We start from the raw sequence: 59,412 nt of genomic DNA on the forward strand, positions 1-59,412 counted from the left end.
AGGTGTTCTGTGTTTGCCTCAGCAAGCAGTGAGAAGATTTTGATTATATTCATGCACTTGTGCATGGCAGCAGTAGTATGCCATTCACTTATTTGTAAACTTTATTTTAATGGTCCATCTGGACTAGCTACACCATTAAAATACATTTGTAGAATACATGTGAGAAATACAGACAAAATGTGGGTGTAGTGTTACAATTTCAAACCAATATGTATAGGCATACCTGTATAGAGGATCTGTATGTTCTAAATATGTAATATTCATATACATTTACGCTGCTTTATCTACCCAGACAAGACCTCATACCTCAGTGATGGATTATTTTTAGGCTGTACATTACATACAATATTAGGAATTGTTGACACAGGGCTCCTGTGAGATTCAACATCGTTACTGTAAAGGGTTATTGTGTTCCACTGTATGTAATAGAAGTGATCACCATTCTGAAAGGGACCGTATATGTGAACAAGATTAAAGGGCAGAGGGACTTCTAGACTAGTAAGCTTTCAATCCTGGCAGAGACTTTCACCTTTAAATCAGTTCACGGTTCAGCGGCACGGTTTGTTCTTTCCGTTCACGTTCTTTAAAAGCATTATCAGTGGCTTTAGGTGTGGCTGTGTCTTTGTCCCTGTTAGCTCGTTTGTTTGTCTTCAAGTGGGACATTTCTAAAACCTATAACTAGATTTACATTGAGGACAGGTCTTGTTGCACTTAACTAAAAACATTTTTGATTGTGATCTTGGTCCAGTACTGCTGTTCTAATTCAGGATTTCCGAGCTATTGTTAAAGAAGAATCTGAGACGGGTTCTCATTAATTTAGCAGTTGGGCAACACAGTTACTGAAGAAAACTTACATTCCAACGAAATGGAAACACATTCTTATCATGGGCATCACATTTATGACTCCGCCTGTCAGCTGTGGCACACAAACCCAGGTGTGATAATGGCAGATTTTCTTGGTCATCCGCCGTCTATCTGTGTATCAGTGGGTGTGTCCAGATCCAGTTTGACCACTAGGGCGGGGTTAATGTTAACACATGCATTGACATCACTCGTCACAACCACGTCAGTGCCTAGAATCTCTGAGGATGTGAATGTAGAGATCGTACAAAAGGGAAGTGGGCCAGAGAGTCGGACTGAGAGTCTGGCAGTGCAAAGATGCGCTGCTTTAGGCCTTGGAGCAGCAATGCAGCCGATGGAGTGGTGGAGAAACGCCAAGCCAGTCAAAGTCAGCAAGTCCGCAGAGATGTCAGGGAAGGTGTGGAGGCAGGAGCTCAGCAGCATTATCAACTCAGCAGGTAGTTTATTTCTGACTAACACAGACACACACACACACACACACACAATGATGCTGACGATACGGGATACTATGTCTGGTTTAAAAATTTAACTCATCACAAGTGTTTAAAAAAAATCTATCTCACACTAAATGCTACCTTTGTTAAACTTTTTAATTGTTGTTCCGACTGTGTCAGAGAAGTGTTGACTGAACTCTGGTCAGTTCTGAGGCTGTAACTTGCTCTGCTGTTGAGTAGATTGCGATATATTATGAATAGTTTACAGCACTTTTGCTTCATAAAATGAATATTAATATTAGAATGTAACTTCATTAAATACTACAGCCTCATATCTGTTGTCTCTCTACCTTTCACAATAATTGTCTTCATCACAGGAGTCATTTGGTAGCGATCAGTCATCGCTACCAAAAGTAAACATTCACCTTCCTGTGGATTGCTAATCTTGTCAAGATGTGGACCTCCTGGCTTCGTTTTTGGAACACACCTTTGTCAAGCTTTTTATCTGATTCCTTTGATTAGTCAGATCTCAGTGCAACGATGCATACCTGGTTTGGTTGGAGTTTGTAAGCAGCTTAGATTGTAACCGGTTGAACTAGTTTAGCCCACACACTGAAGAATTGGAAACAGCTGAAGTACATGACAGCATGCTGAACTGTCAGCGATAATGATACTGTATCTAGTCATCAGCTAGACATGAAGGCTGGAGTCAAATACTCCAACAATAATATGTTTTGCTCAATAGAAGTCCTCTCAACTCATGAGCACATCACAGCAGATAATAATAATAATAATAATACATTTTATTTAGATAGCGCTTTTCATAAAACTCAAAGACACTTTACATTAAAATCATCATATATAAAAGCAATACACTAAAAACATAAAATACACAATAGTGGTCACACATTAAAAGCAGTTTTGAACAGGTGGGTTTTGATTTGAGATTTGAATGTGCAAAGGTCAGATATGTCCCTAGATAGTCCTCTAGTTTCAACAAACGAAATATCAGCCAGATTCAACTGAATATATCAAAAACTAGTTATGTCAGGTGATTGAAATGCTCTTAGTAGCTACTCAGTGACTTACTGTAACTGAAAACACACAGTTTAGGCACATTTCATGTTGTTGGCTCAGGCATGTATCAAAAAAATTACGAAGAGACTCTGAAATCATGGATCAACAATGTTATAATCTATTAAAGCCTCCCGTTCTTAAAAAAAATAGTGTGACAGGTTAATTTTAACATTTACTGATGAATAGTATTTTATTTTCTAACAAGATGCCAGGAAGTCTTCTAACAAGATGCTAAAAACAGATGTTGTAGTCCTACCATCAGATCCTCAGTCTTGCTAACTAGTCTTCTCTTTACTGCAGGATCATGCGGCCGGACGACGCCAACATTGTGGGCAACGTCCACGGCGGCATTATCCTCAAGATGATCGAGGAAGCCGGATGCATCGTCGGCACGCGACACTGCAACACACAGAGCGGGGTAAGAGACAACAACTATATTCAGACCATACCCATAGTGTTTTACTGCACTGTGGGTAAATATATATTGCAAGACTTCTCTCCGTAAGTTGTTATCAGGTTAATTTCTTTAATTGAATTCAATTGAATTTATTTTGGGGGAGAAAAAAAACGGCGGAAACCTTAGGGAGAGCAACAGACGAGGGATCATTACTTACATGAACCACTTCATTTATAAATATGGAAATGGGGGAAAAAAAATGAAAATTAGGCAAGTAAAGAACCTTGAAGGAAAAAATGGTTTCTTTGTGTTGTTTCTCTCTCCAGCATGTGATGATTCATTGTTGTGTTTAAAGGCGGTTAGAGATACAAAATCTCTTAGAACCACAGTTTTAGAAATCATAAAATATTTATTAAGACGGTCTGTCCAGCATTAAAATAATAGTTGGTTTATTTAATTTGAAAAAGTAGTTCACTGTCTAAATCATGACAAAATTCCACATAGTTCACCTTGTATAGTAACAGTATGTAACAGCTTTTAAATCTCTTGTGTCCAAACTGCACGGCTGCATTAATGTTGCTGTTATTCAGTATTGCCTCACTCAGGTCGTCTTGGTTTGACTTTTCACCTGGTGAACTTTAACTGGCTTCACCTGGTGAACTTTAACTGGCTTCACCTGCGACAACAATGCGATCGTATCCTGCCGATGTCATGATACGTTTCACTGTTCAGATAAGATATTAAGACAAACACAACATTTATGGACACAACAAACATTTACACATGGGACTGTTGTCATAAAGAATAGCAGTGTCTTCTTTAAATCATCGAAAAGTCCAAATTAAAGTCAAAAATGACTTTCAGCTTTCAAGCTAACTCCTTTAATCTATAATACATTGAACACCATTTACAAATGCAAAAGCATCTCGAGTGTTTTTATATGTAATTCCATTTCTATGCTTCATGTTAAGTGGTTATTTCATGTTATATGAAGGGTCAGCAGGATTTTGTCCTGGTGTCTGCGATTCATTGATTTTGAAGTATTTGAGATTCACAATAAAGGACAAATAACTATTTAACAGTTTTGAACAGTTGCTCCTTGAAGTTGCACTTCACATGAAACCACTCAGTGTGAACCAGGAAGATAAAGAATTACAGACGAAAGAAGTCATCATAATCAATTGTGTCACCTGTTTTAATAAGGAAGTATCTTCTGTCATGTCTAGGCTTAAGTTTCCTGTGTCCATGCCCATCTTCCTACACTGATTACATTTTTCTTTTTGTATTTATCTTTTATAGACATCTCGGTACCTTTAACTTGTCTGATTAGCGTCTCTGTGGAGCCTTTTCTTTAATCTTGTGAAAGTATGTACGATATATTTGTATAAGTTTTAGGTTTGCTGTTTGCTGTTTCTCCTCTCTAGGACCGCTGCATGGCAGCTCTGGTTCGGGTGGAGAAAACGGAGTTCCTGTTCCCCATGTTTATTGGCGAGGTTGCCCACGTCACCGCTGAGATCACTTACACCTCTAAGCACTCACTGGAGGTGCAGGTCAAAGTCATAGCTGAAAACATCCTGACAGGTGACTTGCTAGCATTTGATACTTTTTCAACAGGCATTTAACTGTTTGATAGTATGTTTCAATTAGTAATAAACTGAAATTTCATTATAAGCATGCTATTGAAATCCTGCCTTTTGTTTATAGAAGTAATATTAGTAATGCTGTTACAGCTCTGGTAACAATATATAGAATTTAAAGAATGTAGTTTGAACCTGCTGCTTCACCGCGTTCACCTTTAGCCTCATTCTTATCGCGTCAGAGGAGAAGAAAGAATGACAGACATTCAGTTATTTTTACTTAAATTAAGTAAAGCAACTGTGAATGTAATAATCCATTTCCATCACAATTTCTTTGTATTTTTGGTCTTTTTTGTTTATTTATTTGAAACGTCTCAAGTCCAAGTTGTCGAAATGCTGGAGCCTTGCACCGAGTCTGATTAGGTCAAAAGGAAGAAAAAAAAAAAAACAATCTCTCTGTGATATTCTGCTATTTCACCAGTAGAGGGCAGCACACAATAAGTAACACAACCCAGAGAAGCATGAAAGATGAAACACTGCTTCCACGGAGCTGTGACAGCGGAATAGAAACTAAGAGCCATGTTGATTTCTAGTTTTAGAATGTTTGCCGAGCGATGCAGTCTGTAATTCTTGTCTATTATTAAGATATGTGCACATTTAATACATGCTATGTACACATGAGAGCATGTGCACACATACTGTATATGTACGCAGACTTACACACACACACACACACACACTGGCCAGAGTCCCTTGAGTAAAGACGCAGGGTGGATCACATTGAGCTGACCTAGCGGTGTCTCTGAAATGCCAGTGGCAACAGTGATGCACAGACTGTCGGCAGAACCTCATGTAATGTGCTGACCATACTGTAACTGCTTGAGTTCATGTGAAAGTGGCCGAGATGATGATTTCTACATCATTATTACACGTATAGACACACATGCACAGTATATCACGGTAATGCTGGTGCGAATGAGTTTCAGCAGCATTGGGGGAGTTTTTCTTGATATTTTGCAATGGGAAGCTCACTTGTGTGTGTGTGTGTTTTGAATGAATTGGTAGTTAGAAGTTAGTATGCCATTAGAGCAACCCATCCATCCTCAAGACAGTAAGAGACAGAGAAGGAGACGGAGCGAGGGAGTGAGTGAGACACACAGACAGAAGCAGACAGACATATTGAGGAGTAAAAAGATAGCCCAGGGAATGAAAGTAGAAAGAAAGAGTGAGAGTAGGAAAGAGATAGACAGAGGGATGAAGGAAAGGAGGTGTGAGAAACAAAAGAAGTATCCCCTAGACAGCCGTTGCCCTAGCAACAGGCTTGTACTGGTTGGTTGGCTGGTTGCTGGGCTGGAAGCTGGTTGACGGAGGCGGAGGCAGAGATATGAGATGACAGGTGGACATACATACAGGCATCGGCACGGACAGCCTGCTACATGGCCTGCTACATCGGGAAGGACCCCGAAAAGGGAAGATCAGGAAGAGCTTCTTTTGATCCGTGTTACAGGATTTGTGATTCAGTGCAGTGAGCGAGGCTTTATTCCTTTATTCTTTATTTATTCATATATTATTCATACAAGCTTCAGCTTGTGCTGAGAGCAGGCGTGGAGGTGAGTTCCTCTGGGACACTTTTTTGTTGAGCTCTCTGGAGGCTGCATGGGCCAAACACAACATCTGTCCAAATATATATATATATATATATATATATATATATATATATATATAGAGAAAGTCTGCCGTCATCCTGATAATGGCATCATGTGTCAGTCTAACAAAACAAAAAGTACAACAAATATCAAACATCTATCCCAATCTAGGAATATTTATTATAATACCAGTGCACATAAATAATATTTTCCAGTACTGTGTCGAGTGAGCAGACAATGTCCTCAAATGAGAAATACAAGCAGCTTCTACATTATAAGGAGAGTCAGCGGAGAGGCTGCGGCCTGGTGGTCTATTGGGTCAAGGCTATAGGATGTAGGTCATATACGGGTGTGTGCATTTGAGTTGACACAGCTGCTATCCATACGAACGTATGAATGTCCGTATGTTTTTATAAATGAGATCTTATTCCGACCTCAGAGGAGTTGTCTGTTCTTATATCAATAACTGAGAGAAAGGTTACGTTATATGTGCGTGTTACTCTTTGGGCCTTGTGTTTAGATGCATCATTTTGCGAATGTGTGTTTGCACATGTGTGCATGTGTGACACAGTATGTTTATGCATAGTGGGTGACTCTGTACTTGCATGCGTGTGTGTGTGTGTGTGTGTGCGGGATTTAATCAGTGTTTGGCCCTTTAAAAGGTTCCTGCGGGGCCGAGGGGGAAGAGAAGATAACGGGAGCAGACATTATTTGCTTCTGTCATGTCGGCTTAGCGTCAGGCCTCACACACTGTGGCCCAGTCCGACACGGACGCCAAGTGGATGTACCTGCACACATGCTCCGACATGAGGCGCGCACGGACCCGACACATTCTGACACACACATGCGGTTGTGACCTGCGTGCATACAGAGCCTGATATGCACATGCTGACACATTCTGCACAGAAGAAGTCACACACCTAAATGTCTTCACACACACACACACACACACATGCACACACACACTTCCCTTCTTTCAAAAATAAGTTTCATTCTGAGGCAGGACTGGCAGGGTTTCACATGCTCCTGGCTAGATTTTTTCCCAGGCAAAAGATTGCTGGATGGCTTGGACAGGAACACAAAAGAAGATATTTTACTGTTTGGTTGCAGACTTGCATATGTGGTTTATATTTATATTTGTATGCACCTTTGTGCAGCCATGCATGTTATTGTAATTTTGTGTAAACATGAATGCTCATGCTTCTTTTATTCTGCAACACTCTGAGGATTACGCTCTGTGTCCATGCATCTTTTGTATTTTTGCGTTCATGTTTATTTCACGTGTGTGTGTGTGTGTGTGTGTGTGTGTGTGTGTGTGTGTGTGTGCGTGTGTGTGTGTGTGTGTGTGTGTGTGTGTGTGTGTGTGTGTGTGTGTGTGTGTTGGGAAAGGAGGCAAGCACCCAGGTTCCACAGTCAGTCAGGCAACATCTCGTCAGGCAGGCCTCAGTCACGGCCCCCAAGGGGGAGGCTGCCTACTGTGGGCACGAGCCGTGATGATTGTCCCCGCTGGGGGGGATTGCACATGCGCACTAACATACACATAGACCCACGCACATCAGCACACACAGATTTGCATGCACTCATGTATGTACAAAGATGCATGAAAATACACATGCATATCTCGGAAACTGCACACAGTCACACACACACAGACACACACACACACACACACGTCAGGCTTTTGCACGCACACGCACTAGATCTGCAGATGTGAAAATGCCAGACAAAGAAAAAAGACAGAACATTCATTCAAACACACACACGTGTTTGCACACAGCCATCTTTGGAACAAACATGCATGTATAGAAAATTCCTGCAGAGGTAATAATGCTTGTATTGGATGTATACAGTGGAGGCACATTTGCATAAACCCAGCATACACAGATTGTGCCCCCTCAACACACACACACACACACACACACACACACACATGAATAGACAGAGTTGAGAGCAATGCATTGTGGGTTGAGGCTTGAAATAAGCATGACAGTTCCTGCCATGATCCTGCACATGCTGAAAGAATACGTGAACATACACACACAATATTTTGAAATATATTTAGGTTTATATTCAGCTCTGCAGCTCATTGAACAACATTTGTCATACTTGTCTGTATTATTTAATTATCCAGTCATGTTCACCCACAGCAGGAGAAAATCTATCAAATAAATATAACATTTGTCAGCACAATCATGGGGATCAAGCACTAAGAACGATCCTCACTGCACTGTCTCTGAGCCTGGAACGTGGTGTTCAGGAAGGAGAAAAGAAAACAAGGGGGGTTTTCTGCTCAGAGAAAGAATGAAGGATAGTGGGCAAGAGTCAAGGGTGAGAGCGGAGGGTGAACGAGTAAACCAGAGTGATAAATCAAGTGAAACTGTTGGAGGTGAGAGAGATGGATGAGGGCAAAGGGGCTGTAAAGGGAAAGAGGAAAAAGGAGGAGGAAAAGAGCAACAAAATGAGAAATTAAAGATGTTAGATCAGACTGGAATTCGGGACTGTTCAAAGCTCTGAAAATGTGCATTTTGGAAACTTCAAAAATGGTATGAAGTAGTGATTGACACCTTAAACTTAGATTAAAGTGGATTGGATGATGCATAAGTAGTGCTGGAGGGATGTTTCGCCCCCTTAAGCACCCATGTGAACACTCAAATCAGGACCCAAAAATGCTCTAATTTATAATTAAATATGACTGAGCAAAGCATTTAGGAATTCTGCTGCCTGTCAGACAGTTAAAAAAAGCCCCATATGTCTAAGGCTGCTCGAGACCAGCTACTGCTGCTGTTTGTTTTGTAGTTAAGAACCCAATTTGCTGGATTTCTGTCCCATAATGAGTTGAAAGTTCTAGGATAAACACACTGACAATCCCATTAGTATGATTTGTTTTTTTGATGCAGACTGCCAGACTCTGTGGTTTCCATTGTTGCTACGGTTCCGTCAGTATGTTTTATTACTGCTTTGTGTTTGCTGACATTATACTCCTGTAAAATCACAATCAGCCGAGTGATGCTACTTGGATTGTCTCCTCTGTAATATCCTGCCACTCGCAGGCAGTTCTTGCACATTAATGCACTCAGTGCACTGCTGCACCAACACACCATCAATTGAAAAATAAATCGTACCGCCACTGCCAGGTGCCATTTGTCTCAGCTGTCATCATCGCTGCCAGAGTGCCCTTTTACATTCATTGTTCTAAAGCTGCCACCAGATGAACTTGGAAAAACCACGCACAAAGTCGCTGCGCTATGTTTATTGAGCATTGTGCCACAGAGTGTGGAAATTTGAGTGAGCAGATTTGTGGAGCTTGTGTGCGGAGTGGATGCAGCCAAAACCTTCCTATTCACTAATGCTAACTAAGTAAGCCAGCTGTCCCTCCTGCTAGTCGAAACCTCTCCTTTCGTGACTGAAATCAGTTCACCGTAATCACATAGAAAACAACAGATACAAAAAAACGATTTCTCAGTGTTGACCGAATGATTTTACAGCCATTTTACAATACAAACAAGATAAATATGTCGTAGGAAAGCGCATGTTATGACTGAGGTCTCTTGAACTTGCTTTTCCCTTAATAATGTGCATGATACTGCACTCATGATGAGGAATAATCCGTGTTGTTTTAGTAGACTCACTGTGAAGGTAATAAGCGTGCAGCCCAGTTAATAGCATGGTCAAACATTGACATTGTCTTCATCTGATGCAGAGGGATTTAAAATTCAAAGCCGGTTCCCTGATTACATTCTGGCCAAACAGGTCGTCAGTCGGACTGGGAATGGTTCATGCCATTGGCTCACCCTCCACCCTCCGTCTCTCTCTCTCTCACTCCTCCTCTTCCTCCCTCCATCCTAAACACAGTTCACTTAAAAGGTCCAGCTGGAGCTAATAATAGACTGGAGTCACTCAGTCTTGGTAGAGTCAAGGATATGTAAATATGCCTTTCTCCCGTGGGCTATACTTCCTGGTTGCAGGCAAGCGTGGGAGCCAATGAGAGGAGAGAAGCGCGGTCGGCATGGCAACGCGGCCCGGCTGTCTGCACAGTTTTAAATCGGGTGTAAAATGCAAATGTTATTCCCCAAGAGTAGTCTGCCACGAGCCTCGGCTCCCACTCTCTTCTCTTAACTTCACATTTCCTACCGCAAAGTCTCCGTCTGCGCACCGTTGATCAAAGGGCAAACGGTAACATCACAGTAACGTCACAGTTCTTCCACCGAGTACATCAAACGCTGCAGCCACAAGTAACAGCCTTTAACACTACACGACAGCGATTTCATCTGAACCTGCCTGTCTTTAATCTGTGTACCCCCCCTGTGTGTCATAACAACACAGCCTCAAAATAGCCCCTCTCTCCTCTCTCTCTCTGTCTCTCTCTCTCTGTCTCTCTCTCTCTCTCTCAGCAAATTAAGAGAAAAAGCGTAAGCAGAATAGAACAGATATCGCTATGGCAACCTCTCCGCCTGATTGCTGTGAGATGTTATTTCTACGACTTTTGTCTTCTGTTCTTCTGACTTCTTAACTTTCTGTGGGAAGGCAGAGCTAATGCCTCCAACCACCAAAACATTTCATGTACGATATGGAGGCATATGGAAATATTAGACCATATATCTGTTCTTGTGTTGATGCGAACATCTACGTCTCTCAATGATGATGAAGTTGATTTTATTTAGGGATTCACAAGAGGGATAAACTGTTAACGGTACGTCAACTTTCCAAGATATTCAAGACAAAATATAACATGTAATACTTTAAATATCTAAACAGTTAAACTACTCAAATCAGAAAAAATACTTCTAGAATGAGCATTATTTACAACAGTTTTATTCAACATGTGTTTGTCAGTCCAACTGAGGTTTGGGTAAAGAACGGGGTTATTTTTTGCAGGACTGAAATATATTTTTTTCAGTTGACACTTTCTTATGATGTCACCAAGATATTGAAAAGCGTTGTCCATGAAAGCCTTTTCAAAGAAATGCTACGAGCGTCTCTCGGTTTTGGCAGTTGTCACATTATTGTGACACATTATTGTGTCAACTGCCAAAGAAGAATATTTGTACAAAGCATTTAATGAGTGAGTTGCCATTGTATTTCATCCATTTTATAATCACAACATGAAAATGCAGAGTTCAGGATTTAGGGATTATGCTAAACCTTGCATTACTAAGTCCTTACCGAGGGACTGCGTTGAGTCAATGCGAGCTTGTGTTCTGAATGATCGTCTTTGAACAAAGTCCTCATTTGTGCTCCGCTCTTTTGTCTGCAGAAGAAAGCCTAATGTTCAGGCAGCGCCACTGGATTTATTAAAAAAAAAAGTGGATCGGCTTTTATTGGGGTATTAATGAATGTGTCTGTTTTGACAACGGCTATTTCAAACTTGTTTGCGCCATTGTTGTTTTATTTTAAAGAAATGTCAACACTTGTTGCTTATTGGTTGACAGTCATAAAACTCTCTTTGTTTGGTGGAAGAAAGCTGTAAAATTCCTTGCTGACATTTTCCTCTGTACAATAATTCAACCTTTTCTTTGTGACTGCAGGTGCCAAAAAGCTGGCCAACAAGGCAGCGCTGTGGTACGTCCCCTGCTCGCTGCAGAATGTCGACAAGGTCATGGATGTGCCGCCCATCAAGGTACATGGGAACTTGGCATTTTACCTGTTAGCTTCTCTCTGTCTCTGTCTGACCCTCACTTCATAATACAAACTGTGGAAATTCCATTTTGCTCGTCTTGCGTCTTGTATGTCAATGTGATAAACTTTTCTTATTCTGCATGCGGCCATGCAGAGACAGGTAATTCAACGGGTGAGCCCACCTTTGCTCATGCTCATACTGTATGCCGTGTGCTCTGTCTGTAGTATACCAGTGAAGAACAAGAGGAGCAGGGAAGAAACCGCTACGACTCTCAGAAGCTGGAGCGAGTGGAGACCAAAGCGAGGACTGAAGAGGTGGTGCCACCTCTGCCCAACCCAGGTAACATCCTGCACTAAAGGCCTCCAATCAAATCCTGTGAAAGCATTGGTACAACAGAAATCTGCGCTGTGCAAAATGTTCCTGCTCTCGAAAGAAAGTTGCAAATATCAGGTGGAATTTGTGTCTGTTACGATTGATGCTAATGCCCTCAACAAAAGTGTCATGATGCAAACCTGCAAATTCTGTAACAGCTCTACTTCACACAGAGGTACTGCACAGGCCTATTTGAGCCTGAATTAATATCCATTTTTTTGTTGTACTATCAATTTGCAGGAATTTAAGGAGGTGTATTGGTTGTAGTAACAAGAGAACATTCAGGTATACACATAATACAGGACACAGTGTTCTGTGTCAATATTACCAACGCTGCACCTCTGACAACTCCGTGCTGTGATCATGAAGTCAAAAGCAAATACTTTCTTCAGCATAAGACCTTTTATTCAAGGCTTTGATCATTCTTTAGTATGTCTGAATATTTAGTTTGAACTGTCAGATAACTGAGATTTGTTCAGATTGATAATGTGTTACAGTGTTATTGTTGAGTACTGAGGTAAAACAGTGTCAACTGTCTGTAGAGTGAAGAATCCCTCGTGTACTTTCAGTATTTAATGTACTATTGTGCACTGTTGCTAACGTGTGCCCTCCGCTAAACATTACAATACATATCTTCGAAACTCAAGAAAGAACTTTTTAAAATTTTGTATTTCATCATCGTGATGGTAAGATTGATTACTAATTCTGTAAATTTGTCATGTTCATTCAAACGCAGAGGATCCACCAAAGGGTAAGCTAACTTGCTCCACAAGCATCATGTCAGTACAATAACTTTGGCGGGGAAGCATACAGAAGCATGTAGTTTATGTCTGTGTTGGTTTGTTGCCAGCAAGCGTTTTTCAATACAAAAACTGCAATTTTTCACGTTTCTTTTATTGTGTGTGCTTTTGCATTGCAGAACAACACACTGTTAGCTTCAGCCAGTCCAGTCTGATCCATTTGGTGGGCCCCTCTGACTGCACGCTGCACCACTACGTTCACGGCGGTGAGTCCAACCATTTCTCCCCAATTTCACATCCAACTCGCTTTAAGCTCATTGTCCTGGTCGTCCCACCTAACACGGTGCGGTTGATTCATTTGAAATTTCTATCAAAGAATTCAGATCGATGTCATTTAAAATTTTAGGACTGCTTTGATTTTTTTTCCCCCAAAATTCAAATGTACTACCGCACGGTGTGATTGATCCAGTACTAACAGCTGCTCACAAGCCGTTTCAGAGCCCAGTGTTTCCAAGTCGCCCTCTGCCACTTAGTCTCCAGTACCAGATTTCTTTTTCGCTCTCACACATGTGAAACAATGAGCTCATGAACGCCATTACACTCTTTGGTATTCAAGGCAGGAGCAGACCTGACCATCCACGTCCTCATTATGGAAATCCTGCAGGGGGAGGATGAAACAGAGACCCCTACAGAGCAGAACGTATAGTGGGATGTTGAAAGACACAAAGGGTTGGGCAGTAGGAGAGCAATTTATAGGAGAAGAAAAAGAGCTATATACATTCACACACTCTCATATACAATATATGCAGTACACGTTCACATGTGTTTACAGTATCGACATTAGTCCCTCTAGTCCACCTTTAGAGGTTTGCTTATGAATTGCTGACAAGGTTCTTCCCAGTTTCTTAGCCGTTTGCATTAAGACCCAGAATGTGCGTTGGTACATCATGCCCTGTGGCAACACAGCGGAGGCACAGAAGGAAGAAATACTGCTGAATTTAATCCAAAGAGAAAGGTCCTTGAGAATTTTGTGTCCCTTAGTACTGAGTTCTCTCCTTAGTGAATGGATGAATGAACGGTTGTTTTGGTTCGGAAATGTCTCACCGTTTTTGTGAGCGAGTAAGAATTCGTGGTGATTGTAGTGAGTCTGTATTTGTGTGTACGTGTGCACTGTTGCGTTTTGAATTAACTGCTCGGGTTGGTGCTTGCATTGACAGCACTCTGTGCAGTTATGAGCATGGCTGTAATTGTGAAGAACAGAACGACAAGGACGAAGCGGGAAATAGACAACTAGAACAACAAATGGGAAATAGAAGGTCTTGGTAACAGGGAGATATGATGCCGATGCCGTTTCCAATTCTGTGCTTCGCTGACAAGCGAGACAACTCGGAGGCATAAATTGTTCCTCTATGACTCGTCTTTTGACCTTGTTAACATTTCTGACTGGGCCTATTCAATCATCCTTAAGTAGAAAATCTATTTTTGTTACTTGGATGGTGCTTTCAAAAATGACGTTTTGAGGCTCCTTGCTTGCAAAAAGTGAAAATATTTCTACTGCATTAATCCGCAAAAGCCCTTCAATGGAAACACTGTATGTGCATCATCCTTAATAAATATTTACACCCATTCACCCCAACCCCCCCCCCCCCCCCCAATATTTGATCAAAATTCCTAAAAAGTTTGCAAAGTACAACAAATATAATGAGTGCGTATCCAGATTTGATGGTTTAGCCACCCGTAACCAAAAACCTGGTTTATCTGATGTCCCAAACAACATGAAAAAGCAACTCTTCAATGGAAACCATCCTGGCTGCATCTGTAACAAATCCAACATTTTATCAGCACAGAGCAGATGCTTTTTATCAGTCGAGGTATATTGTTTCTGGCAAGATATTCCTGCCTCACACTGTCATTACTATTGAGGTCAGCTATGTAAAGACGCCAACGGAGAGACACCAGATAGTGAGGAAGAAAGACAGACGAGAGACTGAGAAAGAGATGCAATGAGAACGGGACAGGACAGCAGGACGGGAGGACGGACCAGGGCGGGACGGATAAGTGTAGCACTAGTCATGGTTGCCTTTTTAATTTGGCGAGCTCGCTGAGAAATCTGTCCAATTTAAAAAAAAAAAAAAAAAAAAAATAAAAAAAAAAATAAATGTGGAACAAGCATGCAGGTAATTTAGAACACACACACACACACACACAACGTTGCGCTCTCTCTCGGTACATGCCATTACTCATTAAGCAATGTTCCCCGTTGTTCACTGCCGCTGCTTTCACTACACTTATTTTGTTTACATAACCGAGTCAGGTCAGGCAGCCGGGGTGCTCGCTCTCGCTTTCTCTCCTACTGTGTCTTACCCTCTCTCGCTCCCTCTTCTTTCTATACTCTTGTTGGAGAAATGCAAACTGACTCCTACATGACCGTGCCAGGCTATTCGCTTACTGTATGTTTCCCCTTTTGTGGTGTGAAAATGTGGCCTACTTAGCTTGAGCCGAAGGAGAACAAACACAAACTTTCAGGAACACGCGCGCACGCGTGTTCATATTGTAAACGTACACAGTGGATGCATATACGCTCCGCTAACAATTCTTAATTATTTTCTCTGTAAAACAACATCTCTTTAGGTCCAGGGACGAATCCTCACTGACTGTCAGCAGATTGGATCAGATGATCCAGAGTCGCTGAATATATCATATGCTGCGCTGACAGCAGGATTGTAGGGAAAGATATACAGAAAATTAGTGACACAAAACCAAAACTAAATGCAGGACTAGATACCACCAGGAGTAAATGAAAAGATATTTGAGATGTTTGAAGGGAAGGGATCACATTTGTGAAGTCAACATTTATTAATCAACAAAACATGCATTCACCATGTGGCAGGTGCCGAGGGACCTAGGCCTGCAGCTGGGTATATAATGAAAGTCTCCAACGTGCCGAACAAAAAGCCTGAAAAGTGTCTAAATGCTGGAAAAGATCAGAGGATCCCAAACTTTGAGCCCACCGCGCTGCCCATTACCTCAACATTATTTTCTTTTCTCTCTCTTAACTTTTCTTTTCTTTGTTGCTTATTCTTCACCGTCTGCCCACCTCATTATCTCTTCCTCTCTCACTACCCGCTCTCCTCGTTCCTTCATCTTTTTAAGGAAGTGTACCACTTGTTTCCATGGAAACAGTGGTTGATTGACACAGGTGGACACAACTGCAGTCTGATTAAAACAAACTGACTGAAGATTTGACGTTCTGTAAGACACGTTGAGTTTCTTTTTTTATCTGTGCACAATCATCGACTAGTTGCTGTCAGTGTGTGCTCTGACGCATCCAATTTATGTTTGCATTCGTGCATTTGATTTGAATGCACACTGTCTTTCATTTATGTGTGCGTATGCGTGTGAAGCTACATCATTCCATGTATTTGCAGTACGTGTGTGTATGTATGTGTGTGTGTGTGTGTGGGAGAGAGGAGGAAAGACAGATGTGTGCCTATAAAGTGGTGGGTGTGCATAGATTTGATGCAGGATGTGTGTGTGTGTGTGTGTGTGTGTGTGACAGAGTTGAGCCAGGGACTGCCTGAGCACAGGAACACATCCATCACTGTAGCTCTATATTATCTGTCCTCTGCCCTGCTCTATGCTCAGTGGGTATATAAACATGTCACTGCCTGAGACAGAGGAATTCAGGGAGACAGGGATATGTCCACCGAAGCTTGTGTGATCGACCTTTGTGAGGAGTGTGTGTGTGTGTGTGTGTGTGTGTGTGTTTGTGAAGGGGTATTGCTTCCACTAGCTCCACCTCTAGCCTTCTCTCCTCCAAAACCAACATTGATTCAGAAATAAAATACTGAATCAGCTGCACACGTTTTTTTTAGAAACCCATGAGAAGAGTCTTTAAAGATTGGCCCATCCAGGTAAGAAACCAAGCTCCGGGTATACAAGAGACACTGGTTCTTCCGACCCTGGTAGATTGAAATAAAGATAATTCAAAGTACTTCAGTAATCGCAAAGAAAAAAGACAGAGTTATAGCAGCCAAATCCCACATAAGAGAACATAATCTCAAAGAGGTAAATAAGTAATGAAAAACTTAAAACATCAAAATGGTAACCAGAAATTGAAGTACAATTTAAAAACTTCAACTCTAGATTTATATACTATAGTTTATTGCATATTCTTTTATTAACATAGCATACGACGTAGAGACCTGGACGACCAATAGCAGATCTCAGAACTTGAAACATCACCAAATATGCTTCTGATAACTCCTTCACATCCGCTAGAAGGACAGACCCACGAATGTCAGCGTCCTGGAAGAACCAACTATTGACACATTGCAACCACAATTATTAAAGCTGGAGGAGTTTTTTACAAGTATACTTGTGATCTACTTTGCAAAGTCCATGGAATCTATGTAACAACCTATCTATATACATTTAAAGTTAAAAATGCATCAAACAAAAGTAAAAAAATCACCGTAGTTCTGTCTGGTGTTTGGGATGGAAGTCAAAAGTCCAGCATGGTAGCGGTGTTTCAGTTGTATGCAAGGGAAATCAGTGAGGACACGTGCATATGGTTTTTGTGACGTGCAGCAAATCCCACAGCTCTGTTGTGTGTCTGAGACCGAGACACTTTAATGAGTTGAACCAAAAAGCAAAGCGGAACAGCCTCGCCATGTTCAAACCAGTCTTAAATTGAATTCAGAGTTTGTTTACTTATGCTAAACGCTGATGTAGAATCAATACGAGAGAAAAGGCACCAACTGTAAGACACCACCACAAGTTAGTTAGTTAGTTGTCATTATTAGGCATACCGTAAGAAACTGTAAAAAGGAAGGATGAGTTTCCCTTACTTATTTACTCTTTAAAAAGCAACTATATTGTTTTCTAGCAGGTTGCAAGTTGTTTTCTGCTCACACATCCTCTGTTGTTTGTAAATGAGAAACCAATCCGTTAAACCACACAAATAGTTTGTTCAGGGTTTTTCCTCACGTTATGATGCAGGGGTTCGGCTGAAGGCAGAGGACCCTGAATGATTAAAGAAAATTTGATTCTAGAAACACTGATTTGAAACTTGGTGTCAAGTTACTCTTGGTGTCTGCAGCTCTTATCAGGCCACGAACAGCCCCAACAACCACAACCAACCGCGGACTGTAGAGGTTGAAGGTGAAGCCACGGGCAAAAAAAAAAGCCCATAGATCATGTTGCTTTACGGCAACTGACCTTTACCATCACGGCAAGAGAAGCATTTTATCTGAAAAGCTCTTTATCTGACAGAATTTCCATTACAGGAATGGTATCTCAGTGATTTTCCCAGGCCTGTGGTGTGCATGGAGCTTACAGTTTAACAGTAACCACGACAGCACTCACTCACAATTTTCTGGACTTAAAGTCACAGTTGTTAAGGTGTTTGGTAAAGCTCACCACAGCTGGAATGGTAAGATATACACAAAAAAAAGCAGCTTATGGGACTTTCTAAGAGGATGCGGATGGGTTGCTGTGTGGGAGTAATGTTAACAGGAGCTGTTTCTATAGTAACAGCTCGTTAGGAGGCAGTGTGAGCGTTTGATACTGTCCATGATTAAAGCAGCTGTTGGGGAGGGGATGAAAAGGACAGACGGAGATTGAGGGATCTGTCGGTGGTGGATGAAGGAACAGGGCAAGGACAAGAAAGGGAGATACGAACAGAGATGGAAGGAGTGGTGAGCGTTTGTGTGAGCGAGGCAGAGGTCATGAATGCTTTGCTATCGATATCTCTCGGTCTCACACTTTCTCCTCCTTTCATCAGTGTTTGCCTCGTGTGGTGTGCTGTGTCTGAGCTGGTTCTAATTAAAAGGGCTTGAAGTTAGTCGACAGAGTAGATGGGCTACAAGAGCTGCCCGGAAGACCCCCCTGTCATTGTTCTCATGCCCGTTGCCGATGGACGGCATTGTGCGTCAAGATTTGGGGAAATCGTCAGAAGGAATCTAATCACAGAGGTACTCTCCCCCGTGGCAAACTGGGCTGCACTAGGGACTTGGTTACTAATTGCCCTTTTTTCCCCCCATTTGGAGGGAGCTGTCTTTCCTCTTCACACACACCATCTCCACCCTCCGCTACCCCCCCCCCCCCCCCCAACTCTGCCTTTCGTGTTCCTACCCTCCAGCAAAGGGAGAGTCATAGTGTGCCATGTCACCCTGTGAATGTGTAACGCCAGGCCCAGGGCTGTCTTGGCCTCGCTTGTCCTCATTTGCAGTCTCACATTGAGCCTCACTTTCAACCTTTTACATCGACTGTACAAGGAGAGGGGATTTTTGCAGGAGTTGCATTTACTGTTCCACTGATGGTAGTGATTTATAAAGACGAGCATCTTTGATACTCAAGGACAGCGCAGTCCTTCACTTGATGTGCTTGACATTTTAGTCACAGGTTTCTAGTACAACGGATAAATTGAATATCCAACACAATCTCATAATTCTTTTGTGAAATGAAGTAGATGATAGAAATAAATGTGTCCACATGATGCAATATAGCACATGCAACTAGGGGACAGTATAAAAGAATGTAAGCAGCTAGGTAAGCAGCCGACTTTGAACTAACAATGGGAGGACGTTTTGGAAAGAAAACAATAGAGCTTGTCCACAATTACTAACATTTATGTGATACATCTTGCTGCTTATGATATCACAGTTTGTAATCTCCTCAACTTCTTATTTAGATTTATTTGCATTGTGCAACATTTTAAACTGTCAAGGCAGATGTACCCATGTTAGCCACGTATGAATCGTCCCCGACCTGCCTTCTAGTGGATGCACTTCTTAATATTTCAGGTACACACTAAGTATGCAGGCAAGTGCTGCTTGCATCGCAGCTGCTTGTCTCCATGAATGTGTTGATAGTCACCTTAAAAATGTACCTGAAGATGAAGATTAGGCAATTAAAAGGTTATGTGGAATTCCAAGGGTTACGTGTCAGTTGATGTCTTGTGTGTGCAATATGTAGACTTAATTTATTGTTAATCTAGAAAGTATTGATTGGTGGAGTTTAAGAAAAAAGGTAATCTTGCAAGTTGAAAAAGTTCTTGCCATGATTTGGGACTTGAGCCAAAGCCTGAATTGAGGATCTGTACACTTAAACTAAAATTTAGACCACAATGCACCAGATTCACATGTTATTTCCCCAGCTTAATGAAATGTTAATATTCCTCTTTGAAATAAAGGAATACTAATGAACCATTTTTGGAAATGGCTGAAGCTTTCTCCCACAATGTGACATATGTGTCAGCTCTGCCATCAGAACTTACTCTAGCTGTACAACAGTATTTTCAAACTAGCAGCATTTAACTACTCACAGTGAAGTGAAGAACAGTCAGCAAACTGGGGTAATTATCCCCCCACACCTACCAGCCTCGTTTTCGCGAGGCATCTGGAGAGCTGCTAACACCAGGGAGCCGGGGCACAAGACCACAGGAGCCCACTCTCACTGCTACACTCTGTCTCAATGTCCCTCAGAAAGTCACAATAACCAAGACCTCAGTGCACTTTGATTTATTATTTTCTTACAAATAAAATGCTATTCTTGACTTCACCAGTCTAGCCATTTGCGACATTATAATTCACTTCATACCGTAGCATGCTGAGCGGGGCTTTTCCTCCACCCCTTATGATTTCTTAATTTACCCAGAATGACCTCCTAAAGATTGTTTCATTCTGATAAGAGCCCTCATGCTATTACAGAGAAACCGAATAAATATAATCTAATTCTTACCAGACAATATTGGCAAATGGAGGATCAAATTAGAGGCAATATCAAAAACACGGGGTCACTTTGTTTCAAGGATTAATATCATCAGAGCTTATCAGCTGATGCATGTATGCTGCTACCAGAGATGCTGTTTTGTAGCACTGCTACGAGATAAAGACAAAAAACAACGATATTTGTGTCGAAAAGACAACAGCAATATGTTGATACTTGTAGTTGTTACTGATGTATTATTTTTGCCTCTTCATAGCAAATAGGACTATTCTGTTCTGGACCTAATATGAACACTTGTACAATCGATTATTTCTGGGATTGCTTCCAGAGTTGAGGGAAGGTACTGGACCATGTCAGTCCTGTGAGAAGGAGACAGTTCAATTCAATATAGCCATAGGGAACCAGGCTTTATTATTATGGTGTGCAAGACCATCCAACAGTAAGTTGGAATTCATGCCTCAAAAAGAAGTGGATAACCTTTAACACTACAACATATTAACGTACGTTTTTACAGTGTAGTCTGGATTAATGGTTTTAAAATATTACTTTTGTCGTCTTTAATCCTACAACAACAGATTTTTTTGAAAACAACATTGACACATCATTTATAACAGTTGCCTATTTAGGGGCCTTTCACATTCTGCGTTTTTTGCACGGTAGATGTGTTTTAAAGGGAGAGCGACACCATAACGGCGCGCAGGCTGAGATAAAATAATTCAACTTTTGGAACGCTACAGCGCGTACCTCATGTCATGTGACGAGAAACAACCAATTACAGCAGGCCCATATCTTTTGTTCCTTCCTTAATTAGCAGTCTATGGAACCAACTCCTGAGGCTAATATCTGGTTCTTTAGATGCTAAATGCTCCAATATGTTACCAGCTCGTTGCATATTTTGTCTGTCTGCTGTTTGGTGCTGAGCATGTGGGTTCTTAGAATTTTTATTCATTCAAAAACAGCTGCCTGCTAAAATCAATGCTCATGAGAGCAAGGAAATTGAACCAAAACACAAAAGTTGCAGGCCTGAATATCACAACAATTAACTATAAAATAGAGTTGAGGGAAACTGCAGTTGGTTGTGGGTTTATCACAATGAGAGACCCCCTTTTAATTTTAGCCTCTTTGTGGTACACTAACTAACGTTGTTATAGCCCCCATTAGCGTGTCAATATTCTAAAAGTCAGCATATTTCATACTCAAGTTTTGAATCAGCAGCAGTGAACAGGTAGGGTGCCTTGACAATTTTTTGATTCAGTTTAACGTAATCCAATGTTTACATTCAATTTCATCATCATGTCAGCTCATGATCCATCTCCACTCAGTGTTACATGCTCAGACACGACCCCTCCAGGCTTTGAATAACAGCAGCCTGCTTCACCTTGCACCCAGGAGGAATTTTCAATCTAAGGTGAGATCCCATCAATTTTCACAACATAGCGGGGATGGATAAAAAAATAAATCAAGATGGGATTTGGAAAATGCTTCACAACAGGCTTTTTGGAAGGAAGTGATGAATTTCCTTGTCCACACACACTTTAAGCCTGACATGCTGTTGTCACCTTTCAGAACTGTGGCCACATCATGAGCCTTTATCAGAGAGTGTTTTTAATGGTTATATCGGAAAAATCACTTTCACAGAGCCAGGCTTGAGTTTAGCCTCACACATCAAAGTCAGAGCTCGATTCAATTTTTCTAGCATCAAGACATTTTCTATTTTGAAATAGTTTGAAATATAAGTGCATTTTCTTTTACCCCTGACAAAGGTTAGCTTGGCGGGAAAAAGCGTTCTATATCAAAACTTTGCACCACTGTTTAGTTAGTTAATTTGATATTATTCTATTTTTATTGTATATATTTTTATACTCAATATATATATTTTTTTTACTACTCTGTTACTTTGATTGCTTACCTGTACCATAATGCTGCTGTAGCGAACAAAGTGATGGTTCTGGTCATTTGGGAATAAGAGGATGTCAAAGTAATGGCTTGTTTAATTCTTAATCAACTCAGCGGGCCCACTTTTACACTGAATGCCGCATTTAGGAGCAAGCAGCACATTCTGTTTGTACTCCCACACATTTGGCTGTCAGAAATAGAGCCACACAGTGCAGATGGTAGGAGGCTTCCGGGAGCCAAACCAGCCATCAGCAAGCAGACTTATTGATTCTCTGTAGCCCGAGAGATACAAAAAGCAACACAGAAGCAACGATTGGGGCAACTGGAGTGTCTAGTGAAGGGTCTGAATATCTTTAAATGAGCATACGTTCACAAACACACGCACATTACACACACACATTCTTTCTCCGACATGAGAAACAGATGCCACCCTCCTCGCTTTTTCTCATCTCCAACCCACCCACTCCCTACAAGATTACCCAATTTCTGTGAATAACCCACAAACAACTGTTTCCTTCACACATGACACAAGCTGGCCGTAGTGTGGCACACACAGACAAATGCAGATGTAGGTTTCTGAATTCCTCCGTGTCTACTTCATGAGCTCTGCTCCTTTAGGGAAATAATGGCTTTCAAGCCTTCCTGTAAGCTGCAGCCTTGATTTCCTGCCCAACGTGTTTCATTCCTCTTCAAATCATTAGCGAGCTTGAAGTACAGGACTTGGCAAAGTGCTCTGTAAACATTGTGATGATAGATTTGATATGTTCTCACATCTTAAAACTGATACTTCATCCAAAATGTAGCTTTTTTTGAATCAAAGACTTCCTGTTGGTTTTAATCGATGGCTTGTTTGTAGTTTAACCTCTCACACAGCGGCTTGGATTCATTTCAGTCCTCATGGCACAGTATAAATCATCAAACAACCATGAGATCGAGTGCACACGGTCATAAATAAAGCTTTTAATAACATGCAGCGACGACCATTTCAACAATCGGCATGTCTTCTGCAGATGAAGGCCATGTGTTAAAGCACCGGTTCAGTGTGCTCAGATCCCCTTTCTCATGCAGCATTATATCGTGTTCCAAATACTTTCAGTTGGGTTGAGGCTCAACATATTTAAACATATATACAAACACAAGCATCTAACTCTGTGACACTGTTAAAGTGAGAAACCGTTTATACTGTATTTACCCCATGACTCTCAGTATGTGCTGTTGCTTTTTTCTAGAATTGCTCATACAAACAACTTCACATTCAAAACTGATTTAATTTTTGGCGGCGAACGTTATAAGTTAGTATGGCGAAACGTACACAATTTGAGTTGCAAACGACACTGCTCCTGTCGGCTATACGCTCATGCTTGTTGACTCCGGGGAAGTGAAGAAGAGTTCAGTATCCAGCATCCAGCAGGAAAAGGGAACTGCAGTCAATGAGCCACAGTCACTTGCAGGCCTGCAGCCGAGGACATACTCTGCAGAGCCCTGAAGCCTCGCTGCTGCACAGTGCTGTTTATTCAAAGTTTATTCATTTTGATATCAATATTGTCCAAATTGCACCAATAGAGATTCGTTGCTTCAATAGTTAGATACTGCTTTTCCATTCTTAGTGTTCCTAAAATACCTTATATTAGTGTTTTGTGACCTGCCACCTACAGTGTGATGAAGGACTGATTAAGTTTAGGAAACTAGAACTACATGGTTAGGGTTATGAAAAGATCATCCTCATGGTTGAAGGGATAGTTTGACATTTTGGGAAATATGGTGATTTTTTTTTTTTGCGATAGTTTGAAAGTAATTTATACCATTCTCATGTGCTGGATTATATCTTGGCCAGGAGCAGTAATTCCCTGGACTCTCTCCTGGATCCAGCACATAACCTTCCAGTAAAACAGAGAATGTTATTAATCTTCGCATGTAACGCTTGACAAGAAACCAAATAAGCGTATTACTCAAAATGTCAAACTATTCCTTTAAAGGAAACCAGCCTCTTGTTTCAAAGTCACATACTTTGTATGCTCAACACACCAACTCTCTCCTTAGACGTTCTGTGACGGTATTATTTGTAAGAGTATGCTTTTAAGGAAAGCATAAACAGAGGTCATTTAAACTTTAGGACAAATTACTGAAGCTGCCGATGTCCTGGTGAAGACAGTCTCCATGGAAAAATAGATAACTGGACTATATAAGCTGCGTATTTATGTTTATGTTTACTATAACATTCATCACATTTGTTGAAACACGTCTTGTTGGCAGTCAGCTCATACACTGTCAACAGTGAACTGATGAGAAGCTAATGTTAGGGGGGGAAACTCATTTGTAATTAAGCGGCAGGTGTGTAGTTTTCTAATTTCATCAGGAAACCCATTAGCTTTTGCATTAAACAATCTCATCTCAGTGAATTAGTGTCTCGAACACAACAGAGTCCCTTATTTTCCCTTAAATGTAATACATTAGATTAGCTAAAAGCTCATTTTCATCTATAGTTTTGTATCTGATGTGTTCGCGCAGTTGTCATGGATCTGTACTTACTATAGGTTAAGACTTTTCAATAATATTTCATAACATGACTGACTATTTTATAGATACAAGGGGAGAGAAAATGATATTGAAACGTTCCCTCGGGTTGAGTCAGCAGTACTTATCGTCCATCTATGTTTTGCAGTTATTAGGGAAACTAACAAATACATCAATGAAAGTACTGGACGCTATTTTGTGATATTATGCCGTTCATGTACAGGACAAACGTTATAGTCACAGAAATGTGTCTTGTTTTTTTTTTTACAATGGAGAGAGAACAAAGACAAAAGACTATTCAGAACAAGTCAACACATATATATGAATCCCTCGCTATGGATCTTCTTACAAAAGTCAAACTGTGTTTGTGTGTCTTGAACAGGCGTGACCATGAAGCTGATGGATGAGGTCGCCGGCATTGTGGCAGCTCGGCACTGCAGCACCAACATTGTCACTGCCTCTGTGGATGCCATCAACTTCCATCGCAAGATCAACAAAGGTGAGGATGACAGGGAGAATACACTCAGAGCTTTAAGTCACTGATACATTGATGGATATGTACCTCCAAAAGATGCACTGTGGTGTTGGTAAAAGGCTGCAGGTTTCATGATGCTGCTCGTCTTTAACTTGCGACTCTTGCCCATTAATAAACTGCACTATCGAAAAAACGAATGACATGATAATGTGGAAAGAGTCAGCGGTCTATAAAGTCAGCCTCAGACAGTGCTGTTTTAAATTGGGCTAGCCAACATCAACAGCTGTCACACTGATGCTAATCAAGGCCCGTTTTGTTTCGTAGGGCTGCCGCTACATCTGGAAAAACATAGCATTGTTATGATTTAACATTTTCCATTACCAGGCTTTTTCTCTATGCTGTTTCCTCACTGTCAAAGTGAGATATCATTGATACTGTATTTTCAACACCTCTCGCCCTCTATACGGACACATTCTAAGCCTCTCATTGTAAAGTTCTTTCAAGGATTTTGACAACACCATTATCCACTTAGCCTTTGACATCTTAATAGGAAGGAAATTGTCTCACTGTAGTGGTAGAATATATACGGCTTTTCCATTCTGACAGTTGAAGGCTAGGTTAAAGGTTTTATTTGCAACACAGTTTGGACAATACAGTTAATCCAAAGTGCTTTTCAGGGCATTTAGGAGCAAAGATGAAGTACAGAAATCAAAGAAAGAACAAACATACAGATACACACCCACAGACAAACTAGATCAGAACTAGAGTGTTGCACTTGTTCCTTCACTGATTCCTAATATAATTAATAACGTGTATTTTACCACTGAATTACCTTATCAGGTTGCTTGTTGGCCTAGTGGACCTGCTGTATGTTGGATTTCATCATATCCGGCTCTCTCTCTCTCTCTCTCGCTCTCTCTCTCTCTCTCTCTCTCTCTCTCTCTTGTTATGTTTTCTCACAATAACTTCAAACTCTCCAATAAAGGTGAAACTGAGCATCACGAGCTCTTACAAATGAAAGAAACAGTTTGCACACAACAGAAAAACATTTTGACTCCCGATGAATATGACTTGAGTAGTCAGATTGAAATGCTTTTGAAATAATAATTATCAAACACGGTTAGTGAGAGAAAATATCGAAGAGCAAACCGCATTTTGACATTAAGATTGTGAAGCAATTGATCATTCGTCTCGTTCGTTAGTCTTTCATGGAATCCAAATATGTCAAATATGACAGCAGCCTCTTCAAAGTGGTGTAGAAGAGTGCATTACTTTTATGGGCTTTTCTCAGCTCAGTGTCTGTTTTATGTATCCATGCGCTGGAGATGATGTGATCCAGACATCCAGGGCTAAAATTCTGAGGTTATCATTATCTTACGATATTACGTCAACATAGGACCAGCTTCATCTCTCCCCATTGTTGAATTGTGAAGTGGAAAGCAAATGTTATATAGTTCACAGCTCTGCAAGTGTGCTAGGTCAGCTGTAAGTCCACGGCATTTGCAGTTCATGTCTTTTCAAATACAGGTGCCTTTATTCAAGCGGGATAATTCACTCAATCCAAAAGTGTTTTTTTCAAGGAGGCCTGAGTAAAGAGCGAGTGGCTGAAAAGGATTTTCAGAGAGGGGACGTTTAAAACATTTAACACGCACCTCCCTGTGTTTCAGGAGCAGAAAACCGAACAGTACAGATTGGTTCAGATCCATGTCCACATCTTTCAGCTGCTTCTAGTCGCTCCAGTTGCTGCCACCGTCTGTCCTCTGAGTTTAGGTGGTGGTGACATGATTTCCCCTGGCTTCCACAGTGACTTAGGTGTTATGTCACCAGTAGATTTCCCATTTTGCTGAAGGTGGTCACAAAAAAAAAGCAAGTGGTCTGCTTCGGAAAGGAATGGTCAAGGATCAAAACAAAACAACAAACAAACACCCAAAACAGCTACTGGCATTGTGGGCTGCACCTCTATCTTTTAATTTTATGAAGGAAATAGTTTTCCCTTTCCATTATTTACTACATCAAGCTAAATGTAGATACTATCACATGGCTTTCAGATATTTCCAGCACAGCTGCAGTCGAGGTTGAAGTTAAACTCTTTAAAGGATCCAAGTGGTTTGCATCAGGCTTTGTTGTGTTTTAGTCCCTCACAATAAAGGGCAGAAAGAGTAAATTAATTCATAACTTTTGCTCCATTTAATGTAAAAGCTTGCTGAACGCAAGAGATCAAAAAATCACGTAGGAACATTTTTATAAAAAAGGCAAAAGCTAATTTATTTGTAAAGCCCAATTCATACACTTTCAAAGTGCTTTACATCTATTTAATATAAATAAATTGACTTTATTGAATGAACAAAATAATAGGCAATAATGGCTAAGGTGCCACACAAACCAGTGTGAGGCTAGAGGACCACACACCAGCAGACACAGACAAAATGAGCATTAAATAAAGCGAGATTGGACGTTAAGACCCAGAACATTAAACAGGCCGAGGTCTGTGTCTGCACATTGCTCATGTGGAGGATGTTCAGATAATTTGTTTAGAAGCATTTGGAGGTCCTGCTGTGTATAGCCTGAACAGTTCACTTAATTAATTGCCCAGATTTTCAGTCTGGTGGGGTCCAGCAGCAGAAATATCACTTTAGAGCAGCACTGGTTAATGCAAACAAGTGTCATCAGAGAGAAGAAACACACAAGACCTGAATTTAAACTGCAGAAAGAATTAAGCTGTGTTTGAGAATGAACAAAGCAGCTTAACATGAACAAAGCAACATAACACTTCTTAATTTGCAAGGTCAGAGATTAATAAAGATCCCAGATGTTAGCAATAAGACAGTAATTGCATTTGCAATGTATGTTTGCAATTATACAAATGATTCAATTAAGTTGAGCAAGAATGATGTTAATGTTTTCTTTTATTTACTAATGTGTTTTCCTATCGTATCCCATCTCACTCCTCATTTGTCAACTAATTAACAGTGACAGTTTTCCTCTGTTGCGTTTGTAGTTTACCATTATCTTGTCTGTGACACTGTTCATTTGCATGTTTTGAGATGAAATGCTTGACTAAACAGAGCTAAAGCATCAATGTCCCACTGAAATGGCATCTATGTTGAGTGGATTGATTTTCCTTCTCAAAGACGTATGAATAGTTTAACCTCGGTGTCAAACTCCAGCCTGAGTGGAGCTGCGACACTTCGTTGAGTCTTCCAAAACATCACAAAATGGCAGCAGTCATGTAACCGTTTGTGAGTCACTTGTTCATTAGTGTCTTTTAAGGTTCTGCTCCTTCACAGAGAAGTGTTTAATTTTTACACCAGCAAAGTAAAGCAACTGCGATGTTGCACTGAACAATAATGTGTATTATTCTGCACTGAGAATATAAGTCAGTGAGGTGCTGGACATTGATGTACCACAGGAGTGTTTTCAGTCAGTGCTCTTCTCCATTATCTACAACAGCAAAATGCCCAGAGGTACAAAGAAGCAGAAGAAAGGCATAAAACTGAAGGGAGATGTTTTATGGAGAGAGAAGGGACTGCCAAAGGTGAGAGAGAAAGAAATAAGAGGGAACAGTGTTGCGTTATGAATACTCACACTTGTGTTCTTGTTCATTTTAGATTTCATGTCATTGATCCAGCATGAGATTTGACATTTCCATGTACAAATTAAATAAAATAACAAATAACTAACGACAGTAGAATTTAAATCAGGTAGTTCCTTGGTTTTTAGTAAAGATACAGTATAGTGTGTCTGCATATGAGACACTTTCTTTGATTCAAAAGAAACAATTTTGTCGCCCTAAAGGGTTTCTGGAGAAGTTGTCAGAAGTGAGGGCTGTTGTTTCACCTGCATTGCCTTGTGTCCTTTATTTTTTTTTGCAGTCTTCTCTGGTCATTTATGCAAACATGCAATTTGAAGCTTTTTTGTTGATAAAAAGAATGTAGAACAAAGAAAATACCATTCTGAGTTGTACTTTCTTTTTCACAGCCGGAGAAATATATTCACTTTGGTCCAATTGCGATAGAAACGAGTAGTAGAAACAACTTTACTCACGTAGACTGTAGTTAAAATAGCAAGATTAGCTTTATCAAACAGCTCCCCGAGATGAGACTCTGCCAGTTTTTCAGGTTGGCTGACCTTCAACGCTGCACATGTCCAAGATCTACTCTCTACATGAATCAATTATTAATCATGAAGGCCTTTAAAACAAAACCGCCCAGTCTCATCAAGGCTCATTTTTTTTTGTGTAATGTCATTGAGCAGAGCACACTTTATTGAGCCGAATACATCTGTGCCAGAGATAGTTTACCTGAATGACACTGGATTCGCTCCCGTCAGTAACATGTAAAAAACAACAACAAAAACCTCAATAACAATGGAGAGAACGGCCAGAAGTATTCTTGCACTTTGATTTTGAAAAGTTGCCAAAGGAATCTGTTAAATATATTTTAAGAGCAGTAGCCAAAGGCAGCAACACACGTTTTAGTAACAGTTAGTGTAACATTTGCTATAGTGATTACCACCTCACACTTCAGTGAAGTATGTGTTAATATGACTGAGAATTTTCAGTACGTATTGGGTTGCTTTTGTACACTGAGATACATTTTTTTTCTCCACATTTCCTCTGGCAAGCTCCACTCACAGATGATTGTAACCAAATGAATTACATTGGCACATGTCTTGTAAACTCTTCCTCTTCTCTTAAAATCTACTCAAACTTTCCACCAAGTCTTACTTCAGGGACAGAGCGGGATGTTTATCAGAGCCTTCAAAACAAACCATATGTTACAAAATCAACTATGAGCGTTTTCTGTTCTGCTCTAGTTATCGTTAAGGCCGAGTTAAGCACAACATAAAACAATCTGGTTAAGGTTCAAGAAGGATGGTGCCCACGGTTAAGGTTAAACTAGCATTGGTGTAATGGTTAAGGAAAACAAACACTCGTTCGCAGGAGACGGAAAGCGAACTATGATCTCTGGTGTCAAAGTCACACAATTTGTTCACCCAACTATCATCCTCTCTTGTGTGGCGGCACTTGTGCATTGCCACTGACAGAGTACAGCCATTATTCGCATGAACTGCGAGAGCTGTAAATTTAATCATTTGAACAAACAGTCAATGTTGTCTTTTTACTACGATGAGGACGGCCTTTAATCTCAGAGTCTCCTGCACGAGTGAAGAGCTCCATCAATGGACAACTCCACTGACATTTTAAAATCTCATTTTTGAGAATTAGGTTACAGCTTATACTTTGATAAAAGCCTTTTTTCATTTTCAATATAGATATGTTATTATCTTTGAGTGTTTTATAAGATCTCAGTCATCGACTCCAGATCTGTCTCAGACTGCAGGAATAACACCTTCTTTCCTCGTCTCTATGGCAACAGCAGTAATAACACAGTATGGGCACATGAAATAGGATAAAGACACACTTCAGCAATGCCCGGTCCTATTAGTTGACTTTTTTTTACCCCTCCCTGCAGTGACAAATAGGAGAAGAGCACTTATTTCTGATGAGTCAAACGCACTAGATGGATCAGATGGAGGATGCAATCAAAAGAAAGGGTCGCAAATGCTCTGCAGCAGTGCACATGACGTGGCCTCTTAATTTGTGGTTGTAAGCATTAAAACCTTCAAAAGATTTTGACTGCAATGCAACATTATTTTTTTTACATGTTTTCTAACTTCTCTGTTTTACTTTAAGCACACATGAACAAGCTTTATTTTGAAAGGTCCTACTTTGTATTCATCTGAAAGGCTTGCAGTAGGAGAGACTGATTGGCTGTAGTTGTTAAATTCTTCCAGCCAGAGATCAGCGCCCTGCTTCGCTCTGCTCTCCATGGGTGGAACAGACTTAAATGAGTTCATGATGCAACATTGTGAGGTAGATTGCAAGAGCAGATCCTGCATTTCCCTCGGCTGACTATATCACTATACCAGCTCATAGCTATACATGAAGCTCCTTAGTTTGATATCAGCTTAGCATTACTAGTCAGTATTGTTGTGTTGACTCAAAGTTTTCAGGTGACTTCAAACTTCAGTCATTTTGGCGTAAGATAGTTGCAACACTAGTCGCAACTTTATTTACCTATAGATGGCTGAAGGACAGAGTAGCTTGAATCAAACGTGATGATTTTAAAACATTAAACCAGTATATTGCATGAATGACAAACATATACATGTCAAACGTATTTTTCTCCCGTTTTTCTTCCTCTTCCCTAGGCTGTGTGGTGACGGTGACGGGGCGGCTCACATTCGTCAGTAACAAGTCTATGGAAATTGAAGTGTTGGTCGACGCTTCCTCGCTGGTGGAGGCAGATAAATATCGCGCTGTCTCTGCCTTCTTCACCTTCATCTCCCTGGACAAGGACAATAAACCTCTGTCTGTCCCTCCTCTTAAGGTTGGTACCATCCAGTCTTTCTAAAGTCTGTCTTTCATTTGATCCTATACTTCATTTTGTATCCACACACATGGGGCTACATTTACATAGGTGTTAAAGAGAGTGAGAGTCAAACATGGATTATTTGATGCGTCCACCAAGTACGGTGTAGCTTACTTTGAGCTCATATTTAAAACCTTGGCCGTGGATTTGCTTCTGCTGACACCTTTAAGGTCTATGCGCCCTTTTTTGGTTTTGTGGGCTCTGATAAAAATTTAATTGGAAACTTGTCCTTGGAACTTACAGAAAGAAATAACACAATGAAACACAACATTTACTTTACAGAGCAAACTAAAATTAGTTTTATGTAAAAACATTCCTGCTTTAAATTGAACTCGACTCAGTGTAGTTTGTTACTTTCACTCCTGGTATTTAAATGTAAGTTTAAAGAGTTAAAGTTACATCCCAATTTAATGTCTTCTTCTTATTCAGTAATTCAACCTTCAGTTTCTCTACTTTTGCCCTGCTCGTCACATTCCTTCTGTCAGTGACACCTGTGACCTTTGGAAAGCTCACAGCATGAGAGACATTTTGCACGTCGTCAGTGTCTGTGTTTGTTCTGGCTTGGCAGTACTCGTTGATCCAAACCCTGTTTAAATGCAAACACTGTACGCGCAGGCCATCTGTTTAATATTTAAATTCTTTCCTGGCGCCATTCGTACTCCCTGATTGTATTTGTGACGATCACTTTAAAACTCGTCCAACTATTCTGCGAGATGCGAGGGATTCATGCAACAAAGGGGCCATTACAATGGCATTCAAAGCACTTAATAAAGTAATCAGTGGATTGCAATTTGTTGTAACATTAAATGAATTAACAATAATCTTTATTTTGTGACTCAATTCATATTCTGTTGCATGTCTTCGGACATTTTTTTGTTTTTTGAATGGTTGTTGTTTCACAATATGGTATGAACCAGCTTCTTGATGAATTTGGTAATGATAGCATTTACGTTGTTTTGATTTGTAGTTAAGCACCACCCCTAACAATGTATATGAGCTAGGGATGCACAAATCCGGCTTGTTCAGTCCCGATACCTGGGCTTTGGGTACCAAGTATCAGTCCGACACCAGCGTTTCATTAATACGCTGCATGCCTCAATGTGTGGAAGTGACTGAGATCATTATTTTTTATGTAAGGCAACATTGCCTTTCTATTTTTCTATTTTTTATTAAAATAAGAATTTGTTTAATAAGAATTGTACACCAGCAAATTGGTCAAATTTTCAGTACAGCATGGTCTGAATGGGCAGCTCCAGAGAAATTGAACAGACCAACAGCAGGTAATTATTCTCACAAGGGCACACTTGTACAAAATTCTGAGAGTTTGCACTTGGGCTAATCATTACACTTTTAAGTATATGCAAAGTACTGAGTAAGCCAGGTAAATGCATTCAAAGTGAAGACCAAGCAGCAATATTTTAAGTAATAGATATCAAGCACAAAGCTGTTTTCTGGGTTAGCCTCCCTCGATCCTCTTACTTTAACCGGAATGACAAACCAAAGCATGTAGGAAATGTTTAATAAAGTATGTAAACTACTAATTGCGGTCTAAGTCAACCTAAGATCCGAACAGAATAGTGGTGCATATCAGCAGGAAGGAAGCCAAGCTTGGCCTTAACTATGAGAATGAAGCGCGGATGGTTGTTATAGGTGGGTTGTCATGCCGCCAAGTGCTGCATTGACCCCTCTTACCATAAACATTAACACACTCATGAAGGCGCAAGCATCAGCCTTCAACACCATGACACATCTATTTGAAAACAGACTCCTCTCCTTCTGCCCCTGCCAGACTGATACGTATGTGCATCTAATGTGCGTCACCGCTGGTCGGCCTTTTCAAAAGCGCCCGTCATTCTTCCCCATTTCCATTTCACAAAAACCCGTGTTTGGTTTGCTCCATTGTCTGCCTCCGTCCACGCATTCATTACCTGGTTTTCCATCTTGCACAAGCTTTTGTTTTAATGGCAGGGAATTGCAGCGATGATTAGAGTCATTGTAATTTCTCTGCTCACCTCAATTTTATGAAAAGAGAGGCAAAAAAAAAAAATATCTCCTGGCAATTTTAATAATTCATCCTCAACACTATAAATGGAAATCTAAAAGGAGGCAGTGCTGCCAGGGCTCTGATGTAGCATGTCAGATAAACAAAGGCAGGAATAGAGAAATCTGTGTGTGTGCATAACAATGTTGGATAGAGATGCAATATAGACCGACTGAATGTTTGTGTAGAACAAAGACAAATAAAGCTCTAGTGCATGTAGGTTTGAGTGTGACGGAGCGGGCTGCACATGCATGAACAAATCACTGAGCACCAATTGCGTGTGTGTTTATTCATATGAGTGAGAGAAGGAGGACAAGGCTCAATCGGGGCTATTTCTGGCTTTATCATTTACTTGAACATGGAACAAGTCTCAAAACAAGGGAGTGACCGTCCATACTCTATTGATGAAGCTAAACCTATTCTTAGATGTCAGTTCCTTGGTGTTTAATCACATGCAGGAAATAAGGTTGAACACGTCAATCCAATTAACACCTGGAGATGGGACTGTGAGGAAAGGAATGGAAATGCAATTATGACATTAATTAGCCTATAAGCCAAATAATGCTGAGTTGAAGAAAGCGCGACAAACATTTGGCCTCCCCGTCCTACGATTTTAATTTTACCCCAGGAAATCTACCATGTATTATTCTCAGCAGTCCTATCAAATAGCATTTACTTGTTGTTATAACAGATTTCCCCCCTCAGCACTCAGCACGTATCAGACTAGATACTCCTGCACACAATCTCCTGTAAAACCAAAATGTGACATTTTTACTTCTCAGTTTTTGAATGAACAAACAAGATATGTTTATTTAGTGAGCCTAGAGAGGCTGGTAGTCGGATTTTGTTCCCTTTGGACAGTGCCAGTTAAGCTGTTTCCATTCCTTTTTGCTAAACTAAGCTAACCATGGCTGCTGGCTGTAGCTTCATATTTACTGTGTACAGTCTTCTCATCTGACTCTTGGCAAGAATTTGAAATAAGCTCATTTCCCAAAGTGCCGAACTATTTCTTTAACTACGCTGTATTTAATATTCAGAGCATTAATCTAGCAGCAAACAAGTGTTATCTAAAGATATAGTGGAGTAATGTCTACCTGAGCAGAGAATGAAGTCGCTCTTCCTCTGTGTGTGTTATATGGCGGTTACAGATGATAATGCCGTCCAGAGCGATGGAGTTTTTATGAAAGAGTAGCACCCACCCTCTGGTTCCCCCTCAGGTAAACACTGTCAGCTCCGTCAGCTCTTTTGCAGAGTTTTTTACTGTTAGTGCTGCTAGAGCCATTAGCTCTCAGGCGCCATGTTGAGAGACGCATCGAAATGCTCCCAATCTGGGATCTTACACCTTTAAATATCACTCCAAGTTATCTTGTATGATCCTCGCACCCTATTATGAAACAAATATACCAAATACAATGTTTTTCTACTATTTGATTCTAGTGAGGAGGGTTTTCAACATGTGCCTCAGGACACGGTGACTGTGAAACCGTAATATGTATCACCTGTGTTTGCACTAAGATACAATTTTTATAGTATTTCAGAGGGTCAGGTTGAGTCTCCTCCTCTTTAAAGTATTTATATTGTCACTGAATATCTTATCTTTCTTTTCACCAACTCCTGTTCAACTGTAACATCAAAACAACTCCATGTCAAACCTTATGCTAATGAAATTTTTTATGACATTGCGGCAGATTTTGCTCCAGTTGTGTTCTATAAATAGCATGATCGAAAGGACAGCTTCTGCTATTTTTGACTGCAGGTTGATTCCCCCCCGTTCTCTTATCCTCGCTCTCTCTTCAGTGAACCCGTTGTGTTGACTATTTTTAGATTTTCCCGTTTTAGCTCAGCAGAGGGGGGAGGGTTGCCACCAACGTAGCACACTGTGGGTAATGCTGAAGTGGGGAAAGAGGACAGCATGATCAGAAGGGAGGATATCGGGGGATGCCTCGCCTCTCTGCAGCAGTACCCTTGAAAAGTACTGAAATAATGTATTTGCACGCTTGGCCAGCGGAGAAATAATCGAAAAATGCCTCGAAGCACCTTTGACCAGCGTATGTCTTTGTTGTGTTTCTGATGATTTTTAGTGGGGTAACAGTCGCCTCAAGGTTTGAAAAACTGTCTTGTTACCAGAAGGTCAGCACTTTGAATCCTCGGCCAGTGGCCAGTGCATACTGAATACCAGCTGTTGGTGGAAGTCCTTCTGCAGAGGCATTTAGGTTATACAGTTAATAAGTGAATTAATTCATTGTGAACATATGAAGGTTTTGGTACTTAGATCTTGCTTTCTTTTCATTCCTCTTCCTTCTTGTTCAGTGTGTCATAATATCTCTCCTTCCTCCCTTCTTCTATTCTTGCTTCATTTCTCACTTCTTCCGCCTTTATTCATCTTTCCTGCCCTCCTCTCTTTATTTCCATCCCCCCTCACCCTCTTTTCTCCATCTCTCTCCCTCCTCCATCTCTCTCCCTCCTCCTTCATCTCTCTCCCTCCTCCTTCGTCTCTCTCCCTCCTCCCTGGCAAAGACTCAGCTGGCCTCCCGTGACACAAAAACAAGCCCGGTTGTCATGGCAACCTCCTGTAGTCCACATGAAGTGATGCACATTTATTTTTAGATGCCTCCCATTCAAGACAATCAGCAACGGGTTAACGGGTACACTTGTGCCAGAGTTGCAGATATTTCTGACTGTGTGGTAATCCGAGGCTCGACACATGGAACGTATCAGCGATTGTTCTCACTGCGCCTCAGTCCATGAATCTGTAATGGATGGTTAATTATGAGTATTAGGCATTTTTGATTATACCTCATATCCTTTTTTGGGGTATTTTCAATCTCATCCAGGTCTGGGTCAGTTTTTTATATCCTACATGTCCTATAACGACCCTCAGCCGTGCCAGAAAATGATCAGAAAAGTGTTTTAATTAGATATATAACGCAACGTTCAATACAAGGATGAGTGCTTCTGGAATCGTCACTGTGTGTTGTGTTTCAGCCCTGCAAAGGATTCATGTTTTTAAATCACTGCCAAACATTTTCCAAAGCATACAAAAGCAATGTGTACATTGTTGAATGACTTTTTTCTAGTTGTGATTTGGGTCCATCCATTTCTGGAAATCAACGTTGGACTTGAAACTATCTGAGCTCGGTGATTTAGTTCAGTGAATGTCTTGTTTTATTTTACTCAAATAGCTGCCTTTTATTAAAGCTCAGACGCATTTGAGAAATGCACCTCGGGCTAATTGTGCTTTCATTTCACAGTTTTTCAGTGAGATGAAATATGTTGTCAGAAAAAAACAAACCCAGAATACACCAATACCCAAATAACAGTGAAAACTAGCCATCGTAGTTATATACATCACATTATTACTTATACAACAGTGCTGTTGCTGAAACTGTGATGAAGCTCAGATTATTGTGGAAATTGGGATGAATTGTTGATGTTTTACAGGCTGAACTACTGACAGCATAAAATATTAATCATGACTGAACAGACGGATCCACGGACAGAGGTCCTCTCAGCATTATAAATTAATTAGAAAGAGTATTTGAAATGATTTGTTTTATGTCTACAAATGAAACACCTTTCAGCATTGTCTAAAATGTCATCTTTTGTGTGTGTGACTGTATCTCTATCTCTGTCACACATAAACATATAGGACAGTATTTAGACTCATGTGTAGGTTAATATCTAGGTTGTTATTTTTGTAGAGTTGGTTGCTTACAGCTTAGTGCTACTTTTGGGACTCTGGCATTCGGCAGTGCCACTGATGCCCCGTGCCCACTCTGATAACAGCTCGTGCCAACACAAAGGAACCCCTCTGGCATTTCGCTGGCATTGTCCGATCAGTCCTGTTAACGAGCCTTGTCCCTGTTCCAAGTTTACATAATTTGTCACGGTCCATTCAGCTGTCCACACCTAATGGACGACCAGCATGCCAGGTGAAACAGCTGTTATTCTTGGCCGTTTGACCCCATCGGCCAAGGCTCTGATGTCTGACTTTGTCTTGGTCATCTGTGGGCGATATTCAAATGAATAGTTTAAAGTGTTCCAGTATGATTTATTGTGTGTGTGTTATTTTGTATTAGCCACACTAGTAGCATGGCTCTAGAGATGTCGGTTTATTTTGGTCCCGACGGAAACACCTCAACAGTCATTGGATGGATTGACACAGATACAGTCATCCAACTCTGCAGTAGCAAATGTTTGCATGCTAACATCTTAAGATGGTCAACAAGGTCAAAGGGGAGCTATTGTATTTTACACAATGTGGGCCCTCATTCTTGCTGTGTATGAACTGTTACACATATAGTCACGTTTATTGCAAAGTTATTGCACAATACGTGCTCAGTAATTGCGCGTTCATTTTATCGTTGCCTGAATTGTAAAAAGCAATGCGATTGGAGACATTTAAGTTGAAGAAGTAATAAAACAAGCATGACTGCTTTTAGCGGGGGTTCTGCATCAGAGAGTCACCAGCAGAAGGTGATGATCCTGCATAATCATAGTTATTAGACTGGAGCCACTGTGGGAATACCAATTACACGGGGACACCAAAAGGACATTTTGAGCCTAGCATTGAAGTGTCACAGTGGGTTATGTAAACGTGATCCGCATGAGCATAAACATTCCATGCACGCGTGCAGCTTAGCATGAAATGCACACAAAGTATAAGCCGGACAAATAATGTGCACACATAGACACGTGGACAAAACTGTAGAAGCACCAGTGTTAGGGCTTTGTGGATGTGTTAGCTGTGATGTTATGGTTCATTAGAACTATTACAGCAAACGAGTAAACAAGCCATTAAATAAGCAACATTTACAATCATTAGAAAGGATCATTTACTTTGCATTAGGCTTAAACCAGCATTAAATGTTATGTAGAGTCAGGCCACTTTACAGTGCAAGTCTGTCAGTTGGTGAGCATTTGTTTCTCTTCGGACTGGATAATGCTGTTTTCCACTAATAACATGAAGGCCTGTTTCTTGGAATGAAAACAATAACTGGAACGCCTGCGTCTTCCTGTAGTTTTGTTTGGCCGGGCGAGATAAGACTGATATAATTTAACTCAGGCGGCAGTGGAAAAACAGTACCTGGAAATATTCTTCTTGGAAACGGGTATATGTTTATGATTATGAAAATGCATTTTGAACCAATGAAAGAGACAACACAAAACAAGTAGTGTATGAGAAATCTCTAATCAATAGAGTTTAAATTATAACTAGTAAGTCCAGTGTTTTAATAGTCGGTGCCTACATGAACCTATCCTTCACCTAAACAGTCTCACATTTTCTGCTGCCAGAATGGTGTTTCCTTTCCTATTGCATCGTAACTTTAGAGGACCATATCTCATATCTTATTAACTTCTTCATTAGCAGTATTGAGGTTTACTGTTAAACTGACATGCTTGTTAAACCATTTCAACCTGTAGCTGACTATGGTTTTAAAAGTCTAATTAGATAATGGTTAAGTCCTCGGGGGCCCAAGTGGGAGAGAGATACGAGGGGTTTGAAACTATGAGAATAGAAGGCACAAACAGCCTGAGACACTCTTGATTAATACACCATAGACTGCATTTAAATGTAAATGTTCACCCAGTACCAACCTATAGCTAGTCTAACTTTAAATATGTTGTTGACTTCTTATCATATTACCCACTGACACCTTATTAATAAAAATAAAAATAGCTGTTTTAACTTTTGTAACTGCAGATAGATGCAACAGACCGATAACCATTTTAATATTGTTACTTTTCACAGATTCTTCTGGTCAAATGTAGTCCCATCATCTTACCGTCAGTGTTTTACTTGGATGTGGTTGCATGGCTGCAGTCCCTCTGAACTATTTTTGGGCTTGTAATGAAATCATTTTAAACCAGTGTGTTGTGTCAAATGATGGATGTCTTTGGCACGCACAATAGCTGTACTAAAGTAGATGATTTATAAACCTCTGTTTGGTGTCAGGCTCCCAAATCACCTTGTCGGGTCTTATCTCAGTAATACTGTAATGACCAGCTCCCGCTACGTTTTCCTGCTTGCAGTCCAATTGGAAATGTTAACTAGTTGCCTAATGTTCCTGTCTAATTAGAGACAGGGAATTATACACAGACTCAAACAACTCAAAAGATATTATAATAATCAAGAAGCCGTAGCTGTCTGCCTCCCAACATGGCCACAGCTAACCATTGGATACCACTTCAAAAGAAAATGCTTGCTTTCTGTGCAGTGATGACACATGGAAAGCATCATATAACTGTTTCTCTGTCACTTGTTACAATATGCAGCAACAAGACATTACCTAAATGCGCTACTTGTACTTGTTATGTTTGTACATTTGTCTTATATGATCAGAGAGCAACACTGGTTTTGTATGTAACTGCTGCGCTTCATAACACACAGGGAAAATGGATAGTGTGAAAGGCCTACAGGTATTACAGTATTTGTTATTTTATTTTAAATCCATGAATTTGCAGTGTGACTGTGTACACAATCAGTGACTTTCACACACTAGAACAAGACTCCACAGTTCCTGATTGTGTACCTTTAAAATGATATTGTCTGAGCAGCACTTCTGTTTCTGTAAATATTTGAAAATACTGGAACTGTGGTGAAACTTGGTCTCCCTCTCTCTCTTTTTTTTTTTTTTTTGAAAGTCAATGAACTGGAATTATCCATTACTTTCAGTTGAATGGCAGAAGCAAAATTGACTGAGCAGTATGTTGAGTGTTATATAACCAGCATACAACAAACACACCAATACTACAGCTGCATGCTCCTGAACCAGCTCTGCAGAGATAGATAATCCCACCGCTGTTGTGTTCGTGGCGCAGCGTCACTATTTTGATATTCTCATCATATTTGTGTCGTGACCCCTAGACTTGTCCCTGGCGTGGTGTTTTGTCATATCCGTTCCCACTCTGCTCTCTCCATAAAGTTAAGGCGCCGTCTGTCAGCTTTGCTGAGTGGCAGGTGCTCTTGAATCTGCCACTCACCTGGTGTGTGCAAAGCAAGGAGCCTCCATCTGAACAGCTCATTGACGTTGGTATTAACAGTTTTACATACGAAAACATGCATAGGCCTGTGTGTGTGCGTGCTCACATACAACACACACCCCCCTAAGAACTCCCTAAGAACAGTGTGCGGATGAGGGAGTGGGGAAGCGGGCAGCACCATTAAAGTAAGTGTTGACACTGTCACCGGTGGTGGTATTGTTGTTTAAGTCACGAGGTTGCCAGGCAGTGTTAATAAACCGCGCAGGCTATTCCTCCCACCAATCAGCAGCCAAACTGAGCTAAGTGAAGGAGAAAGACTCAGAATAAAAACAGAAGTGAATAATTGATTCATGTAAATCCAGGAGCTCTTCCCAGAATCCCTGGGTGTGATGACGCTATCAATATTTAAAATAATACCAATATATTATGTACGTGGTGTGCTAAAACTGATTGATATATATATAATATGCATACGACACTCTGTTATGGAAGTAGATTATGGTGATACCGTACAGTGCAATCATACAGTAAACAGCGTTAGGATCCATTTAGCTGGGAGCTGTAAATATTTACATCCATATTCGTGGAACTCTGTGAATTAGTTTGAGTTTCCTTATCATGGTTACAATATTGGTTACGAGATATTTTATCTGTTGGTAATATTAGATGATAAGCCAACAGTCACAAAAAATCCTAACAATTATTATTTAGGTAACTTTGACGTAATATGCTCATTAAATTCCATACAAGCTGGTAGTTGTGCTGCTGATAATGTTAAATTTCACGACCAAAGACCACTGACTGATATCCCAATCCTTATTCCTTACTGCCAGCTTTGCAGAAATATCAAATGTTCTGTAGATGACACATACATTCACAATGCTCTGCGTTGTTTAACATGTCATCGTAATGACTTAAAAATCATGAAGTTTAAGGAATTTCAAGGGGTTCAGTGTCCTGCAAATGTCTTGCAAATCATCTCATGGGGTTTCATTCAACTTTACCGAGATGTATTCTGCTTCTTTAGTCTCCAATGCAAAGCCTCTCTGAGTTTCAGTCATTCATTCTGTATTTTATTAAGAAGATGAATGACAATCACAACGGCACAGACTGGTAAATTAGATGCCCACTGTTAATGTAATAAGCATTCCAGTGCACAATATGTGTAAATGATGAATGTGTCTGTTAACTAATCTTCTGTCTTTTTTTGTCTGTCAGATTGACGGAGAGGAGGAGCAGAGACGTTTCGATGAAGGCAATGCACGTTACCTCCAGAATAAAGCAAAAAGACTCGCAGATAAGCAGCGCCAGCAGTGACGTCGCTGCTCACCAGAGTAAAAGCGTCTGCAGCAACAGTATCAACCCCACACAGCACATACAGTATGAAGGACATAAAAAAAACCTCCCCCGTTCTGTAACTGTAGAACCCTGTTAAACCCAAACCTGTGATGATTGTTTTTTCCTGTGCTATGCACCAAAATGTCCACATATGGCTGTATATGTATTTAAGATTAAGAGTACATCTTTTATTTCGGCAATATTTTGAATGATGTATAAAGACTATTCATGATCCAAAGTGACAGTCTGACTGTAAAAGTAAGATAACAATTTTATTTTAGGAAGAATTGTAAGTATGAAGACTTCATGTTTGGTGTCAGTGCAAAGCGATAGTCTGAGTGCAAATAATGAATAAGTGAGTGAATAATGATGAATAAAAGATCCAGGCGTGAGTCTGGGGCTCTCGCCTCACGTCCTTGCTAGTTTGATGAGGATGATGATGATGTCATTGTCTTGGGCATGCCTTGGCAGAGAGGGCACACGCTATCCATCTTTTCAGCACAGTGTCTTTCACAGAGAAATCAGGGGAGCTCGGGGGCTTTGACTCAACTCGCATCTCTCCCACGCCCGCCCTTCCCCTTTTCCTCCTCGCCGCTCTCCTCCTCCTCTGCTAGTCTGTCACACTCTGACTCCAGCGATCGCTCTGCCTCAACATTCTCTCCTTTCCCTCTCCTGCTCACCGTCATATCCTCGTCCGTCTCCATTCTCTTGCAACGTCACTTTCTTCCTCCTCTCATTCACTCACTTTGTCCCTCTGTCTCCCCCGGTCTTCTCCCTGTCTCACTCCCTTTGTCTCCACATGAGATGTGAGGACTCATAGAAAGAAATGTATCTGTATGGGCATCTTTCTCCCTGCGTATCGCCCGGGTGTGTGCACGTGTGTACCGAGAAAGATCAGAAAGATGAATCGAGGTCAGCAGCAGCCAGTGGGAAATCCACATCCATATGGCCCTGGGACTGAAAAGGCTGTGATCATTAACCTGCCATGAAAGCTCCTGTTCAAATATTTAGCAAGATTGTTTTTTCATTTGGGTATTTAAAGCTCTCTTAGACTTCAGGAGGAGTAGGTGAGCTTCAATCCTGTGCAACAGATGGCGAAGATTAATTTGAGATCAAAACTAAAGAGGACATTTCAAAGATTAAAGCCCAGTGAGCGAGCTCTATGAAGAACAGAGAGACACACAGATCTAAACCTCAGCAAAAGGGCTTTTTGTTTGGACCTTTGTCCTTCCTCGTACTGTTGTCTTACACAGACAGAAACTGAATTGTCATTGGTTCTTGAAGGTTATTGTTTTTTTTCCCTTGGTCCCTCCAGCGCAGTATGTGTGCTTTTTATTTCCCCCATGAAAATGAAGTTAGGCTCAAACTGCACCAGGGGATATATATATATCTATTTTTAACCCCAGTGAAGTCGAGGCATCTTGTGGCAGAAGGAGAGCACGGGGAGGGAGAGGAGGGAAAACACGGTCCAGGGAGACGGGATCCATCTCAGATGGCAAAGACAAGACTCATGAGCAAATAACATGAGGAAATATGAGCTTATAGAAGAGCATCTGCCTAATGCACAACATCAGCACAAGCATGCCAGAATGCCCCTGTCCAGAGAACGTGCAATTTCCCATCATTCACAAACAATATTCATTACTGTCTTTGGCTGTTGCAGCTGGCAGCAGCTGGCTTTCATAGGGAGAGACACACTATGGTAACCATGGTTACTTATGTGGAAGAACAGACTTGAAATGGAAGCGATGACATTATCAGAAATAGATGTTTCTCTTCCAGGTAAATCTGCTCTAAATAATTCATGTGTCACAAGTAAATCATGTTTGTGCTTGCTGCTCATGAACTGCAGTATTTATTATGGCGCTATGCATCAGAGGAAGCTGCATGGCGAACTGCTTCTTTCCCCCATCAGAGAATAATGAAAGTGAGGCAAAAAAAAGCCGATCTCATGTTTCCTCTCATGTTTTCGCATCTAAATTAGTGAACTAGCAGCCCCCACACATCCTGTATCCCACTGTAGAGAGACTGACGAGGCTACCTAGAAGATGAATGATCCTCTGGTGCATGAGAAAAACCATTTAGGACTCAGAAGGAAGGATAAACGATAAAGCGAGACGACCGCTTTGCATTTTCTCCTCAGCTTGGGAACGTCTCCATCGTCAGTCATTTTCTGACAGCGGGGGGCTCTACTTACACACACGAGACAAGACACAGAAACCTGAACCGTGTGCACAGTACACTTCAAGGTCACTCGTGAAAATAAGTCTGTCAATATTTCTATGAAGCACTGCTTCTGTTGAGTTTGTTGGCAGGAGTTTGCTGATGCTCAAAGGCGTCAGCCTCACACAGTAAACGGTTAAACAACTCAGTGTTTCTTTTTGTTTGTTTGTTGTTGTGCTTCCTGGAACACCTTCACAGAGCAGAGATACAAGTCCTACATTCAGCCATCCTCTGTTATCTGGGCTTGGAGCCAGAAGGGCTTTCCTTGCAGAGGAGTAGGTGATGGGCCGTACTTTGTCTGGCCTGGGACCTCCCTTTTTGTCAGCCACAGGGGGACCTTACTGGGCTAAATTAGGCTACCTCTGACCGCAAGGCACACAAAGTCCTCCACACAGAGAGGGGTAAAGGCTGACGGGACGTGGAAATGTAGATCGTAAGAGAGCACATCAGCAGGACATTCAAGTATTAAAGAGCTGCTCTGTGTGTGTGTGTGTGTGTTCGTGTGATGTGATGTGTGATAGTGGAGCTGACGGTGAGAGTGGGGGCAGCCCGGAGCCAGTGGGCGGGAATGCCTTCTGTTACTTTTTACTTCCAGGTCACCTAGCATCACACAGGAGAGGCTAGAGATGGACAGTCTGATTCTCTTAACAAACTCCCCTGTCATGTCGACTCTAATGATGGACATGTTGAAGTCAGAAATACAAAAATAAAGCATCCACCACAGGCTACACCTACTCCCTGTCTTTATCCACACGCCATTCTACCCAAGATCTTCTCATTTTGTTACATAAGCTTTATCAGAAATTGCTAATAGAAATATACTTGATTTGTTCTCCGCAAGCCATTCACTGCATGTAGGAGGCCATAATTGATAGATGCCCATTGTAATTCTGTAAATGGATTACTAATTCATGCACCCTCTGACTGATTTGCTAAAGTAGTCCTGACTCACTTTACCCTGACAACTTAATAATGAACATCTTCGAGATCAAGGTAGATTAGGACCAGCTCCTCAACTTGCGTAATTCGCTCTAAAGTTAAAAAATACAAATGTGAATCTGCCATCATGAAGAAAAACTTTCCATCTATTGTTTTCTCTCTCTCTCACTCACTCACTCACTCACACACACACACACACACACACACACACACACACACACACACACACAGAGTCAACTTCCGTTCTTTCATCTGGCTTTCTTCCTCAGGTTGTGTTGCATCAAAAGGGTATTTTCCTCAGCTTCTGTTTGAATTTTTAAGAAGCAACACATATGAGGGAAGTCTGTGCAACAGTGTCAAACTGAGCGCCTAGTCATCAGTGAGTGATGTTGACCATGTATTATCATAACTGTTGGGGTGCAAAGGTTGCTGGATACTATGGAGTAAGCTTAAAGGAAAACGTTTGTTTTTATAACCTGGGTCATGTTTACTTTGCCGCTATCTACAATTTAATTACTGAAATCAGCAGACACAATGACATAATTAAGAAAAAACAATATAGTATGATCCAGCAAGACAATCAACATGAGTACTCAGACAACCAGAATTTTTAATCTCCAGTTCACCCCAACCTTTTATTTTAAGGTGTTATAACTGCACACAAACTGGCATACTTGTAGATAAGGGCAGGAGGTCAAAGCTAAAGTGTTGTGGAAGAAATGATAGCTTTTGGTAAGACAGGAAACTTAAAGGTTCTTCTTTGTTTTCACACTTGGAGGTTAACCAGCTAAATCTGAAAACATATCTTTTTAAGTCAGTTTTGGCCTTCCGTCCATGCTAACAGGCATTTCTTTCACCAAAAATATTGTTTTGAAAACAGGACATATAGTCTTAATTTAAACCTTTCTAGAGATTTTTTGTTATTGTAAAAAGAAAGTAATAACTTAATTTAACTGGGGCTAAAGGCCCACGTTGTAAAACATAATGCAGCTTTAAAGTCCCTAACTGGTAGCAAGAGATACTGTAATTCCAAAAATCTTATAATTTCTGAAAGGTTGAAGGGTTTCAATAGACCTTCAGTGACATGAAACAAGCTACCAAGTCCTCCTCCAGCTTTCTCTGCAGTACAACTCTCACTGTGGTTTCAGACCAACTTTAAAAAAAGATATTACCCTTAAATGTGCAATTAATGTGTTGTTTCTGTTGCATTCCCATTGTGTGATTTTAATATTAGAACACATGTAAACCTTGAGGCTGCACAGAAGCTTTAGGTCAGTATTGACTGGATCAGCTGTGAAACTCAGAGAACATTTATTTCCCATCCTGCCTCAGTATCCGGAGGAGCGTTTCTGTTTCAGGCTCTTCAGTAGCACAGCCTGGAGCTGCAGCACTGTGGCGTGTGTGTAGGCTTATCTGTTTCAATGAATGGGGAGCAGTGAGAGTGTGCACTGCTCATGAGACCATCCACCAAATAAATGAAAATAATCCTTCTAATAGAGGCAGAAACCAAGGCACCAGGGACCTCTCTGTGTCTCTGCTCTCATGGAGGCCTATTCATTTTCTCACTGGGTACAATAGGCCCCGAGGGAGGAAAGCCGCTCTTACAGAATCATCCAGGAAAGGAGTCTTACATAACAAGTCGTATAATGTCAATGAAAAGAGCTCATTTAAAGGTGCATGAATAACAGAAAATAACGTGCATTCATTGATACGGGAGGTTCAATGCAGATGTTTGGATGATATAAATAGATGGCAAATTAGATTCATGCTTATTGCTAGCTGCAAAAGGGCCACCATAGCCATCTCTTGTTGCCATCTTCTATCTCATGGTGAAAGGAAGCTTAATGAAGTCCGTTTATAATCAACTCATTCAAATGAGACCTTTAATGAAACATATGCCTTCATGTTCATTCAATGAACTGACCTGTTTTTATTCAAAAGCCAATGTGCAACATGCAGGAGCAGTTCTCGCTCTGTCAAAATGCCGACCTCTTTCCCATGAATTATTTCTTATTGCGGTTCACTCCCACGGCCACGGAGCGTCTGACCCGTGCACGAGCCTGTGCTGTCGGGAGCGCGCAGCAATCATGCCTCATCCGTCGCACGCCTCGCTAGTGTCGGAAACATAGCAGGAGACATTCGTCTTTTACCTAAAAAAGAAAAAGCACCCGCTCCTTCAGCCCTCGTGTTGTCGTGCGACCGCCAGCTTCGTGGTGAAGAAGCGAACACATTTTTATCCAAAACTCGCCCATATTTGTTCTCCAGTCAATGAGACAAAGAGGGTAACAAGACACGAGAGGAGTACCGCTGTGGTGTTTCGGGGCTCATCCTTCATTTCGCAGGTCATTCCTTTTAAGTTGACGCTGTCGACACTCCTGACGCTGTTCAGTTTTGGGATGTAAAAGGCACTCTCAGGGACCTCAACTGATGTGACTCAAACGACTGTCTTCATTCCCCGGAACAATGAGCCCCGTGGGAGCCCGAAACGTCTCGTGAAAGGTAAGATAAAGACTCGCACAGCTGATTACAATGATGTCAGGCTCATTTTGATATGTGTAGAAAGGTAGGGCGCTAAGAAAACGACGAGGCTTCATCCAAACAGGTGGTGTCCTGCAGCTCAACTGATGAGAGAGGGGGGGGGGAGAAAAGTAAATGTAATGAAGATGTAACATTCCTGTGGACCTGCCGTGAAAAATCTGACCTATTTTGAGTATTGAGTTACAATTAATTTGCATGCAAGACAAATGCGGATGAGGAAGTGACCTAATTGGAAGATTGAATTACAAACATGACAGATAGGCTTCCTATAGGCAGTTCTACACTCATTTAACTGAGTCAACAGCGTCTTTTACAATATATCTGTTTGGTAGCTAATTACTCTGAGCTGCTAGGTGAGGGATTACTGGAAATGACCAAGATTAGACGATAGAGAGAAAAACGCACCAGTAATGTGAACCAATACCCAGATAGCGCGCTTACACTGACTAGAGGCAGATTGTGACATAAGGATGTTGCGTTTCCTGCAATCACAAAGCGCATCACGCATACAAGAGGGACATGCAAACTGATGCAGGCAATGTCTGCAATGTGCTGAGCACAATCTAAGCAAAGCTTCACACCATAAATAATGCAACTGTAGCCTATATGTCTTCTTTGTGTTTCTTTTATAGCTGTTTTTCAAAAATGAATTTGCAATATTCATGACTGTGTGGTGCATGTGTGATTTTTCCGTTATTCAACCTTCAAATGAAGCTGCTAAAAAGAAAGGAAGTAAGTTTTACAGTTCAGCTCGACAGAAGTAAAACGATCAAGAGACACGATTTAGACACCGGGTGGAGTTCCAATCCAACCTGTAAGTTTGGAATGAAAGTGTTTTAAATATGGCTACATGTTGACACCTGGCATTACAGCGCTCGCGGTGATGATGGACTAAACCAGACATTTCTGACACTGATGAGGACATTATTCACAACTCCCACACCAGGCCAAAGGATTTACTCGTTTTTAGTTCCAACCAATCTCTTTATTTTTCACCATATGAAACATGTTATTGACAAAGAAACACAACACAAATACCTACTCTTTTAAAAGCTACATTTTAGCAAATTCAGATCTCATGACTTGACTACAAGTGAAAAAAAGATAAGAGAGAATGAGCCGGCTTCTATTGTTATGGTTCAGTTTGTTTCCCATCGGAGCACACACGGCAGAAGTAAAGGAGAGAGTGGATAACATAGGCTACAGTCGCAGGTCAGAAAGTGGCCACGCAAGCCAACGATCACATCCACTGCTCAGACACAGTGCTGTAGCTTACATGTGACAGTTGCTGCTACACCACAAAAGACTCACGACAGATCTCAGTGTTTCGCGGGGCATAATGTGACATTCTGTTTGTCACACATTTGGCTCTGTCATTTTGTGGCCGCGTTAGCTCGCGTTAACACTATTCTACTTTTCCCTTACACGCAACACATCGAGTCCGCCTTTTGTTATATGGCAATTTGGTATTAATTACAGTGAGAAGAGTATTGCAAATGATATTCCAGATGCTTTAAGTCTCTTGCACCAGTTTGACTTCAATATTCACAATAGAAAAATGTATTTTCTGTACAGTATGGTATTATCCTAAACTCTAAACCCTCTGCCATATGGTGCCCAGTGATCCAGCTACAGTCATAGCTGGAGGTAGCTTAAGATAAACAGAAAGGGAGCCTCTAGGGTTACATTTGTGATGGAAAATTCAACTACTTACTCTGGTCGCTCAGCAAAGAAAAGTGCTCACAATGTGCCTCAGTAACATCAAACAGCAGGTAGGATTCTGGCTTGTGACCTTTTTTTTTTTTTTTTTTAATACCTTTTTATCTTATTTGTAATTTGTGGGAAGGCATCCAATGGACGATGATTGCACCAGAACGGCTTGTAATCTTACACATTTACTGGAGCTTTGTGATAGTGGAAAATGAAGTGCAGGAAGGGAATTATGAAAAGCACAGTAGATATGACATCTCGGTGCTGGGAGCTGGCTGTGTTCTAATGACTGCACACAGTATTTAAGAAGATTCCGTCAAGCTTGGTTGCAATTGTAGTTTGTTACAAATGCGTTCTCACAGGCCAAACACAAAACAGCAATTTAGGTTTTAGATGCCTTAACGGTGGTAGGAAATACCCATTAAGGATGTCTTGATATCAATTTTACTGCACGGCAAAAGCAAATTAGAGCTGGAGTTTTAGATTTCACATTACCATTTATGTACAAGTACCTTGGAGCATAATGCTATTGATATTATTTGATGGGTATTTAATCAGTGCAGACGTATTTAATCAGTTTCAGACTATTTTAATAGCGACCCCATTGGCACATCGATCTGGGAGGTTGCTTGGCATTCAATAATTTGCCAGTTTGATGTATAATCTCCAGCAGGAGGATATCAATTCAATAGAGTAATTGTCTTAGCTTATCTCTCTTGACAGGCAGGTCAGATGAGCACCTCTAGAGCTTTTATTTTTTTATTTTTCTGATGACCGGAGCTGATGTTTCACTGGCTCCGTTTAGAGACTTCTGTGGCCGACACAGGGACTTGAATCGGGGGTCCTCTAGTTGGAGAGCATGCTGCCAACCCCCTCTGCCTCTGTGCTGTGCATTAGCGCAATGCTGTGATTAAACGGAAGGGGCATTTGCTCACAACGTGTTATTGTTGTTTTGTATTTCAGTACTTGAGCATGGCTGCTTGTGCATATTTGCTGTCTGGTGTCACATGCTGTACATGGATACGCTACAATGACAGCAGCTACGCAGAGTTACTCACCACAGGACGATGATACAGATGAAATGCACGATGTCATCTTTCACCAGAGTTCAGAGTGCCCTCTACTCAAATAATGTTTCATTCATAGTTTGTGTAAGTATACACCCGCTACTGCAAACTGAACTTTGTCCTTGTTTTACCCCAAATAGACTGGAGCAGAATGGTGATGGATTTGAGTAGCTTTTATTTTTCCAGCAATGTAACCGATTCCCATTCAAGACGGGCCATTAACAGACTAACCGTTGAAGCAGATGTAGCCGAAGTGGTCTTCTTTCAATGAGGCTGGTTTGGTCTGTATTTGTACACTGCAGCTAAACATTGTTAATCGTGGATGAGTGAGAACCATACGGACTGAACTCTAAAGTACTTCCTTCCATTTATCGTAAAACCAGAAGCTCAGAAGATAAATTTACGATGCAGTCGAATAGGACCTAAAGAATGACTTCCTATGTCTTTTCCTAACCTCTTTTCCTTTACTTCAGAGACGGGGAAAGATAATTCATAAAGACTTAGGAAAGCATCACCACAGTGCTTAGAGAATCCTGCACTTACTCTCGGCTACAGATGTTTTTTATTTAATACAACTTTATTTATAACGCACAGAAAATGAGTACAATGAAAAACTCAATGCTGTGTGATTCAATCAAGGATTCCTGTCCGAAACAGAATCACACGTTCTCAGAAAGATGCTTTTAATTCATCCATAGTGTACAATAAACAGTGACGGTGGATGTTAATGACTGCTGAATGGTGCTGTTATCTCCTTTCCTGTCATAAAGAATGGTCCAGTGTATCCTAGGAAATGAGAAAGCATTGAAGCACCTTTTGCATTTAGAGGACTGGACCAGCTCTTATCATGGCTGCCACTTTAAATGCTTCGGGGTCTTTTCACTCAGTTAGTAACCTTCCTAAGCTAAAAAGACTATTTGACCGCAGCCTTGTTGTTTCCTATTTTTGGTCCTGGTTGACTAGGGTTGCAGTCGAACAGTCTTCTATAAAAACGTTCCCAACTGAGTGAAATGACCGGGAAGAAGTGGCAGCCATGATAAGAGCTGGTCAAATTCTCTGACTGCTAAGGAAAGGTGCTTTAATGCTTCCTTTCTTACCTCCTTTAGCATTGGATACACTGGAACAAGTAGTCAATGCATCCCACAATTTAAAGCAATGCACCATATCTCTATATTCCTTTTTTAAATTCCAAACTATAGCCTGCATCAAACTACATGGGAAGAATGCACAAGGAGAAGTAACTAAGATGCACATTTAGTGGTCCATCTTCTGAACATCGCCATCCCATAATTACGTATCCTAGTGTAAGTGCTGTCGGGTTCTTTTGAGGAGTCCATATGAATTGCCTTTCACATCTTGACCTCATGACGTTTTACGTCGAAGTCGAGGCGAAATTGGTTAGGAAAAGACACAAGACGTCATCTTTTTTTTTTTTACTCTTCCACCGTGTCAGAATGACTCTGCTCAATAAGGTCGCCTAGTGATGATGAACTGTAGGGACATTTAATGTGCTTTTGACACTTTCTAGGCTTGATCTAGGAAATGACAAAGGAGGAGTGCTAGTGGACCAGCACAGCCGTGCCAGTTTAACGGTTCAGCATTTTATTTTTGTATTTATGATGGAAACATGCGGATAGTAGATCAAAGTCTGTTGTCTGCTGAATGTGGATCCAGTGTGGTTCCAGTATAGTGCAACAGAGTGCCTAATATAGTGGTGGTTTGTTTACCAACGGTGCTCTAATGAAGGGATGATAAGAGATTGTCAGATATTGGTAACGCAATAAGCCCTCAGGCTGTCATGTTTATGAAAACAGTCCTGGTCTTAAGGATTTTGACTGAGGTAGGAAGGCCTCATTTTTGCTTGAAAGTTCAGCTGTTCACTTCTGGCTGCTTTCTAAAGTTTCTAATACTCTGCTGTGCGTCCTCCTTTGGGTATAGAGCTCAGTGTGAACACACTGAGAGGGGACAGACAGGGATTTTGGTAGATTTTAATTAAGCATGCATTTTATTAATTAAGGCTCGTTTTAGGCTATGGTTCGGGTGCATTTTGAGTGGGACCACAGACTGTATAATGACACAGGTAGACGGATATCAAAGTAATAGAGTAGAAAGCGTTCTCGGCCAATCACGGGTGGAACAACAAACTGGCAATAAGGAGGAATGTTTTTTTTTACTTAATTCATTTTTATTTTTTCCTTTTATGGCTGTTATCTGTGTTTGTGACAAAGTAGCCTGAATGGGAACTTTGGAAAAATGACAATTGTCATCTAGTTGTCCTTTCTTCCAGGAATGCTTCTTTCTTAAACCCTTGAACCGTAAGTTCCAAGGAGGTCACAAATATCAGCCGTTTGGGTCCTAAAGAGGTGAATCCCCTTTGTTGACAAAGGTATCTTCTTTCTGCAGGACAGTCGGTTGAAGCCGATCCTGCTGATAATTTGTCACGCCAGGAGGAACCTCTCGGGACTCTCATTGATAACTAGATAATGAGCGCTCACTGGAGATGAGTGAGATTGATGGTGTTTTGCCCTCTGAGGGACGTTGTAATCCCTCATGTGGTGAGGGAGAGCTATTCACCAGCACTGGTGACACCGTAACGTGCCGAAACTGACTGCTGGCCTAAACAAGTTGTTGAACTATCCTGATTGTACAAATTAGAAAATAAATTAGAAATATCCATGTTGTCCTGTAAAAACAGGAATTGTTAGAATGGATGTGTTAAAATTCTAATAAAATAATTCCAATCATCTAAAATTTTAAAATAGTTTCCTTTACTTAACTGCTGATAAATTCTCTTATTTATGCTCTCTAGGAGGCCATGTCACTGAACATTTATAATAATAACGTTTAATAACCCTTTTAAAAGGTCTCATATTGTAGAAAGTCAGATTTCCATGTCTTTTTTTATTATTAAGTAGGTCTCTAGGTGATATATAAATACTGGGAAAGTATCCAAATGCTCAATCCACAGAGTAATGCACACGGCCCGTATTCAGAAACTGTGCCTTTTAAAACGATGTTGTGATGTCACTAGGGGTGAAGAATTCATTTCAAATTGATGGAAATCGCAATAATATAATTTATTAAAGGCGAAGATGTGTGTCAAAATACCATTTTAAATTATATATTGTTGTGCTGCAGAGATGTCCTGGCCTACACATCATATTCCAGAGACTTAAGAAAACATCTTTGTTTAGAACAGATCACACCATAATCATATTAATGTTATATGTCAATGAAAATGAGAAGAATAATGTAAGAATTGTCATTCCCTCTATTCCTTGCAATATCAGTCAAAGTTACGGCAATTGTATATTTTTATTCCTCTGAGCCAGTGACAGCCGTGGCCGTCTTTACATAAAATCTCTACGTAAGATTATAAGTAGATTTATAACTGGTTGTTAATTTTATACAAAGGGATCATGGTTTGTTTTGTTCACCTGCGTCTAGCGAGAAAATAATTACTTTAATTTATCAATACACAGCACAGTTAGGCTGATATTTCAGAGCCATGGTCGGGGCCACAGATTCTAACCTGCACAAACCTCAGTCAGATGAAGGATTAATGAGTCTGGCAGAATAGACCAACATATTTAACAAACCCCTCTTCCCCTGCACTGTCTCTGCTTCAGGAAGAGGAGGGGGAGGGGGAGGGGGGGGGGGGGGGGGTGGCAGGTTAACAAGGCGGATGTGTTTTGGTAATTTTGCTTACAAGGGGAATGACGGCAGTGAAGTAGCTATTTTATACTTTATATGTTTTGTAATTGCCTTTAAGTGGGAAAGGGAAATGAGTGACTGGCCCTGACATTCCCAGCACTCAAATCTGTAGAGGGCTGCACTTGTATTGGGCAGCTCCCTGGCATGAGTGTTTGTAACTGTGTAAATGTGAAACACGGTGCTGCTGCTGCTGCTGCTGCAAAAAAGCTTTCCTGCTGACTTGACTTTCAAAGTAAAGCACCTGTCATGTGTAAGCATCAAAGATGTAATATTGAACACTCTGTGGAAAGCTGCGCAGCCTCCCAGGACGGAGTATATTCCCATCTGACAGATCCAGGGATGAGTTGCTGGTCGGGCAATAAGACCCCATGCGTCCCACCCGTCACCGGGGAGCTTATTAAAGAGGTCCGCTCCAGCTCCTGCCAATTGGAAGCTGAGTGATGAGGGTCCGGATTACACATCCACACCAGCTTTCACTTTGTGCTGATGAGCCTGATTAGATAGAGCTTTGAAAACCATCGTGTTCCTTGGAACAGGTTGTAATAATTGGTCTGATCTCATTCAGACACACTGTCATCTATTTTGGCCTTTGTTTTAATAGATGCATGCTTCTTTATGCCTACCAAAATCTGTCTCGGCACACTTGTCTCTTCCTCTCTGTATCTCAGCTGATTGTGGTTTGAGATGAAGAATGAAAAAGTGTTTGGTCTTTTTTTTTTTTTTTTTTCTTCCGCAGTTCAAAATGTGACTCATGTGCCAAGGGAAGAAAAACTCAGTTCCCTACACAGCAGTTTTCATCAGCCCTTAATGCTGATGGTATTCCTGCAAATGCTTTTGTGCAAACAGGCTGTCGTTTATGTTTCCACTGACGGATACATCATCATAGTGAATAATTATGCTGTGTCTAGAAGTGAAACAAGCCATGCTGAGTCATCTGTATTGAAACAAACTCAGGACATCATATAACAATGGGGTCGAAAGCATTATAATGCATCCAGGAAAGCAGTCCCTTTGCTGTTTTCTAATGTCTTCCACTGCATTCTGAAGGAAGTTGTTTATATTTTTAGCTAACAGAGCTAATCGAGGGGGAAATTAAACCCTTTATTTTGTATCAATTTTGTTTGTGTACCTCTTTAATTGCTATATTATAAAATACTCTGAGACATAATTTTGGAAGAGTTAATCTGACCAATTTATCTCACTATAATGCAAAACCCTGATAAAACATACACTATATTGGGCACTAAAGCACTTTTAAAGAAGGTACCTTTTCCTTCACAGCTTGTTGCACCCAACGCATTTCAATCATTTAGAATTTTAAGCTAAATAGATTTAAGAGCCTGTAAGCATAACCTGACGTAGTTGGAACAAAGGCTCTGTTGATGTCATAGTTATTATAGGTAAATACACAAGCATTGTTTGGTGGCAGAAGTCTCAGAAATCAGTCATTTCTTGTTCCAAGGCTAATTTCATGAGGTTTAAATATAAATGATTTGCCGTACATTTTGCTCTTAAGCGAGTCTTCACATCTGGATGTAAATGACTCATGAGACGAGGAGAAGTTCAAAATTTGTAATTATCAAAATACTGTTAAAGCTACCATGACACATTTGTGTTTCCTAATCTTGTACACTCTGTTAACATTCAACATATCCGTGTTGGAGAGAGAGAGAGAGAGTCCTTGCAGCCTGTGTGTAATTGTCAGTGCTGATTTCCCCTGTGTAGAGGGCAGATTTGGCTCGGAGGCCCAGGGGATTGTGGGTGATCGAGCTGTTAGGCTTTCTAACCATAGTGGCACTATCGGTCAAGTGTTAAAATAAAAAACAGTGCTACAACTACGATAACCACTGCTATTCCTGTTAATACTACTATGACTACCACTATACCACCACTTCTACCTCTACAAATACAACTATGTACTAAAAGTATATCGTAGTGCCAAGACAGTTTGCAATATGATGTGTGTTTTTTATATTGAAGCATCACTTCTGAGTAGATTAGTTCAACCTGATTTCCATCCAGATGTCATGTCTAACACTCGTGCAAAAGTTGCTACATTTCCTGTCATGGCGGTTAATAGTAAACAGTTTTTTTCTCTTGGTAAAGTCAGCTCAGAATATGCTGATGATGAGAAAAATGCAATTGAGCTGTTGATTATGATCCACAAACCTTCCGTTGAACGAAACGATAAAAGGTTAAACAGAGCGTTTGCGCCACATATTCTTAGAAGGGTTACTAATGAGGGTTAGTAACGAGCCAACTGAGTGGGCTCTTTAGTGTCACTCTTAGTCTGAACAAGTTGTTACCGCCAGCATTGACACCGTTTGCTCTCTTTCACACTAAATGTTTGGCTTTAAGCCTGGAGACTTGTATTAAAGGAAATGCCTCACAAATCTTAAGAGGAAGATTGTCTCTCTAAAACCTTACACCAACAAATGAAACTCCACAAATAGAGCAACTCACATTTGGATGGGACTAGAATAAGCCAAGTCCAGGGGAGATATCGCCCTCTTGATCCTTGTACACATGCCATCTATTGCACTTCTGTCCATCCTGGCAGAGGGATCCCTCCTCTGTTGCTCTCCCACCGGTCTCTTCCTCTTTTCTCCCCATTAAAGGGTTTTTTGGGGGAGTTTTTCCTGTTCCGATGTGAGGGTTCCGGGACAGAGGATGTCGCATGTGTACTGATTGTAAAGCCCTGTGAGGCTAATTTGTAATTTGTGATTCTGGGCTCTACAAAAAATTAATTGAATTGAATCCTTCGTTTTCTGAGTTGTATTTCTGAACCCTTTCCTGTTGCCTCCAGTCCATTTTCTTAACAGAAGATATGTTTGAACTCATCCTCGTCTATATTTTCTTCTTGAACAGGAAGAACACATAAACACTATCACGCGAAGGTAAACCTCATTTTTAGTAATCCAATCCACTGATTATGTTGATTTCAGGCCAGTATCCTAAGAATAACCTTCGTAGTGGATTAGTTTGCGTTACTGGTTTTCTGTTTCAGTTGCCAGCTTTTCTCGTTTTTTCCATCCGACTCACACAAGAGAGGAATGTTGTGAAGTTTATCTTCTCTTATCTAATTTGCAGTCTAGGCTGTTGTTGTACTTTGGGTTGTATTGCAGAGTTTTCCCACATTGTAGATATGATTAATTGTGTCTACATTTTTCATTTTCTGATCCCTGAATACGCACTGTGAACATTTCTTTGAAGGCAGTGTAGCACAGCACAATGATTCGGGGCATTTTAATCAACCTTTATCGCAAGTGTTGGTCTGCTCCGGTGCTGCTAGATGACACTGGCTGCCTTCACTTTATGTCAGTCTGACTGATGAAGAATTTCACCAAGCATGAATGTGCATTGGACTCATTCTCAGCGGAGTCTTGCATCGTATACAGTAACACATAATGTCACTCAACCCATCCTAACACTCCAGTTTATCATTATCTGTGTATTTATTTGTTACACTTTGTTTTACAAAGTTAGGAAAGCAATGTTTAAGTCGAGCCTGATTTTGCCTTAGACATAAAATAATGATCTCGGTCACTTCCACACAGTGACGCATTCAGCTTATTAATTTAACACTGGTATCGTATCGGCCGATACACAAAGCCCAGGTTTCATTATCGTATGGGGACAGAAAAAGTGTATTAATCAGGTTATTAATTTAGTTATTTCCACATGTATTGTACTGAATTCATTCATGAATTCATTTATTTACGGATATATACAGGTAGGTATCTAATATTCATTATAATGAATTCATCCTGAATATTGTGAGTTTTCGTTGCCATGCTTTATCTAATATTCTCACTGTGACCAAACCCTGCTGTTCCTCCCCTGGCAGGCAAAATAACTTTACCTGTGAATACTTTACAGAACTACTTTGACTAAGATGGCATTCCTGCATCTGTCTTTGTTGCTTCTAAAAACAAAACTGAGTTAATCTCACTTTCCAGTGTTTTGATACTGTTACTATGTTTATTGTTTAACTCAACAGTTTCAGTCAGACTGCAGCTCATTTTTTATGTTTTCTTCGGGTGTGATAACGCTATTTATCACAGTTTGTTTTCTTGTATTATCTCCACAGTGAAATGTTGCTTTATTATCTTTTTTTGAATCTATTTTTGTGTCTTGTCTAGAATCACACTGCAGTATGACACACAACTTGTAGACTAAAGTCACATGGACCACGAGTAGCTTGTTTATTAGACGGAGTTGACAGCCTGTTTTGGCAGCAGGGGGGATCACAACACACTTGATCCCTTTTAACTTGAGCTACGTATGATGGTCTTACCTTGTAGCGTGTTATTGGACGTTAAGAACACAGAAGAAGAGGAAAAAGATCATTTGACAATGAAACACTGCTGAAAGTCTGATGTCATTTTGGCATCTTTTCCAGTGGTAGGTGTTTCCACTCCTAACAAATTGTGCCACACTTATGCTTCGTAGAGATTTTTTTAGTGTTATTTGTTCTGCCTTGGTCAAATAGTTAAGTCACTTTTAGAGTTTAGCTGCTTTGGTGTGAATATGTAGTTCCTTCTTAAACCAGCAGAATATTTCATCATGTGGTTGCAGGACGACCTTCTGATTTCTATGGTAACTCGGGTCCTGAGGAGCGTGTAGATGCTGCTTGATAACCTCCTGCTGACAGACGTTTAGGGTGCCATTGGAGGGACGAGTGAGAGAGGAGGATTAGATCAGTGGCAGTGAGAGCAGGGTGATGATGACGGGGTTCTTGTCATTTCCAGTGTCCCCTCTTTGGGGTCTCAGAGCACATCAGTGTTTGGACGAGCCAAAAGACAGGAAATAGACGTGACAACACGCTCCAGCAGTGCCAAGCATTTTCCCCTCCACAGTGGGGGAACCAAAGTCCTCCTCTGCTGATTGAAGCTGTGCAATGCTAGAAACTGACCAAAAGTGTAGCAAGCTTTTTTTCTGTGTTTGTACTTTCGATGACTCCTTGTAGCAGGATTGTATATAATTCAGTTATGTCACTGTTTTTTAAGGGGTATAGGTGTGGGACGAAATGACTGAAACGCCTTACAAAAATAGTAAAGCCCTGTACATCAACTGTTGCCTAAAAA

At 40.8% G+C, this 59,412-nt stretch overlaps 1 protein-coding gene across 1 annotated transcript; it reads left to right on the top strand.

Annotated features, from left to right (window-relative positions):
• The first annotated feature begins 1,158 nt into the window (after window positions 1–1,158).
• On the top strand, window positions 1,159–42,508 carry acot7 (acyl-CoA thioesterase 7). Its single transcript, XM_076090866.1, has 10 exons — window positions 1,159–1,298; window positions 2,673–2,790; window positions 4,194–4,350; window positions 11,518–11,609; window positions 11,834–11,948; window positions 12,718–12,732; window positions 12,901–12,987; window positions 25,245–25,361; window positions 31,551–31,729; window positions 42,015–42,508. The coding sequence occupies exons 1-10, from the start codon at window positions 1,159–1,161 to the stop codon at window positions 42,111–42,113; spliced, it is 1,119 nt and encodes a 372-aa protein (XP_075946981.1). The 3' UTR covers window positions 42,114–42,508.
• Window positions 42,509–59,412: the final 16,904 nt, after the last annotated feature.

The sequence above is a fragment of the Anarhichas minor genome, unplaced genomic scaffold, assembly GCF_050575085.1.
Source record: "Anarhichas minor isolate MPS153535 unplaced genomic scaffold, ASM5057508v1 ptg000003l, whole genome shotgun sequence".
Lineage (NCBI taxonomy): Eukaryota > Metazoa > Chordata > Actinopteri > Perciformes > Anarhichadidae > Anarhichas > Anarhichas minor.

Excerpts from the sequence above, each read along its gene's own strand:
- acot7 (XM_076090866.1), top strand. The coding sequence starts at position 1,159 with ATGCGCTGCTTTAGGCCTTGGAGCAGCAATGCAGCCGATGGAGTGGTG. Across the intron at positions 12,988-25,244 it reads GCACCACTACGTTCACGGCG|GCGTGACCATGAAGCTGATG; the intron begins GTGAGTCCAACC and ends TGTCTTGAACAG. Across the intron at positions 31,730-42,014 it reads TGTCTGTCCCTCCTCTTAAG|ATTGACGGAGAGGAGGAGCA; the intron begins GTTGGTACCATC and ends TTTGTCTGTCAG.